The 72,089-nt window shown below is 42.6% G+C and overlaps 1 protein-coding gene across 1 annotated transcript; it reads left to right on the forward strand.

Moving 5' to 3' along the window:
- The first annotated feature begins 1,856 nt into the window (after positions 1–1,856).
- DLX4 (distal-less homeobox 4) lies at positions 1,857–23,844 on the forward strand. The gene is made up of 3 exons (XM_063425534.1): positions 1,857–2,293; positions 10,963–11,156; positions 22,515–23,844. The coding sequence occupies exons 1-3, from the start codon at positions 1,978–1,980 to the stop codon at positions 22,755–22,757; spliced, it is 753 nt and encodes a 250-aa protein (XP_063281604.1). The 5' UTR covers positions 1,857–1,977; the 3' UTR covers positions 22,758–23,844.
- The last annotated feature ends 48,245 nt before the right edge of the window (positions 23,845–72,089 follow it).

Raw genomic sequence — 72,089 nt, forward strand, 5'->3', positions numbered from 1 at the left:
TCGTGAGCTTCCGTGGTCTGAAAAGGGGGCTCTCCCTCTGGCTCTCATGGAGCAATTGTTCCTCATCGTCTCTTGTGCCTACCCTCCAAAGATCGTTCTCCTGGCTGGTTGGGAAGGGGGGGGGGGAATGGGGGTTGAAGTTGTCCGGGTAGGGAGGCTAGTTGCGGCTGGGCCAGAGTTCCAAAAGATTTGTGCGTATGTCTCGCTATAGTCTATGCGCCTCTCTGGACTCCTCATGCGGCTCTGAGGAGAGGTGCTTTGTTATCTTGGTGGTTTGTTGTGGAGGGACAGGTGATGAGAGCCAAGGGTTTTGGATAAGGTCTCTCGCTGCTCATTTCTCAACCATTTAGGAGTTAAATCACTTTGTTAATACATCCCTAGCCACACCTCCCTGCATGTGATTTACACACCCTTCCTAAACACTTCCTGTAAAGAGAGATGTAATTTTTACATTTAATTTATTGCACAGATGTAAAATGCCTTACCACCTGCACTGTTTATAGCATGATAGATCCTGCAGGAGCCTTGTGTGTGCTTAAAGTTCAATTTACAGAACGCGAGACTTGTAAATTGTAAACTTGTAAAGCAAATTAACATCTGATTGAAAATATAACCATTTTTTACAGAGATTTTCTGATTTACAGATCTTTATATGTTACTAGACTTGGCACAGTGAAAAAAAAACATTTGGTTCATCCGAATATGTCAGGCAATTTGGGTTTTGTACATGACTAGTTTCGGTTTGGACAAACCTAAACGCCATAAAAATGTCCCTGTTAGTGTACTGCCAAATGTATACATAATAAAAATATTACGCATACATACATACATACATTTATAGATAGATAGATATATTTTATAGTACACTAATAGGCGCATCTTCCCACCATTTTCTTCACAGATTAAGTGAGAAGTAACCAACAGAAGAGAAAAAAAGAGGATGTCTTATATATAAAATATATACATTTTCCCCTCTAGTGGTCATTTATCAATTAATCTGTGATTAAAATCAATATTTAGTGGCTGTCCCTTTAACACCAATCATCTTATTTTCCATGAATTTCCTTCTCACTTTTTTTTTTTTGTGCCGCTGACAAAACTCTGAATCATTAAACAAGCAAAATGTCTCATTCATCCCTCAGTTTGTCTTGTGTGTCGTCCATATAGCGCTTCGTTGTTTGGGATTTTGGACCAATTGCCGTCAGGTCAAAATTTTGACAAATCACGATTCGTTTGAAACTCAAGTTACACTGCTTTATATGTTGGGCAATAAATAAATCCTTAACCGATCGATCTATGTATCTATCCTTCTATTTCTTTCTGTCTGTCTGTCTGTCTATCCTATCTTGTAAAATTCTATTTTGCGTGTGTGTGTGTTTACCATAAGGCAAATAAAGATGCCCTACTCTTCAATAACTGTATCAATCTATCTACAACTAAACTCTTATTTGTCTGTCATCCTATCTGTCTGAGTAAAAGTGACTTCTTGGTATAAGCATGTATATAGCAGCACCAACATAGTCTGTAGTGCACAGATACAGGAATCTCTATGTATGGGTGTTTGTTTCCATTCTTGTTTTGCATGGCACTTGTCTCTCCTCCCTCTCCATGGCTGTCTTCTTTTGTTGTTCTGACTGTTCTGTAGCAAGTTTCAACCTGTAAAGTGAACCAGGCTTTGTGCTGCTCTCATTGAAACATCTGCCTGCACCAAGAGGCTTGGAGGTAATTATATTAATGAGGGCTTCCCTGGGGAAGGACATGTGACATCAGAAGAAGGAGTTTGCCAATCCCCAGGCTGGAGGGAGGATCTAAACAGTGTTTTGGGTTTGGTGGCTCAAACTCTCTGAGGTTCCAAACTGACAGGAGTTAGAGGCTTAGCTGAGCTACTGGTGGCCAGACAAAGCTGGGGATGGAGAATGGTCATGGGATCCCACCAAGCGTTGCATAGTATCACACTAGTGCCCTCTGCTCTTCGAGATGACCTCAATAGCTGATACTTTGTTGGACCCATCTAAGTCTTCTTTTCTGGACTTCAGTCATGTCCCCACATCTTCTCCCCAGCACTCCCCAGTCTTGGCACATTACCCTCTACATGGGGTCCATTCCCTTGGACATGAGGGCTTCTACTCTCCAGGAGCATCAAGTTATGGAAGCAGGTCACTGGGATATCCATACTCAACCTCTTCTTCCAGTCTACCCCTCCACCCAACCCACCATAATGGCAGCACCTACCTCAACTACCAGCATTTCACCAGTAGCATTGGCCAAAATTCCAGACTCCAGGAGGACTCAGGTGGGTACCATCAAAGACCTCACATTCTCCAGCATACCCTCACCTCTGGTTTGGGATTAACTGTATGTCCCCCTCCAGCAGCTTCATACCAGGGATTATAGGAATTGTAGTGGAAGATGTCCTAGTTAGCAGGGACTTACTTAGACCCACTTTAACTGTTGCAAAGTATGTTATAGCAGTACTTTGACAAAAGCAAATATAATTTATTAACTATTGTTAAACTATACACTGCATGTGTTCAGTATTGTTTGTGTTAAGTATGATCAGATGTGAGTCTCTTAATACTCATTGCCATTGCTAATTAATAAATAAAAAGGATTCCCATTACATAATTGCTTCTAGTTTTGTAAGTGGTTTTAATACTTTTTTTTCAGTTTTCTAGCTATTTGTACAATATTTTCTTTTACTTAAAAAATATTTATATAGGTTTGTCATTATTGACAGCTTTCCTGTTTCTGTGTCTATTATCCTTTAATCGGGTATTTATTTAAGTTTGTGTGTCCTTTATCCATTAATTAGCATTTACTCTTTATGGATGATTTTGTTGTTTGTCTCCAACCTATACCGCAGCGCTGTCTAATAAAATGTAGTCATGTAGGCACTGTAACTCTAAGGTATATGTTCTCAGTAGGAAGGTATAATTAGCCCTTTCTTTTTCCTAGAAATCCTGCTGCAATGTATCAATATGTGTAGCTTACACCCATGGCTCCTTTTAGTGCACTATTCTATTTTAAATAGTTTCAGAATTCTAAAAAAAAACAAACAAAAAAAAAACACTTAACAATACCAAGCCCAGCCTGTTAAATATATATTTATAATGAATATATAACTAATTTCACCTATAATTAGTCCCTGCCCTCTCCCAAATTGAATATATATTATATACTAGTTACTGCGTGTATTTTAAGGACATGCATTTTAATTTAAGTTAGGATCTATACAGGTGCACAAACATATGGCTAAAAATGAATCAGCTCTGTGACCACCACTGCTTCCACACATCCTTTAAAACCATTTACTATTTTAAATAACCTTATTACAGATTTGGGGATCTTTACACTAAACAGTGAATTAGGGCAATTTAGCAAATTTTAGATTTTTAGCAAAATCTAAAGCACAACAGCCAGGCTGGCTACAACCGATAAATTCTAGCTCCGTTATTGTAATGAAATGTCACAGTCACTTACTATCTATCTATCAATTTTTGTGTGAATATTCCATATCTTAATAGAGTACAAGCAAATGCAGTCATTTCAATCAGTAAGTGTTGTTGTTTTCTCTCTCTCTCTGTCTCTCTCTCTCTATGTCTCTCTCTCGTTCTCTCTCTCCGTCTCTCTCACTCTCTCTCTCTCTCTCTCTTTCTCTCTCTCTTTCTCTCTCTCTCTGTCTCTCTCTCTCTCTCTTTCTCTCTCTCTCTCTGTCTCTCTCTCTCTCTATGTCTCTCTCTCTCTCTCTCTCCGTCTCTCTCACTCTCTCTCTCTCTCTATGTCTCTCTCTCTCTCTCTCTGTCTCTCTCTCTCTCTCTCTATGTCTCTCTCTCTCTTTCTCTCTCTCTGTCTCTCTCTCTCTCTCTCTCTCTCTGTCTCTCTTTCTCTCTCTCTCTATGTCTCTCTCTCTCTTTCTCTCTCTCTCTCTGTCTCTCTCTCTCTCTGTTTGTTGCTTTTAGGCAAAAAAACAAAAAGTTAAAAAGTAAAACCTTAAAATTTGGTAAAATAGGTAAAATATTACCTTAGGTAAAATATTAACCAGACTTCAAATAACATTGAGTTTCTTTTAACTAGTGCAACTGTGAAATGTTTAATAAATATTAAAGCCTTTCAGCAGAACAATTAATAAAAAAATATTATATTATTTTATAATAATCATAATTGATGCAATTAAAAATAAAAGTTGTTTAAGACACTCAGCTGCTCTAAAATTTATTATATTAGTAATAGAGTGATTTATCTCTATAGTTTATTCATTATTTTTACTCTCATGTTGGAAATGAATGAATACAAATCAACACAGATTGGGGTGTATTTACCAAGCAGTGATTTTGGTGTATTTTGTAGGCAGTGAGTTTTAAGCAGATGGTTATCAGACTACAATAGTTTCGCCTTTACATGTTGTCGTTGCTTTTGTTTGGTGGTTTTCATTTTCCTGAGTGTTATAGCACCTGTTGGTTTTTTTTATTCTGATTGTAAATTTTTTATTGGAGAACGTTACGTTGAAACGAATGTGTCCCATTTAATTAGACGATAGTTACTTACAAGAGGAAGATACAATAGTGGGAATGGTAAATCACACTCATTAGTCAGGCTATTTATATTGCTACAAATTAATATAAATGTATTAATATAACATACAGCTCCTACACACTCTGCAACACTGGATATATGGATGGTTAGACAGACAGAGATACAGACAGACACGTACATCGATAGATAGATAGATAGATAGATAGATAGATAGATAGATAGATGATAGAACAAGTATCTTGTAATATTTGGTGTCCTGATGAAAGCTCCGACCGGGAGCTGAAACGTCGACCTAGCAGTACTTACCTATAATAAATTGGATGAAAGAAACCCACGAGTGGCGGTAATTTTTTGATATTTTATATATATATATATATAATTAATTACAGTTATAAAGATATAGGATTTGCCACTACAACTTGCATATTATTTGAAATTGGTAAATATAAGGACATTTAGACAGAGCTTTGTCAGTGTTGAAGAATGTACGGAGACGTCAGTCCATCCCATAAAACAACCCTTGCTGCCTATAAAGCATAGGAACACTACCTCAGTTGGGACACTGTGCCTTTAATGGTCCAATACAGACATTAAATCCTTCGCCTGACACTGTGCCAGAATATCCTATTATAGGAAGTTATTCATCTAATCTCAGGGCTCTCTGGAGTGGAATCTAGTAATAGTATTACACACTTGGGATATTAAATACTTGCTAGATGTCCTCTATGATTTATTGTACTTTTTTTTGAAAATTATTAATGGGGCGCATGCGCAGTGGAGCGGTGCTCTACTCAAAATGTGTGCTTCGAATATCAAATATACAAGAAAGTGATGCAATCACTTGAACAAACATATATTAATATGAACAGCCACATATATATAAATTATATGTGTGTGTGTGTGTGTGTGTGAATGTGTGTGTGTATGTGTGTCTTTGTTATACTATATATTTATGTATAAATATATTTAATTTTATATGTATGTGTATCCAAAGAGAATAGCAAAACTCATTGTAGACCACCATCGTACAATCTAGAGAAAGATAAAATAATTAAACACACTCATGATGAATAAATCTTGTTCTTAAAATGAAACTTACTAGAGAATACTAAATAAAAATCTGAAATATTGATCTATTTCATCATGTAGACTTAAGCTATCTATCTATCTATCTATCTATCTATCTATCTATCTATCTATCTATCTATCAATCCGTCTGTCTGTCTGTCTGTCTGTGTTTATGTATGTCTGTGTATCTGTCTTTCTATTTGTGTATGTCTGTCGGCCTGGCTTCTTGTGTGTAAATGTCTGTTGTGTGTGTGTGTGTCTGTCTGTTTGTGTGAGTGTGTGTTTCTATCATTATACCAAGAAAGATGCATTGAAAGTATTCTGGGACTTTCCTTATTTGACATCAAACTAAATCTGGTACAGTACTGTTTATATAGCGCCATCAGATTCCGTAGCGCCTACATTTGTTTGTTGGTTAAATCTAACTGTATATATTAGAAGTATGTACACGTCCGTGTATTTGACGTAGTAATTTCACTATTGGCAACTGTTCATGTGCAGTACTATTAAAAACGAAGTGAAGTCTTACATGCCAAAAAAAAAAAGAACATGCACGCAAAGTTCCGTTAATCGACGTGCCAGGAATCTATTTATTAAAGATTTAGAGCTGACAATCAAGTTTCAAAATTAACGTCAAAATAGCTTGGCTACAAGATGCTTTTGTCGCTTTTTTCCTGTTATGTTAACTTACATTTAAAATTGCCTGTCCAAAAAATCTCCACTTATTTAGTGAATACGTCCCTGCCTACTACATGGTGCTTAACGACAATCAATGCGATTTATCAGGCAATTGACCTTAGATGTATAGATTGAATCTATCTATCTATCTATCTATCTATTTATAAATATAGTAGATTTTTTTTTCTTTTTTTAAATGATCGCTATATCTCAAGTGCAAAGTACACAATGTAATCCCCTTGTTTACAAAGTGTTACTACTGTCAGGTGTATCCTGAAACTTTTTCACAAAAGCCACCTAAAATGAGCCCAAAACACAGAAAAAATACATTTTAATAGCTTTATTGTAGCGGATTGTGCCAGTATAAATCATGATTGAACTGTACTTTCTGTTTAGAATTTACTTCTAAGAGTCCATTCGTCAAGAATTCTATAACAGAGGCAATTCTTGCAAAGATTTTATCTGCATTGTTTCTTCAAAGGGAAGATGAACGATGGACTGTTGTTCACAGCAAACCCTGTAATTAATTTTCAAAGTCCCAACAGAAACCAAGTCTTTGCTCTCAGGCAGTTTATATTGTTTGCATTTTGTTTTTTGTTTGTTGTTGTTTGTGTGTTTTTTTTTTCTTTCTTTGACATTCTCTCTTTCCGTGTTGTTTGTTTGAATCTGATCATGACGGCGAGGTTGCATAATTTCAGCAGTAAATGCACAGGAATTTTTTTTTACTAAACTCTGAATTGTGAATTTGTAAAGCAAATTGCGAAACGAAGCTAAAATAGCCAACCTGCCACTACACGTGACTTGGATAACTTCCCATATATCAACTACGTTTGCTTTTTTTTTTTACAATTTGGATTTTCAGTTTTCTGAAATTACAGAGTTATTTCCCAAAATCAGAATTCAAAGTAAATTTCAAATTTAAGGCCAAAGTAGCTGAATAAAAAAGCATAATTGACTTAGAGAATTTCTCCCGTTCGGCTTTTTTGTCCTTAAGTTTAAAATTCACTTTGTATTCAATTCTGAAATCTCACTATAGTGAATAAATCTCTAAGTGAAATTACAGGATTAAGTGAGTAATCAACCTTATTCCTTACAGTGTGAATTGTTTTGAATTCAACGTGAATTCAGAGGAATTTTCAAATTTTAGACCAAAAATGACAAACTGAAAATATACATTTTTGGGTGGAGAATTCTCGCAGTTTGGCTACTTTGGCTTACAATTAGAAATTGACTTTGAATTCACTTTAAATGAGGTGTTTCTGTGTCTGTTTACAAAACAGTACATTTTGTGACTGTTTCGGCAGCCAGCTTGAAAAATGTAAAACAAATATATATATATTAAAAAAAAAAATCTCCAAATCAACAATTGCTTTTAAATACTATATTGTTTGATTTTAAAAAAAATAAAATAAAAATTCTTTGTTGGTTATTTGATCATTTTATCTTAATTGCCCAACATAATTTTACCTATGTTGATCTTTTTGAGCCTTTTGTATTAATGTTATTTGAATTTTATGAAAACCTTTAAAAATAATGATTTTTCTTTCCCCCACGCAAAATTACGATTTGGTTCTCAACTCATGACAAGTCACTTATTACTGAATACATCTCACAATAACTACACATTTTCGTCCTGTACATGCGCTGTCTGTTCATAACAGTTTGTAGAACATTTAGGGAAGTTTGTACTTGGCAAAAGAAGCACAATTACTATACAATTACTGGGTTTTTCCACTAAACTCAGGATTGTGACAGATGAAAATTCAAATGGCTAAATATTGGGTAAATAGCTAAGCCGTGAACGTAGCTAAATTGGATAATTATTCGAAATCGGCTATTTTGACTTAACTGTTGCCATGTGTACTGACATTATCTACAATTGAGAGGTTGGTGAATAGAGAACGAAACCCCTTGTGTCTCCACGAATGTCTTAAATAATTGTTAAAAAAATTACGAGAAAAAAAATTTCAGTTTTTCAGCTCCATCAAAGCTTATACCTGATCTCATTAATGTTAAAGGAACATTATAGCGTAAGGGATACAAACCTGTATTGCTAATGCTATAGTGTACTCCCATTTATTTAGATTCAGCCGCCCCGAATCTAACTGAAAACTGTAATAAAGAGTATTATTATACTTTTTTTGACAGTGCTGAGATCAAGTCCCTGCAGCTGTTCGTTCCGCCTCCTGTGACATCACACCAATGCTTCTCTTTTGACCAATATAATGTCCTTTGTAGAGGACCATTCGGGACGGAAGGTGCATGCGCGACCAGCACTGCACTACTCCAATGGAATAGAGTCTGTTTCAGTTCTCACAGCGGAAGCTCCTCTCGTTTCTGTCAGGAAGACAGCCTCTATAGACAGTTTAACCCTGCAGTGTAAACATTGCCATTTTTACTAAATTAAGGACCATAGCAATTCAATGATCGGTTGCAGACATAATCCAGCTTAGTGAATCGCTCGGATTGAGTTACAAACTGGGCATTATTTGTAGTTAATATATTCTCACCTTTTTTATCCAGAAAAATTCTCTCACTCAACCCACGCTCCTTATTCGCTTCAACAGCTAAATATTTTCTGACAAAATGCTGAATTTTCACATTCTCCAAATATCTGACATCATAAACCAATGTGACCTATTTGAACTTGTCTACCAAAAGTATTGTATTGCACACCTGCCCTCAGAACCCATTGACAGACTAGAATATCATGATATCTCTGCCTTAGCACAGGTGAGATGTTTAGTGGGTCATAATTCTCACCTGTGCAACCCTAAGAATGTCCTTAAATCTTGCAGTGTTATTCACTGTAGTGAGAATTCTAAGTGAATTCAGATATAAGTCCACTGTAGCCAGACGTAGAGAATCTGTCCAGTTCAGCTGTTGTGGCTTTAAACAGTTACTCCAACCACCATGACCACTTTAGTGGATTGAAGTGGTCGTGGTGGGGGCCTTGTTGTGCATTGTTGCAGCTTGAAACACTGCACACCCTGGGATTTTGGCAATTGTGTGCTGGGGGCTAGTTGCACTCCGAGAGCCTGCAAGGGGAAGCTTATGTCTGCCCTTCCTCCCTCCCACATAGCATTTAGCCCTCCCCGCCTTCCTATCCACTCTGCTGCAGTGGCTTACTAAGGCGGAGGTGGAGGGGGTCGGTCCGCCCCGGGTGGCACTTACTCAGTATGGTTGCCCAGTGAAGAGTGGCCCAGGAGTCTCCACATCCTGCAGCAGCATGTCCTCTGTTCTCACGATCCGCGAGAGCGTTGACGGTCATTGCTATGGCAACCCGTGGCAACTCTTTCGCGGATCGCAAGAACAGAGGACATGCTGCTGCTGGATGTGGAGACTCATGGGCCACTCTTCACTGGGCAACCATACTGTGCCATCGGACCACTAAGGAATGTAGTGTGTCCCTCTCCCTGGACACAGGTAAGAGTCAGGGAGTGAGGGAAACACACACAAACACACTGCTCACTATACACTGATTACACACACACACTGCATACACTATAAACACACACACACTGCATACACACTATACACACACACAGCAAACACACTATACACACACACAGCATACACACTGCATACACTATACACACTATACATACACACTGCATACACACTACCCATACACTGCATACAAACTATACACACACACTGCATACACTATACACACACTGCATACAGTACACAAACACATGGACTACACAAACCCACACTGCATACAATAAACACACACACTTATACCTGTTTGTCTGTGTATCTGTATATGACAGTGTATCTGTACGTGTGTCTGTGCATATGTGTCTCTTTACATGTGTGTCAGTGTTTGTCTGTATCTGTGTATGACTGTGTGTCTATGTATCTGCATGTGTGCCAGTGTGTGTATATTTGAGTATATATGTATATGTGCATATAGCTCAGCATTTTGTCAACACTACACACAAATACACTCCTGCATTCAAATATCAACACTACATAAAAACACACCACTGCATTCACTCACACATACTTTATACAAAAACATGCTTACATTCAAACACACAAACACTGCTCAGTGCTAAATACATAAAAAAAACTGCAAACACTGCTCAATGCAAAATCATTTTTTTTTTTTTAAATGTGTCGGTGTTTTTTACATTTTAACATTTGGAGATGGAGGGCGGACAAATATAAGATCCGCCCTGGGTGCCAAATGCTCCAGGTACGCCCCTGCTCTCCTGCTATATTTTTTTTAAGTCCGTCCTCCATCCTCCTTCATTTAGCCCCTCCTTTTTCGGGCTTAGCGCGCGTGCATGCATTTTGAACCTGTTGAATCATGCAATCAAAGACGTCTCTACTTTCTGGCAATCTTTGATTGGACCTCGTCACGTCTCCTGTGACATCACAGGAGGTTGCACTGAGCAGTGCCAGGATTTTCAATGTACCTGAAAGGTACAACATTTATAAACAGATCATGAGAAGGGAACCTGGATGAAATAGGATCATTAACTGAGAATTCTGTTGCAGACAGGACCTATCTGGCTGGTCGGACCAGCCCTGGTATTACTGAACTTAAAATTTGCAGTCTCCTTTGATTACCACTAATAAAAAGCCCTTTCCTTGAACAGATTTTGTTATTTTATGTTAATGTTCATGTAGTTTTGGTTGTTGTTTGCGCTGACGTTGCCTTCTCATTTTCAGAGATGGAGAAATCTACAATCATAGAAAATGGAGAGATCAGAATTAACGGCAAAGGAAAGAAAGTCAGAAAGCCTCGGACAATATACTCCAGTCTACAGCTGCAAGCGTTAAACCAGAGGTTCCAGCAAACGCAGTATCTGGCGCTTCCTGAAAGAGCGGAATTAGCTGCCCAGCTCGGCTTAACACAGACTCAGGTGAGATGCAGAGGGTTATGGGTGAATCTTGTTCTGCGCAAGTAATATATGTATTTCTAAGGTTATCAGCAGGCCTGCCTGCAGGTTTATCAGTGTTTGTGTGTGTGTGTTTGTGTGTGTGTGCATGTGTCTGTGCAAGTGTGTGGATTACATGCGTGCACTCCTAAACTGGACAGGTTAGACATGCATGTGTTAAGCAAGTACAGAATTCTACACACTTGAAACTATTAGAGTTATTTGCTAAATTGTGAATTTTTGTGAGTTGAATGTGAATGCAAAATTAATTTAACATTTTAGAACAAAGTTGCCAAATTGAGAGAGAGAGACTCTTTTCCAGACTGCTGTCCCCTCCTTGTGCCTTGGCCTGTCTATACCGCCATGACACCTCCCAATGTTGGAGGAACGCTGTTGTATTTGTGTAACGAATGTTTCACTTTCTTAGTGATGTCTATACAGTAAAGCGAAGCAGGTTGTCACTGACTATAGTTGTGGAATGCAGAAACATTTGGCTAGATAACTTGTGAGACAAGGCTCCGTGTTGAGGGTCAAGCAGTGGTCTGTTTTTTTAGGGGCTACCCGCCCAGTATTTATACAGGTCTCCCACTTGGTGGACACTCCCCTAGGGTACCAAATGGGAGACTGTAACAAAAGACAGACAGGTGTCAATTTAGGACATACAGTCACAATACTTTCCCACAATGCATCCTGGCTTGAACAAAGACCACCTTGTATTCGTCAATTAAGCCTTGTGTGTCAGGATAAATAACGATTACCATCTATTTACACAGCATATAACTTCCAATTTAAGTAGAAACCAATCTGACAGTTAATTGTTTTATGAACATTTTATACTTTTGAAATGTTACACCCTCCCTCTAAAAAAACCCAAAACTACCATTTTACATAATCGTGCAACCGAGAGAATTAGACTTAGATCTGAATGGAAAATAAATTCTGTACTAGGAGCTATTTTAAGCCCTTACAGGTGAATTCTAAGCAACATAACTGCTATAGCGCATTGACCTGCTCCCATCGCTCCCATCCAGGTTGGACGTCAATGCACTTCGGGGTTAAGAACGCACAAGCAATTTACACCCTAAATGGTAGTGAACTAGGGATAACCACACACGAGAAGGATTTGGGAATTGTTATAGACAACAAATTAGGCAGCAATATGCAATGTCAATCTGCCGTTGCTAAGGTCAGTAAGGTTTTGTCATGTATAAATAGGGGCATAAATTCTCAAGATGAAAATATAATTTTTCCTCTTTATAAATCGCTGGTAAGACCACACCTTGAATATGCTGTGCAATTTTGGGCACCTGTTCTAAAGAAAGATATAATGGCACTAGAAAAAGTGCAGAGACGAGCTACAAAATTGATAAAAGGAATGGAGCATTTTAGTTATGAAGAAAGGTTAAAAAAAAATGTCAATCTCTTTAGTTTGGAAAAACGGCGCCTGAGAGGGGATATGATAACATTATACAAATATATTCGGGGCCAGTACAAACCATTATCTGGAAATCGATTCATAAACAGGGCTATACATAGGACACAAGGTCACACATTTAGGCTTGAAGAAAGGAGATTTCATCTAAGGCAAAGAAAAGGTTTTTTTTTTACAGTAAGAGCAATAAGGATATGGAATTCTTTGCCTGAAGAGGTGGTTTTGTCAGAGTCTATACAGATGTTTAAACTGCAATTGGATAATGTAACGAGAATATACCCCAACACGCAGGATTCAGCTAAACAGAAGACAACACAGAGGGGAGATACGTCTACCGGACCTTAGAATGGCCGGACTCGACGTATATAGGAGAAGTACAGAGTCAGGAACGATCCGAGGTCAAGGGCACAAAGAGACAGCGTAAACTAGGACTAGCCGGGGTCTGGTACACAATAAACAGCAAGCCGGCAAACAGAACAGATAAGGATAAAGAGATAACGTAGTAGAAAACAAAGCCAAGGTCAAGTACAAAGGAACACAACTGAACACAACAAGCGCTAAAGGGAACTGAAACAGAAACCACGATAGGGCAAGGAACCAAGGGAAAAAGGTGAGTATAAATAACTAAACATCTATTTTGATTGGTCCCTGTCATCTCCACGCCCCCAAAAGGTAAGTGTATGGGGAGTGTGGCATGACAGGGACCAATGGGAGGCCTTTTCCAATTTAGGCTCCCACTGTCCCTTTAAGAGCGCGCCCGAGACCCGCGGCGCGCTCTTAGAGTCAGGCGACACACGTGACCACTTCTCGCGGTCACTGCCCGCCTTCCTGTTCCTGCCTTCGGATGAGCCGTGCACGGCTCGTGCAGCAGCAGGACCACGCGCGGCTCGAACAGAGGACCCCGGCCGGCCCCTGGAAAGGGTAAGTACCGCTACAGATAAATACTTGCAAAAACATAACACACAGGGATATAATTTCTAAATAGTGGGGTAATAGCTGCCTGATCCAAGGAGCCATCTGACTGCTATTTTGGGGTCAAGGAATTTTTTCCTAGTTTGTTGCAAAATTGGAAGCGCTTCAGACTGGGTTTTTTGCCTTCTTTTGGATCAACAGCAAAAGCATATGTGAGGAAGGCTGAACTTGATGGACGCAAGTCTCTTTGCAGCTATGTAACTATGTAACTATGACATTGATAATATGGAACTGAAGTGTTAATTTTGCATTATCAATGTGGTCAAAATGGGGTGACCATTAAAGAACCGTGGTTTATATCAATCCATTCTTAGGGGGCTTAAAACAAGTAGGTGACTTTGAGTTGCTGTTGCTAAATAAGCAGTAGGTTGCATACTAGCATGGAGTCTATTGGTGGCAACTTGTGATGACATCATTCAATATTATTGGTTCATAAAAGGGGAGTCTAAGCAACGTAACCGCTGCAGATCCCTGTAATGGTACTGCATAAGGTTTAGACCAGTGGTTCCCAAACCAGTCCTCATGGCTCACCAACAGTCCAGGATTTATGTATTTCCCTGTTTTATTCCAATGGAGACTACTAACAAAACCTGGACTGTTGGTGGGTCTTGAGGACTGCTTTGGGAAATGCTGGTTTAGACTGATTGTCAGTTCTATCTTGTTTGTGAACAGTGCTCTTTGTGGGAGCTCCAATGTGCAACTCAATCTGCTCTTTCTCCTGTACCTTATAACACCTTTTTCTTTGGGGGTGGGAGTGTAAATTATTGGAGATGTGGAACAATGGCTTCCCCTGCTCCTGCCCCATTTTCTGTGTAAGATGTGGTCTTTAATGGGTCTCCGGGACCCTCTATGATCCAGAGGTCTCCTAAGCAGTTGTCTTTTTAAAGCCCACTTCATGCACAGCAATATAGTGATTATGGGCATCGAAGTCCTCACTGGGGAACCAAGGTGCAAAACAAGGAGTAAGTGTTCTTTTTTGCAAGTCCTCTTTTTCCACTCAACATGCGCCATGCCAATTATTAGTGAGTTTGTCAATCCCTCTTATTAACTGACAATGCCCAGGAAAATGTGCTCCATTTGGTCTGTGCCAGGTATATGCCCAGTCTTCCTGACAAATGTCTGCATCACACGTTTCAATACAAAGCAAGCATTTTATTACTGTTTAATACAAACCGCGTGCCTTCCAGGCCTTACTCCATAGGAATTATTGATAGTATTCATTATATGACCAATATAAATAAATTAAACTATTCCTGTTTTTAAATTGAGACAATGAGCATTTATCATATAAGAGATGTTTGCCTCATTCAGAATTTAATCACTTAACAGTGAGCTGCGGCGGTTGTACGCCTTATTTCAACATTTACGCCAAAGTTGGAGAAATATCTAATTTTGGAGAGTTTTTCCAGCGTGCGGCTATTTCGACTTAAAACTTGTAAATACATTTTCGTTTCACCACAGTTTCCGGTTTAGCAGTGAATTTCTTTATTTGCCCTTTAACGGTCAGAAATCAGCCAGTGTTATTCACGAAATTGAGAATTGTTTGGAATTCAAAGTGAATTGTAAAAAATCTCTAAGTCTGCTTTGCTCAAGTAGAGCTAATCTTTAGAGTTTTATGTACTAACAATTCACTATTTGAGTAGCACATTATTTTTGACTGGTGTTAAGTGTAAAAAAACTGGAATAATTATTTGTTGATATTTAGTTTTCTATGCAACTGACTAAAAGGCCTCTCTTTGTATTTTTTTTTAATTCTTTATTTTTGAGTGCAGAGTAAAGTACAGGCGTAAACAGTGCCTTGTTCAGTGTTACATAACGCATTATAATTTTGGCACAGGTAGTCAAGAGGTACTGCTCTTTTTTTTTGTTATAACAAAATATGAACACAAGTAAGACAGGTTATAGATATCACAAGTAAATCCACACACAAAGACATAGGTTGAGCTTGCACTATTTCTGTGGAAATACGAGAGACCTCAAAAGCCCTATGCTATGTGGGTAAACAAGAAGAGAAGGAGCAGGGTTATAGACCAGGGCTATGATAGGGAACACAATGTAAATAAAAATAAAAACACCACTGGGTAAGTTAAGTAGCCTCGGGTAGTCATGAAGTGAATACGGCAAAAATAGTGTCTAGTAGCTAAGCTAGCGCTGTGATTGAGAGAGTGAGACTATTGTAAACCCCAGGGCTACCGGTAAGGCACACCGTGCTCTCAGCCAATGCCAAGTGCTGGTAAGTCCCGACCGTCCTATCCCTCTGCCCCTCCAGGTAGGGCCCTTTGACCGAGCCAGGTCACCATATATTCCTGAAGTATTGTGTCCAAGATGGGAGCTGAGGTTCGTTGTTGCGATTCCTCCGTGTTGCGTGCCCTATGATTGGGTAAGTCGACACTTGGTGCAGGATGGTGTTGTCATGGGCAGTGAAGCTTGGTTCACGTTGAAGGAGACGAGTTGCGGTGAGCAGAAGGGCCAGAGTGGTGAGGGAAGTGTGCCCTCCGTGCTGGCAGCTTATGCCGTTGTTTCTGCAATGTCCCTTTGGGGAGATGCCAGGTTCGTGTGAGCTTGCGTCGATGGGTAGCTGGACATGAGGTCGCAGCCTGGCCAGTTGGGTTGGAGGTCAGTCTTCCAGCCTGAAGCTTTTTCCAGAATGGCTCACAGATGTGATCGAAGGTTAGGAGGAACTTGTTTGCGTCTGGTAGTGAGCATGGTGCAATGTCCGCTTCTGCTTGGCAGGATGGCCATTTTGGCTGCCAGATCTTGGTTCACCAGACCTCCCAGCAGCTTGAGACCCCTGCTTGTGGGTGACCACTACAATACACCAGTGGGGACCGGGATATCCCCCACCGGTCCAAGGGGGGGGGGGGGAAAGGGCTCTGGATCAGTGGACTCAAAGTCGAGGCCTAGGATCGGCCGCCTCCCCGACCTCGACAAACTGCAGGCCGCAGAGGAGCCTCACACAGGCTGTGTCTGCAGGATTCACAGGATTCAGGCTTGTGAGGTATCGATGTGTAGCAGAGTGCTCCCCGGGTATGAGGACAGGTTTGCAGCCAGAAAAGGGAGCATTAAAAGCCTGTTTAATGTGCGGTTAGTGATTTACCCGGAGGAGCTGCAGCTCGATGCGACTGATTCAGTTGGTGGTCAGGCCCCGCCCCCCCGCCTCTCTTTGCATTTGAAAAACTCTGAAATGTGCTTATCTCTGTCTTTTGTTGCAAATACTATAAAAAATTTTTACAGGAATTTCATGGCATTTAAATCCATACATAGGCACTATTGTTGCTCTGTTGGGTAGCCTTTTGTCCTGCCGCTCATGCCTACTGCGATGGCATGCTCTCTTTCAGTGTTAATTTTGGCGGAAATTTTTTTTTTAGTTTAGTCATAGTCTTTTGACTAAAAAGCCATTTTAAATCATCGTCGTATTTTACTTATCTTAATTGTTTTCGTTTTAGTCGACATGACTATAACTTAAGTCAAAGCCTCAGTCTGTCTCTTTTGCCTCTTTCCCAGCCCCTCTAGGTGCCTCTCTCCCAAGCCCTGGTCTGTCTCTTTTGCCCCTTCCACAGCCCCTCTGTGCAGTGTTAATTTGGGCGACAAATTTCAAATCAGTTTTAGTCGTATTTTAGTCATCTGAATTGTTTAAGTTTTATTCTAAAATTTTAGACGACAAAATTAACACTGCTCTCTTTGTGATTGACAGGTTGCCCGTGATGGAATTTGTTAGTCCTTACCTGCTCTCATTATTTAAAGATTAGACCTGCCAAAGTTGACTGTTGTCATGGGGATAAATGCCTAGTGGTGCCGCCATTTGGGCCTCCAAGGCTTCATGAGCAGATTTGAAATATCTTCCTTATTCAGGAATGCCCTCAGCGTCCAGTATTTTATGGCCATAGGTTCTCTGATCGGTAAATGGAATTTTTGCTTATGATTAAATGATTCATGAAACCACATAAACAATAATCATGGAAGTCATGATCTCTATTTTTTTTGTAAAAATTCTCGCACTACCAATTTGCATGAATCGACAGTAACAACTAAAAGAGGAGAGTATTTCAAACACTAGCTGCGTTTTTTTCAGGTTTACCAGGTTTTCATGCCTCAGGAGCAGGGAGGGGTTCGGAAAATCCTCTGCCTATGGGACCCTTAGGTGTAGGTCCGACCACGGAGAGTATGGGGGAGTTGGACCATTAACTCTTTCTGGTTCATTCACTGAATAGTGAATTGCAGCGAATAGAAAGCTTATAAGCAAATTTTAGGCAAATATCTCAGCACTATAAAAATTGAAATGTTTTTTTTTTTTCCAGTATTGACAATTTGTCCTAAATTTTCAACGTTACTTTTTTAACTTTACGAAATGTAACTGTTTAAACTGTTGAAACTCTAAATCCTATTAAGTTTATTTACTGTATGTGGAAGTGCATGTAATATCTCTTACTGGATTCATGTGCAAAATGTAGACTGTAACCATTTTAAAAAATTGGTCTGTTTAGCTTTGTATGCCCTATTGGGCACTAATTATTAGATGCCCCTCCCTGCTAAATTTAGCAATAAAAGCTGAAAAAAATGTTGTTGTTTTTTTACTCACCTGGAATTCGGCATTAAGCAAAGTTTCAACCATTGCCTTTTACGCCTCTTCTGAAGCCAGCAAGCGTCTTGTGCGGTCCAATCAATGTCTTCTCTTGGAGCAGTCTTTGATTGGACCATTTTGCCGGCACGTGCACGCTGTGCGCCGGAGAGGGGTGGGGATTTCAAGAAAAAAAATTATATTGGCTAGGGAGGGAAGAGAGAGCTAGCTTCCCCTCGCAGGCGTGCTGTCTCCAATGGAGTTTGTGGCAAGGAGCGTTTGTCACAGTGTCTCTGCGTGAATTAAGGTAAATGTGTATGGTTATGTATTGTATTAGGTATGAATCTACGTATACGAGTGTGTGTTTGTGTGAATGTATGTATATATGTTTATGTGTGGTTGTACCTACTTTTGTACTTTACATGATTAGGTGAGTGAGTGGCTAGTTATGTATGTATGTATGTCTGTGTTTGTGAATGATTGTCTAATTGTGTGTGTAAGCGAATGACTAGTTATGTGTGCTTGTGAGACTGTGTTGCTAGTTTGATATGAATATATGAGCGAGCCAGGTGTGGGATGATTGTGCGCCTGGTTCATTTTGTATTTTTTGAGAGAGTAGCTTAGTGTTTGTGCAGGAAGTGACTTAACTGTGTATGTCATTAATGAAAACTTTGTCTCCTACATTCTTTGGAAGTTTGTTAAAGGGACTCTCCATTACTGAAATGCAAAAAAAATAATAAAAAAAAAAAAAGATATGCACCAATAAAACCATGCACGCATTTAATGATGCATGTTTTCACTCTGGTATATAAAAACAGCTGGAAAAAGCTGAAATTCTCTTGTCTGCAGCCTTTGCAAGCCCTCCCCTTCTAACCCCGCCCAGACTTTCTGTGGCTGTCCAATCACAGACTTCCCAATGCAGCTCAAAACAGGTGCTCTGGGCAATTGTCTGTCACTTGAGCTTAGCTCCACTGAGCTAAACGAACCAGGAAGTAACAGGACCGGTTGTCTGATTGACAGCCGGGGGGTTAATCTACTAGGTGTATTTATGAACGTGCCAATTTCTATTGAAATATGCTCTTTTTGTACAATGAAAAAAGAGGACACACATTTGTGGAAAACAAATGTGTAAAGCAGACATAATCAAATGTCACCAAATAAATACATCTAATATATAAATCAAAGGTGGTTGCACCATGAACAGGAGAACTGGAGGTAGGAGCAGCAAAGAAAGAGGAAGTGCTAATTTGTTTCAACCCTTTTATTGATGTTACTCTTCTCTAATTGGTTGTTTTTCTTTACTGGTGTTTTGCTGCTGTGGAGGTGCAGTAAAGCGAGAATGCAAAATATGAAGCCTCCTGTCATGTAGCAAAATTCTTCTTAGCCTGTTCATCCAAAACAAATTCCTTTTTAATCTACGCCCAAACTAATTGATTTGTCTGGGATTTACGTGTGAAGCCGTATTCAATAAATAAGACTCCGCAGGTAAATCCTGGGTGAATTGATTAGTTTTGGCGTGAATTTAAAGGAATTTGCCTCACAAGTATTTTGTGCTAAAATGTTTTTGAAATACATAGCACATCAGGTATTGAAGCAAAATTCTTTATTTTGTGCTTAACAACAGGGCTATTCCATTGGTTTTCATTGCGATTTGGTCGCTCTTGCAACATTTCCCCAAATTATATATATATTTTTTAAATAACCCTTGCTGTTTGATTAACTCAAGAGCAATCTGTAAAAAAAAAAAATGGTTGTAGAGAAAGGTCAACAAAATAATATTGATATAAGTATAGAAATACAATGTAGAAATCTCCAGTCCATTGCAATACATCTGGTGCCCCCAGTGGCCACATAGTGTACTGAAAAATAAAACCCACATCTGACAATTTTTAAATTAAGGTAACCTTGCTGGCATTTGAATCTTGTATACATAGCTATATCAACATTTATCCAAGACGTAATAATGTTCCCTCTCTGCAACGAGTAACTGAGACAGAGGAGTATGATACAGTGAACACGATTCAGTTTAGTGGTGTGGTTTTGATGTTAATATAGACTGGGATATCCTTAGAGGGGTACACATATATCCTCATACATTTACACAGCAATATATGCAATGTTTGTCTTATATGGCATTACTCAACACTGTACGTTTGTTGACATGCAGGTATATGGTGACCGAGCAAGCACAAACATGTACAAAATGTGACAAAGGTTTTGCCCAAAGCAATTTAAAGTCTCATTCCTACAAACTGTTCTGGGTCTTTCAGGACTAACCTGGGCTGATTTTCTGATCTGCCAGTTCTCTGCGTCATGCCAAAACATCCCTGACAAGTGGTATTGAGGGCATATGCAAGTGAGTCATAACAGGTTCTCAAACACTATTTGTACGCAGGAGCTAACTCACAACACGCTTCCAATGTTCAATGTCGGCAGACTGGCTGGTACCGATTTGAGAGATAATAAAGTTATATAAAACTATAGACTGAGGTGGCCCAAACATGCTGTGAGCAGGAGGAAAAATAGATTGCGTTTTCTTTCAATGGGCGGCCACTGATCGGTTGAGAGTGTTAGCTGACGGGAGATGATTGAGGCATGAATGAGCCCTTATATGTGTATCTGTGAGTATAGATATAAAACTGAAAAGGTGAAGCTATCAGCAGTCCGCAAAGCGGGTATGATAGTGGTTTATTCCATATACAGAGAAAGAAAATGGCTTGAGAAAGACACTTAGCGAGTTTCAGAATAAATCCAACTTACACCTGTTTTGCCAAGTGCTGAGGTTTTAATTTCTTCAATAATTAGTTTGTCCATTGGAAAAAGAACTTTGGAGGCGAAAAAATGGTTGTATAGAAAGGTCAACATAGAAGCAGAGAATTTGTCACGCTATTCATATGAGTATAGAATTACAATGTAGAAATCTTCAGTCCATTGCAATACATCTGGTGCCCCCAGTGGCCACATAGTGTACTGAAAAATAAAAAACACATCTGACAATTTTCAAATTAAGGTAACCTTGCTGGCATTTGAATCTTGTATACATAGCTATATCAACATTTATCTAAGACGTATTTATCTAAGTATTGGTAACTTCCATTTGAGTGCCCCACAAACTATTACTTTATTTGTATATATCTACATATGTGTGTGTGTGTGTGTTGTGTGTGTGTCGTGTGTGTGTGTGTGTGTGTGTGTGTATGTATGTATATATATATGAATAAAAAGCACACTCTAGTATGTGATAGAATTTATCTTGATTCCAAGGCTCAAACTTATAGGTGTCATATAATGATATCCTGTATTAAAATTGGCTAACTTGGACTCAGGAAATGCTTGATGCTTAACATGACACTTAAGACCATATATGTCTAAGTTCTGGGAGCAGAGAGCCCCCAACTAAGATGTCTCTACTCTAATCATTTTGTTCTCTCTTACCTTGAAACTTATTTGTTATGTCTACATGACGCTCATCCCTATGTTTTATCTGTACTCCCTTGCTATTACTGTTCTAAGAGTATTTGCACGTAAGCACTTACTTTTTAATGTATAAAACCCAGCTGATGAATAAAATGTCAGAGGCTTATTTTGAATACCAACACGTGTCTGGTGTCTAATTCTCGCTTCTCCAAGTGCACTTGTAACAACAATTTGGGTTTCCTCTGAATATAACAAAGATCAACATTCTGATCCACAACAAGTAGTTTTCAAGATTTTGAAAAACCCGGTTTCTACAGGCAAACGCGTTGAGGCACCTGCTTGATGGTTTTTCTACCAGGCGCAATATATAATCAAATGGTAGTTCTTACCAGCGTTCTGTAGTCTTCCCTAATTCCACTCCTGCTCCACAGTCTAAGATCCTTGGGTACCCACAGGAACCGAGGAGAGCACAAACTGCCGCTGAATGCTTAATTTTATATGCCCATTTTATGAATATAGAAAAGAGTTTCACATTTATACGATGTGGGAGTTTTTCGCCTTGTGTCATTCGTGATAAATATAATAGTGTTACACTATATCGCCTTTTATATTTTTCTAAAGTACTGGGACATATCTGCACCTGCTGAATACCGGATACAAAAGACTGAAAATAATTTATATAACACTATCTCTATATCGAAGGCTGTTTTGCTAGCATAATTATATGTTTTTTTTTTTGTTTTTTTTGTATATGCCAATATGTATTTGCATGTTTGGACAGTAACATTATACATCTAATACACTAGTTATACGAATAGGCATTTTTAGGACACTGACAATTCTGTTTCTAAGAGGCTGATCTACTAAGCGCTTACATAATTGATTATTGTAAACTAAGTTGTCTGTATTTGTGTGAATCATGTTGTCGATGTAACATGTATTTCTTGTTTTTATTTTCTTCCAGGTGAAAATTTGGTTTCAGAATAAAAGGTCCAAGTACAAGAAGGTAATGAAACACGGTCCAAGTGTGCAAGATGTTGACCTGACACACACCACGTCTTCGCTTTCTCCTTCTTCTCCAAACATGCCTTCCATGTGGGATGTTCTCCCGGGTGGAAAAACTGCACAAATTTCTTCCGGTTACTTGAACAATTTTAACCCCTGGTACCAGCCACATGACACATTATCGAGGCCACCAATTATGTAGCTAAAAGGGCTTAGGTCTTTTAAGCTGAGATGATTAGAAAGAAGCTCTTATGATTAAGAGCTTTCTCTGACCTACCAAACTTGCCTTCTTCTTAAAGTCCTCCGTTTGAAGAAATAAAACATGGGAAATATTGATACATAGACAATGGCTTTTCTATAAGCCGGTTCTCATGAAAATGGAGATAGTTGACGAACCAAGATATTTTTCTATTTATTCATTAGAAATGTTTTTACTGATCTGTTACAGCTCATGTCTTAATTACAGAAGATCAAATTATTGTCCACTTGTATACATTTGATTATCTTCGTCAATATTTCACTGGCCACATATTATTTAAAAGTTAACATAAGCACATCAACGTATTTTGGTAGTGCCTTCCGTTTCCTTCAAAGAACATTGAGTTGATAGATACAAATATACCAAAAGAAACTTCATCTGTAGGTTTGATTTGTCTTGAATATCATAATAGAAATGAATTAAGGAAGTAATTAATTATAGACGATAAGAAGAGCATGTCTGGCAGCTGTAAAACTTCAAAATCAAGAAGAGGAGACAGAACATTTATTTTTGGCCTTTTGAACCAAAGGACATACCCTTAAGATTAATGAATGCAGATTTGTGTTTGATCAAGAATTTTGTGAACTATCCCCTGTAGAAACTCAGGTGGACTTTTGTTGAAAAACAAATAGGACTATATTAATTTTATAGTTTATGAAAGCATGGTCATATGCTTCTCATCTCTGTCGTTATTTTATTTAAAAAAAAATGAGTTTGGCATGGTGTGCCTTTAAATTACGCGCATTATAAAGAACCCACCACTCAAGAACACATTACACATGTTCTATGATCACAGAAACCGGACAGTTCGACATCACAGAGATATGATGAGATTTTGCCTGCATTCCATAAGTATGTGATAAAGATCCTTTTCATCTCTCCTTGCCTTGCAATAGATTACCGAAAACCGCCAATGCTGATGTGAATTTGTGAAATATTAATGTGCTAAATAGAATATTAAATTGTAGAACATTATGGAAAACAAAAGTTTCACACAAATGATGCAATAAACAATTATTTTCCATTTTAACATTTTTTTTTCTAAATTTATATTAGAACTCTTATTGAGTCATGAGGAAGGACTTGTCGAAACCCAATACTGCTGTAGAAACTTGCACTATATCTTCACGTATTTTCAACTTAAAGCTCAGTAGAAAAGTAAACTGGCAGGCATTTCCACTAAAGTGTGAATTGTCAAGAATTCAAACTGAATTCGAATTTTAGGCGCAATAGGCACTGGAAGCATCATCTCCATTGGAAATGGAGAATATGGTCAGGTCTGCTATTTGGCTTTGAAGGAGGTACTGAAGGCACTCAGACCACTTGAAGTGAAGTGGTCTGGGTGCAGTGGCCCTTAATTTTAACCCTGCAATGTAAAACAACTTCCTGGCAACCACTAGGGTCTCTTCAGTGTTTTCATAGAGCATTTGATTGGCACAGAATGGAGATTTACCGCAAATGAGCATGGGTCTCCTAATGCTTCCCTGTGGGGAAGCATCAGATTGGCTGAGATCATCACTCTTGCTCATCTTAGCCAGGGAGGCGGACCAGCTGCAACAAGTATAATAACCTCACTTTTCAAACCCTCATGGGGGCGCAGGGAGACACCTAAAAAGGTAGTGGAACATTAGAATATAAGGAATACATGTTTGTATTCCTGAAGCTATAGGGTTCCTTTAAGTTTGAATATACCAACGATGTGTAATTTAATGAATAGCCTGTTAGTCTAAGATCGCAATTATGCATTTTATTCATTTATACATGCGATAACTGGGAAAAAGGATGTTTTATCTGATGTCAAATCATTGCATTATAAAAATAGGTATCAAATAATATACACTTGTCAAGCCGAAAATAATGTTTACAAAATTTGGGGAGATAAATCCTGTAAAGACAACCCTTTGTAGGTGGACATTAAAAAAACAAAACAAAAAAACTGTACATTTTTTTTTAAATGTAATTATTTTGTATTAATTTAACCAGTTTTTAAACTTGTTACCACTATTTCAAAGACTCTTATTTATGAAGAAAGTTGCTGTTATTGTGTATACAATAGCAGCAACATTCCTCGCACTGTATGTGTAGAGCGTATCATTATCTGGGCGTTATTTTGTTTTTTTCTTTGTAAATATATAATTTGTATAGCCTTGCAATTTAATGTATTTTTTTTCATTGCTTTATATGGAATAATACTATAGGTTATTAAAATTTCTTTAAAAATAATAATAAAAAAAAAATTATGTATTTATGTCTTTTCAATATTTCTTTCAATACCAGGGTAAACAAATATTAAACAAAACGTACACAAATACCATTTTATTTTTCTTTACAAAAGAGCTAAGCATCGGAAGGAGACTTTTAAAGAGATACTCAGATACAAATGATAGATATTACAGGAACACTCCAAGCACTGTAGTGGTTATGGTGCCAGAAGTGCACTGACGCCACCCACCTCTACTCCTCATTATAAGAAGTCAAACCATTATCCACCTCCACTTCAGCTGATAGGGTCCTGGAGGACCCTGTGTTGGACCTGCAAGCTGATCAGCTGATCGCTCTTGGCCAATGAGCTAAGTCCTCCACTGTAGTGGAAGCGGGGGGACGAGGCAGAGGGACATTGTTGTTCTTAGGAATACAGTTTTATGTTCCTTTAAGTAAAGTGCACGTGTCATATAAATGAACAATTTCAATAGAAGAGAATCAATTGAAAAGTAAAATAGATATGTATCTCGCATAGGACAAAACCCCAGTCTAATACATGGTGACAACTTGGGTAAACTGTGCTTTACCAGTGAGTCGCTAAGCTGTGATTGCTCAGTATCTTTGTGAGTAGATGTTGTTGGCATTCAGCCCTTAAAAATAGGGCAAGGCTGGAAACCAGTCAGTACTCAGTAACGGCCACACGCTACCAGCTGATTTCCCTTTCTTTCAGGGCCGGACTGGGAGAAAAATTCGGCCCGGGCATTTTTTTTATCACAGCGGCCCACTAAGAAGGCCCCCTCTCAAAGTGAGCATGTTGCTTCAATGCTCTTCCAGGGCAGACCATGCGCAGAGCTCTGCTAAAGAGCTCTAGCATGAGAAAAAAAGCCCTGTATTTGTTCTGCACAGTGCAAGCAAATTTAATAACATGCTTGCACTCTATAAATGGATACCAGGAGACAAAAGGGCCAGGAAAGAGTATTGTGCATGTGTTTGGAGCCTGCTTGTAGGATTGTGTGCGTAGAGTGAGCTGATTGTGGTGTGGTATTGTGTAATAAGGTCGGTCTTAGTCGTGTTGTGTTTTTGGTGTAATGTAATGCATATGTGGCTAGGGGCTGTAGAGAATGTGTGTATAGGGGATGTAGTAAGTGTGTGCATACAGGCTATAGTGTGTGTGTGTGTGTATAGGTGATGTAGTGTTTGTAGGGGTTGTAGAGAGTGTGTGTTTAGGGGTGTAGTATGTGTTTGTTTACAATGAATCTAGTGTGTTTATAAGGGATCCAGAGTGTGTATTTTAGGAATGTAGTGTGTGTGTGTGTGTAGGTGGTGCAGTGTGTGTGTATACAGGAGTCTAGCGTGTGTTTGAAGGACCCAAAATGTGTGTGAGATCTACTGAGTGTGTGTATATAATGGATTCAGAGTGTATAAATGGATCTAGTGTGCGTATATGATCCAGAGTTGGGTAAGGGATCTAGTGTGTGTCTGGAACGTAAAGTGTTTAGGAGTGCAGTATGTGTGTGAGGGGTGCTGTAGTGTATATATATATATGTTCGGAAGTATTATGCGTGTGTGTGTTTGGTGCAGTGTGTATGTGTGAGGGGTGCAGTGGTGTCAGTATGTGTGTGTGGTGGATGCTGTGTTTGAGGGGTGCTGTGTGTGATGTGTGGGGGCTGTGTGTGATGTGTGGGGGCTGTGTTTGAGGGTTGCTGTGTGTGATGTGTGTAAGGGTGCTGTGTGTGATGGGTGTGAGAGTGCTGTATGATGGGTGTGAGAGTGCTGTGTGTGATGGGTGTGAGAGTGCTGTGTGTGATGGGTGTGAGAGTGTGCTGTGTGTGATGGGTGTGAGAGTGCTGTGTCTGATGGGTGTGAGAGTGCTGTGTCTGATGGGTCTGAGAGTGCTGTGTCTGATGGGTCTGAGAGTGCTGTGTGTGATGGGTGTGAGAGTGCTGTGTGTGATGGGTGTGAGAGTGCTGTGTGTGATGGGTGTGAGAGTGCTGTGTATGATGGGTGTGAGAGTGCTGTGTGTGATGGGTGTGAGAGTGCTGTGTGTGATGGGTGTGAGAGTGCGGTATGATGGGTGTGAGAGTGTTGTATGATGGGTGTGAGAGTGCTGTGTATGATGGGTGTTTGAGTGCTGTGTGTGATGGGTGTGAGAGTGCTGTGTGTGATGGGTGTGAGAGTGCTGTGTGTGATGGGTGTGAGAGTGCTGTATGATGGGTGTGAGAGTGCTGTATGATGGGTGTGAGAGTGCTGCGTGATGGGTGTGAGAGTGCTGTGTGTGATGGGTGTGAGAGTGCTGTGTGTGATGGGTGTGAGAGTGCTGTGTGTGATGGGTGTGAGAGTGCGGTATGATGGGTGTGAGAGTGTTGTATGATGGGTGTGAGAGTGCTGTGTGATGGGTGTGAGAGTGCTGTATGATGGGTGTGAGAGTGCTGTATGATGGGTGTGAGAGTGCTGCGTGATGGGTGTGAGAGTGCTGCGTGATGGGTGTGAGAGTGCTGCGTGATGGGTGTGAGAGTGCTGTGTGTGAGAGTGCTGTATGATGGGTGTGAGAGTGCTGTATGATGGGTGTGAGAGTGCTGCGTGATGGGTGTGAGAGTGCTGCGTGATGGGTGTGAGAGTGCTGCATGATGGGTGTGAGAGTGCTGTATGATGGGTGTGAGAGTGTTGCGTGATGGGTGTGAGAGTGCTGCGTGATGGGTGTGAGAGTGCTGCGTGATGGGTGTGAGAGTGCTGTATGATGGGTGTGAGAGTGCTGTATGATGGGTGTGAGAGTGCTGTATGATGGGTGTGAGAGTGCTGTGTGTGATGGGTGTGAGAGTGCTGTGTGTGATGGGTGTGAGAGTGCTGTATGATGGGTGTGAGGGTGCTGTATGATGGGTGTGAGAGTGCTGTGTGTGATGGGTGTGAGAGTGCTGTGTGTGATGGGTGTGAGAGTGCTGTGTGTGATGGGTGTGAGAGTGCTGTATGATGGGTGTGAGGGTGCTGTATGATGGGTGTGAGAGTGCTGTGTGTGATGGGTGTGAGAGTGCTGTGTGTGATGGGTGTGAGAGTGCTGTGTGTGATGGGTGTGAGAGTGCTGTGTGTGATGAGTGTGAGAGTGCTGTGTGTGATGGGTGTGAGAGTGCTGTATGATGGGTGTGAATGTTAGAAGGGATTGAGTGTTTGGGGGGTAAAATAAAAAAAAGTAGCCATTATGTCCCCCCCTCCCTTCTTACCTTTAGCTTGGGAGGGGGGGACCGGCACGCTGGTGAGTGAGAGGGGGGGACAGACATTCCGACACCATCCCTGGTGGTCCAGTGGGTGAGTGAACTCTAGCCTGCGGGCTAGAGTTCACTCTCGCGAGATCCGGCTGTTGCCATGGCAACGCGCCGGATCTCGCGAGAGGAACCCGGCGGAGCTGCAAGCTAGAGCTCCGCCGGGTCCTCTCCCTCCCTCCCCAGCCGCATGTGCCGCAGGTCTCTCCAAGGGGGCCGGTGAGGGAGATCTCTGATCTCCTCACCGGCCCTTCATTGAAGACAGCGGGGCCGGCGCTCGGATAGTGCCGGCCCTGCATAGACCGGCAGGGGAGATCTTGGGACTTCCCCTGCCGGCCTCGGCCCCACGGCCACCGCGGCCCACCGGGCATTTGCCCGGTGTGCCCGATGGCCAGTCCGGGCCTGCTTTCTTTTATAAACGATCTACCACATTTACCCTTCTTTGACCCTCCCCTCTACTCCTAGGGTAAAGCCTCCTCCACCCTTCTTGCCACCCTGTCCCCCAGCACAAAAGACCCTCTTCTATACAGTTGCAGTCTATCATGGCTATAACATTTGTACCCAAGACTTCGGCTACACGTTGGCTCTCTAATCTCCCACTAACTTTCCACTCTAGTGCATGGCAGAGATAATATCTCAGATACCACCTTGGAGGTCCTCTTCTTAAGTTTGCCATGTAACTCTCTGTCATGAAATATTGATCATGACAGGTGGGTCATCTGCAACCCCTCCCAATAATCCATCCACTCTGTCAGCAACATGCCGGATCCAAGGACCCAGGAGACAGGAAACTGCCTGATGCAATCAGAGCAGCAGATTACCCTGTCTACTCTTTTAATAAAATAATCCCCTACCACCACAACCTGTCTAGCCTTTCCGACATTCTGGATCCCATTTATACTAGAGGAGCTGTTCACCCGTCTGTTAGAAGAGGCAGCTTCCTACAGCACATCCACTCCTGAGTTGATACTCCCAGTATCTTCACTCAAGTGGGCAAATCTGTAAGGGTGTACAAAATCAGGACTGGCAACACCCTAACGCTTTCCCCTCCTTCTGCTTCCTCACCCAACTGTCACCCATCTACTTACCTGGTCCCCAGCTGGCATTAGGCTCAAGGTTGAGTCTGCGGTTCCATTATGGCAGGGGTTTCAAACCTGCCCCTCTGGGGGTGCTCGTACCATGGGTTGGAAACTCCTTCCATAATGCAACTGCAGATTCAACCTGCAGTGGGTCCATCGGGTGGCCAAGGCACTCTGGGCCACCTGATGGAAACATGTCTCCAGGGTCTATAACAGCGCTGCAGCACACGACCCTGAAGACATATGTCCTTCGGGTGGCCATGAGTGCCTGGGTCACTTGATGGACCTACTCACCCTGCAGTCCCAGCCTGGACTGCCATTACTGACATTTTTCATATACTCTCATGGGAATCCGCAGGGAGAGCTGAGAGCTCTTCCTCCCAACTCACTCACACTCAGACACAGTGCACAGGAGGGGAAAGCCACATGCTGTATGGGGAACCAGACTAGGAGAGAAGCAAGCCCCCAACTCCCACCAGTCACAGCCAGCAGAAGCCACCCTGCACCTAAAATATAGGAAACTGAAGAATGGCTAAATTGAGACCTGTATGCATGCATGTGTATGAAGTATTTGTGTCCATGTGTGTCAGTGTTTGTATCTGTGTATTTGCATGTGTATCATTGTGTATGTGCAACTGTATATGTGGCAGTGCTTGTTTCCATGTCAGTGTTTGTATCTGTATGTGTGTAGTGTTTGTATTTGTGTTTCTGTATCAGTATGTGTTTCATTGTATCTATGTGTCTATATCTGCATGTTTTAGTGTATCTGTATGCCTTTATATGTCTGTGTATCTGCATGTATGGCAGTTTGTGTATATGTGTTCATATGTATGTGTGTCAGTGTGTGTATCTGCATGTGTGTGAGTTTGTGTATCAGCGTGTCTGTGCAACTGCATGTATGGCAGTGTTTGTGTCTGTGCATCTACATGTCAGTGTTTGCTTATGTGTCTGTATCTGTATATATATCAGTGTTTGTGTGTGTGCATCCAGTCAGTGTTTATATCTGTATCTGCATGTGTGTTAGTGTTTGTATTTGTGTTTCTGTATCTGCATGTGTGACAGTGTTTTTATCTGTGTGTGGCAGTGTTTGTATCTGTGTATCTGCATGTGTGTCAGTGTGTGTATCTGCATGTGTGTAGGTTTGTGTACTAGTTTGCCTGTGTAACTGCATGTGTGGCAGTGTTTGTATCGATATGTCTATGAATATGTATGTGTGTCCATTTATTTTATCTGCACATGTGTCAGCTTGTGTATTAGTGTGTCTGTGCAACTGCATTTGTGGCAGTGTTTGTATCTGTGTGTATGTACATCTGTATGTGTGTCAGTTTGTGCATCTATTTGTGTGTCAGTGTTTGCATCTATATGTGTGTCAGTGTTTGTATCTGTGCATTTGTGTGTGTCAGTGTGTGCCCCAGTGTTTGTATCTGTGTATCTGTATGTGTGTCCTTATTTGTATCTGTGTATATGTGTATCTGCATGTCTGTCAGTGTTTGTATCTGTTTATCTGCATTTGTGTTAGTTTGTATCTGTGTGTCTGTACATCTGTATGTGTGTCAGTGTGTGTATCGGTATGTGTGTCTGTGTTTGTATCTGTGTATCTGTATGTATGTGTATCTGTATCAGTGAGTCTGTGCAATTGTATGTGTGTCACTGTTTGCATCTTTGTGTCTGTATATCTGCATGTGTGGCAGTGTTTCTATTTTTGTGTCTGTAAATCAGTATGTGTGTCAGTGTGTGCATCTGTGGGTCTGTATCTGTATGTGTGTCAGTGTTTGTATCTGTGTATCTGCATGTGTGTCTGTGCAACTGTGTGTCACTGTTTATATCTGTTTGTCTGTGTTTTTACATGTGTGTCAGTGTGTGTAACTCTATGTGTGTGTCATTATTTGTAGGTATTGGTGGATTAGGCGCTCACTATATATATTTGGGTGGTGTGGCAGCAGTAACCAGTACAAGGAACCCCAACCTTGTAGTAAATGGATGTGGAAAAAGAAAAAGAAGGAAACCGCGCCCTTAGTGTAGATACGTAAAAATATACAAATATACGTACACAATGGTAATATCAAGTGGTCTTCTTATACAATTGACCTCAAAGAAAACATAGAACATAGAAACAGTAATAGTGTGGTATGTCAGATATAGTGGGTGGATAAATAATGGTAAGTGATCCACACTCACATGGCCCAGAGCTAACTCAGAGCTCAGCTGTTAACACGCCTGGACGGAACAATCCCCGTCTATGGATATGTGGCTTTCTTTCACGATCTCAGATGGGCGATATATGAAAAAATAAGAGAACTCCAAATAGTGCAGAGTGTATATATATAAAATATGTGAATAGGTAATAAAGTATCGTACTCACATTTGCTAGAGCAGAACTTGCTCTAGTCTTAAGGGCATAGGTGGTATAATCCCCACCAAGGAACAGGTTGATGATCAATTGACCTCAAAAAAACATAAAACATAAAAGCAATGATAGTGTAGTATATTAAATATAGTGGGTGGATAATAGGTAATAAGTAATCCACACTCACATGGCCCAGAGCTAACTTAGAGCTCAGCTGTTAATACGCCTGGACGGAACAATCCCCGCCTAAGGATATGTAGTTGTCCTCACAGTCTCAGATGGGCAATATATGGAAAGACAAAATGACTCCAAATAGTGCAATATGTATAGATAAAAGACGTGAATAATTAAAAAAGTATTATACTCACATTTGCTAGAGCAGAACTTGCTCTAGTCTTAATAGCTTGGGTGGTATGGTCCCCACCAAGGAACAGGTTGGTAGCCAGGAATAAAAATGATAAAAAATCCCAGTATAATAAAAAGGATAATTTATTGACAAAAATATATATTAAAAGTAAATAAAAAAATAAGTATATAGTCTCTAGTAGTCCACTTTACGCGTTTCGCCTGTAAAAAGGCTTCCTCAGAAGTGTGGATAATGTCCTGGTACCAAACGTTTATATAGGAGTCCTAATAGTGATGATTGCTTCCTGCTTTGTGCAATTGATGCTTCCTGTAACCACTGGTGGACCGCACGCGTCATACCGGAAGTGACGCGGCGCAATGTGTTCGTGGTGATATCCGTGTTCCATATATGGAACACATACAAGACTATAATAGTGATGCTGTGTTCCATTCAGTTGGATAAGGTCCATTTGAAAAAAGTAAATCTTACTGCTGGATTTTTGCTCGTTAAGTCTTTCGGGTACATCTAACGTAACTTCCGGTGTCGGCCCGGAAGTGATGCGATGTTAGGGACCATGAGGGTATTATGCGTTCCACTGGTGGAACGCAAATGTTGCCGGAACTGTTCCGGTTCCACTGGTGGAACGCAAATGTTGCCGGAACTGTTCCGGTTTGTATTCTTGTTGGGAGGGGCGATCTTCAGGGTAGTAATCTCGATAGAGAGAAAAAGTTAATATGCAGCTTATCGATGGAATACCAAATAATCCATATACAAATATATATACATCTTGGAGTATATGTATAAACAGGGAAAGAGTCTATTAACCCATAAAAAGTGCAACACTGTATATACAGGGAAATAAACCCAAGTGGGTGGTGTAATAAATAACAGTGTATGCTGGAAGTGCACACTCAGATTAGAAACAACAAAGGAACTAAACAATATGTGAAAAATATATACAGAAAAACAACAAATATAGAAACTAAGTAAAATGACAGATAAAAAAGTCAATATGTTAAAAAAAGGTGGCTTTACAGATCTATAAGCCATATTAACAACTGGAGCATGAATAAGACATGATACAATAAAATGCCATTAAAAAGAAAAAATGCGAAATACATAAAAAACATATACAAAGCATGCAGCGCTAGTAGTTACAAATAAGAGGATGGGGAGACTGATAAAAAGAATGGAATAGATAAATTGTAAGTAAAAAATAAATTGGAAAAATTAATTTAAAAAAAAAAAAAAAGGGGTTATAAAAAATTGTATAAATCGAATTCTATATTTAATCCGTTAGGATGGAGGGTGTCTATATTGAAAACCCACTCCATCTCTTTTTGGCCTATTTTTCGAATCAGGTCTCCACCTCTCCAGTGATTTGTCACTGTGGCTATCCCCATGAATGTAAGATGCTTTGGATCATTATTGTGTATACAAAAGTGGGATGACACTGAATGGTTAGTGTAATTCTTTTCAATGTTTCTGCAGTGTTCTGCTATACGAGTTTTTAGTGCTCTTATTGTGCGTCCAATGTACTGGAGCCCGCATGGACATTCTAATAAATAAATAACATTCTTGCTTTCGCAGGTAATAGTTTCCTTTATTGTGTAAATTTTACCCGTGTTATTAGATTTAAATGTGGTCCTTTTTTTATCTGTAGTCTTGGTTTTTTTACAAGCTGCACAGCTGTTACATCTGTAAAAACCTTTACCTAAGGATAAAAAAATTTCTTTGATAAGATTAGGTTTGGCGTCCCTAGTAAAATTTTTTGTAAGGTGCATTTTTAAATTTGGTGCGCCTCTAAAAATAATTTTTGGTCTTTCTGGGATTATATCTTTTAAAATTGGATCTTCTTTTAGAAGGTGCCAGTGTTTATTCATAATCTTCTTCAGATGTCTATTTTTGTCGTTATAGTCTAATATTATAGGAAGTGTAAAATCTGTTTTTTGGGATTGTTGTGCTTTTTCTTTATGTATGAGGTCTTTTTGACTGATTTCAAGGTTTTGTGATATGGTAGATTCTATTAATTGTTCATTATATCCTTTATTAATCAGACTATTTTTTACTTTATTAGCTTGCTCGATAAAGGTGGTATTGTATCTGCATTTGTAGTATCTGTGTGTCTGTATGTGCATCAGTGTCAGTGTTTGTATCTTTGTGTCTATGTATCTGCATATGTGTCAGTGTTTGTTTCTGAACAAGAACTGGTTTATTCAGCAAAACGTCCATACATTTATACCCATACCCCCAGCATGGGGTCTCTATTCAGAACTCCTTAAGCCAGCCCAGGCGTCTCTGTGTCTGGAAGATAACTGAGTTGATTACTGGAAACTAATTATCTCCTGGATACAGAGAGAAAAACATAGGAATACCCCCAAAACATCCATCAAACAGTAAGTTACCCCCACATGCCATACATAATTTTAAAGGGCATATCCGAGCGCCCATTCTCTGAAAATAGCTCTCAGATTCCATGTAGAATTGTCAAAACGCCACACAGTCAAAGATTCACCTTGGGTCAATCCTCTGTGATTTACCAGGCACAATGTCTCCATTGTGGAAAGTAGCACCCTGGGGGTTTCAGGGAGCAATTTTTCAGTTCAGGGGATAAAAGCTTCCCCCGAAAAAGCACTTTTTTGGTGAAATGGAAGGTGCAAGTTTTAGGTTTGACCTGCTAATAGCGCCTGGACACTACGGCTCTCAGTAAGGGTCCAAAGGGTCAGGGAACAGGCCAGGGAGGTAGGAGCGTAGTGGTTTATAGTATTTTAGGAATGTCATCATAACTGCCAAGGGGTACACAAGTGAAAAAAGATTTGGAATCACTGCCCTACCTCTTCCCCCATTTACACCCACTCATTATGTCACAAACTTCAGCCAGACCAATTTGTTAGAAAATAGAAAAAAAAATTCGGGAATAGGCGAATTTTGTGCTTGTGGTGGTTCGTGTCCTCAAAACTTCATCCACCAAAAAAAGATTCGGGAAAGTGAATTAGAGGAATGGCACTATAACGGGCCAATTAGTGTACTGCGAAATGTATACATAATATAAATATCACAATCACTACAGTTGCACTACAGTTCCCAATACAAACTTTACTTTCCCCCAGTGCAAGAACCTCTGGTTACAATAGTTTAATATCCAAGGAGAGGTGCACTCGAGGATTTATAGAAAATACTCTTAGCTTTTATTTAGCTTTAAAGGGACACTATAGTCACCCAGACCACTTCAGCTCAATGAAGTGGTCTGGGTGCCAAGTCCCTCAGGTTCTAACCCTTCATATGTTTACATAGCAGGGTTAATCCAACCTCTAGTGGCTGTCTTCCTGACAGCCGCTAGAGGCACTTCTGCGACGCTGGATGCAAATTTCCATAAGAACGTCCATAAGAAAGCATTGAGAAATGCTTTCCTATGGACTGTTTGAATGCGCGTGCGACTCTTGCCGCGCATGTGCATACCACTCTGCTCGGGAGGGAGGAGAGGTCACCAGCGCCAAGGGAGCCCGGCGCTGGATTAAAGTAAGTAACTGAAGGGGTTTTAAATTTTCAATAGATTTTCACAGATTATATTTCCTGAGATATTCACCCAGGCTTTAGAGGAATAATATATAAGGAGCAGGCCTTTAATGTGTGACGCAGTGAGAGGGTAACTTGGCCACATCCACAGAGGCCCCCAAAACATATTGCACCCAGCAGTCACAGACCCTCGGATCACTACTGTGTGTCATGTAAAATATATAGGAATGTAGTCTCACCATATGGTCATACCATGTCAAGTCACTGATAATATTAAACTTCTTTCGATGTCTTTTGGTCTCACTTTAATTTTAACGTTAGCTACAAAACCTACCAATGAAACTGCGTCCAGATACTTTTCTCAAATGTATTTGTTACAGTGGTTACTCCAAAAGGGACATCTGAGAGTGAAAGAATAGAGTGCTCAACCTAATTAATCTACTATGGAAATCAAAAAAGTTTAGAAAATATAATTGTGCATTGAGCATTCTCACACTGGTGCTGCGGTGACGATCGCACATTTTCACAAAGCAAATGTTCTATAAGGGGATTTGCAGGATTCTATAGGAGTCTGCAAATAACTTTGCAATTTCCTTAATGTTTCACTTGGCTGCTAAAAGATATCCAAGACATTTAACCTACAAAAGTTTCTGTGCAATGGTGAAGGAGAAATGGGGGTGCCCTCTGTTAGGCTGCAAAACTTACAGGGCATGTAACCCTTACGCTGCCATGGACTTATGCTGGTAACACATCCTGCTTTCCTTATGGGCCCTGGTGCAAAAACTGCTTGGGGCCCCTGAACACACATGCCCATCGTGTGGCCCTAATTGCACGGACCATTTCATGGGCCCCGGCAGGGGCGGACTGAGAACCCTCAGGGCCCCCGGGCAAAATAAATCAAGGGCCCCCTTACAGGCCCCACCCATACTCCGCAGCAAGCGCCACCCATGTCCCGCCTCCATGCACCGCCTCCAGCCACACCCTACACAATCTTTAGACACAAGGAACAAAAGTGCAATAATCCCTTCGAGGCCCCAGTAGAGACTACAATTGAGGGCTAATGGGCCATGGAGGGGGGTCTTTCTAGCAGAGGCTATCTCAGTGTCCTTTAGAGAGTGTGTTAGAAAGAATCCCCTCCAGGCCCAATTAGAGACTACAATGGAGTCTAATAGGCTTGGAAGGGGGTCTTTCTAACAGAGGCCATCTCAGTGTCCCTGCTGGAAACAGTCTCCTCCAGGTCCCATTAGAGACTACAATGGAGTCTAATGGGGCCTGGAGGGGGGTCTCTCCAACACTCTGGTTCCTATTCACAATATAGCAACACAACATAGCTCGCTGATACCTAGGCCAAGTTAGCTCCTCTTACCTTAATTACTGTTGCTGGCTGGCAGTCTGTGGGCTTGCTGGAAGGATGTGGGCTTACTGGCTGCGGCTGGCAGGCTGTGGGCTTGCTGGCAGGCTGTGCGCTTGCTGGCAGGCTGTGGGCTTGCTGGCTACTGCCGGCAGGCTGTGGGCTTGCTGGCTACTGCCGGCAGGCTGTGGGCTTGCTGGCTACTGCCGGCAGGCTGTGGGCTTGCTGGCTGTGGCTGGCAGGCTGTTGGCTTGCTGGCTGCGGCTGGCAGGCTGTTGGCTTGCTGGCTGTGGCTTGCTGGCTGCGGTTGGCAGGCTGCGGGCTTGCTGGCTGTAAGCCTAACTGGTGGCCTGTGGGCTGGCTGGCCGGCCTGTGGGCTGGCTGGCCGGCTGGCTACTGGGGCACTTGTAGATTATTTAAAGAAATAATCCATGCACAATAACCACTACTGCTCTGTGTAGTTGTTATGGTGCCAGGAGGGCCGGACCCCCCTTTCAGAGTAAGTAGTCAAACCGTTTAAGAACAGTTTGACAACTTACCTGGGGTCTGCTGGGATATGAGGCTGATATGGGATATGACCCTCTCTCTTCTTGCCCCCCCTCCCTATCTCTTCTTACCCCCCCTTCCTCTCTCTTCTTACCCCCCCTCTCTCTTCTTACCCCCCCTCCCTCTCTCTTCTTACCCCCCTCCCTCTTTCTTCTTACCCCCCTCCCTCTTTCTTCTTACCCCCCTCCCTCTTTCTTCTTACACCCCCCTCCCTCTTTCTTCTTACCCCCCTCCCCTCCCTCTCTGTTCATTTCCCCCCTCCCTCTCTGTTCATCCCCCCTCCCTGTTCATTCCCCCCTCCCTGTTCATCCCCCCACTCTGTTCATCCCCCCACTATGTTCATTCCCCCCCTCTCTGTTCATTCCCCCCTCTCTGTTCATCCCCCCTCTGTTCATCCCCCCTCTCTGTTCATTCCCCCTCTCTGTTAATTCCCCCCACCCCCTCCCTCTCTGTTCATTTCCCCCCCCACCCCCTCCCTCTCTGTTCATTCCCCCCCCCTGTTCATTTCCCCCCCTCCCTCTCTGTTCATTCCCCCCCACCCCCTCCCTCTCTGTTCATTTCCCCCCCCCACCCCCTCCCTCTCTGTTCATTTCCCCCCCACCCCCTCCCTCTCTGTTCATTTCCCCGCCACCCCCTCCCTCTCTGTTCATTTCCCCCCCCACCCCCTCCCTCTCTGTTCATTTCCCCCCCACCCCCTCCCTCTCTGTTCATTTCCCCCACCCCCTCCCTCTCTGTTCATTTCCCCCCCCCCCTCCTCTGATAGCGTGGCCGAGCTGCTGTGCGGTCCGGTGCCCGGCCGGAGTGATAGGAAGGTGCACACTGAGTGTGCACCTTCCTGTCAGTCCGGTCGGGTACAGGAAACAGAAACTCCTGTTCCGCGCGGAACAGGAGTTTCTGTTTCCTGTACCTGGCCGGACTGACAGGAAGGTGCACACTGAGCACCTTCCTATCACTCCGGCCGGGCACCGGACCGCACAGCAGCTCGGCCACGCTACAGAGGAGGGGAGGTGAGAAGCTGCAGCCGCCTGAGCGCTCTTAAGAGAGCGCTCAGGCGGCTGCAGCATTTAAAGGGGCGGGTGGGCCCCCTGATGGCGGGCCCCCCTCCCGGCCGGGCCCTCGGACCATGTCCGAAGTGCCCGACCGGTCAGTCCGCCCCTGGGCCCCGGTGTAACCGAAGCACCAGCACTCCCTGTAGTTCCACAGCTGCGCCTTCCTTATTACAGGCTAGACACATTGTCACGGAAACTGGAAACCTTTTCAGGAGATGCAAAATGATTTTCCATGACGTTTAGAAGGGGCTGTGGTGAAGTGTGTGTATAGAGGAGTCTGTTTATGGTGTACTATGTGTAACTAGGGACTGTAGTGTGAGCACGTGCTCATGTATGGGAGCTTTTGAGATTGTGTGTGTGCTGAGAGGGCTTGTAAAGTGTGCGCGTGTGCATCTAGGAACTACAGTGTGAGTGTATGTGTAGCTCAGCCATGTTTTTAAATAATTTTAATTAACCCCTTAAGGACTGAGGACGGTTCAGGACCGTCATCGGCATTTCGACCGACGACGGTCCTGAACCGTCCTAACTTTAAGATGTACTTACCTGATCGCTGTTGTTCCCCCGGCGGCGATCGGCGGTGCTCCCGGTGTGGGGAGACTGCCTGCAGCCCAGACAGTCTCCCCATGGCGAATTAGGACCCCTGGGGCCATGTGATCGCTCAACAGAGCGACCACATGGTCACAATAGGTGTCCATGTGTCTGCCTGCAGGGGGACTGTCTGTGCTGACAGGCAGTCTCCCTGCTAGTGTAAAATCATAAAAAAAATAAAGTTAATGGTAATAATAATAAAAAAATTATATATATGTGTGTATATATGATATCTATATATATATATATATATAATATATGTCTATATATCATATATATAATATCATACTATGTGTATTTTTATATTAATATGTACATATATTAATATAAAAATACACTTTTAATTAAATTACACATGTGTATATATATAATGTATATAATAACTATATATATTGTATATATATATTATTATAAAGTACAAATAATAAGTAAATTAAATTAAATATATTTTTTTTAAATAATAATAAAACATTAAAAAAAATTATATATCTATATGAAATTTTATTCTAACTCTATTTTGATATTAAAATCTATACATTTATATCAAAATACACTTAGAATGAAATTGTATATATATCTATGTATATATAAATAAATAAAAATAATACAAAATATACATTTGTTTATATACAAAATTACCTAAATAATTATAAAAATATACTATATAGTCTATTTAGTAGACTTCAAATATATAAATGTGCATATATATTTAAATTCCACGTGCGTATTGATGTAATATTTTTACATAATTAAATAATTTTATTAATTGCAATTTAAGGGACCTGACTGACAACCCAGGCCGAAATTGCAGAGAATTTAATTTGCTAGCACTATATTTTACCCTGTAACTTTCTAAGACACCCTAAAACCTGTACATGGGGGGTACTGTTTTACTCGGGAGACTTTGCTGAACACAAATATTAGTGATTCCAAACAGTAAAACCTATCACAGCGATGATATTGTCAGTGAAAGTGACTTTTTTCAAATTTTTCACACACAAACAGCACTTTTACTGATGATATAATTGTTGTGATACGTTTTCCTGTTTTGAAACACTAATATTTGTGTTCAGCAAAGTCTCCCGAGTTTAACAGTACCCCCCATGTACAGATTTTATAGCATTTTTGAAAGTTACAGGGTCAAATATATGGGTCAAATATTTTTACATTGAAAATGGCCAGGTTGGTTACATTGCCTTTGAGAGCGTATGGTAGCCCAGGAATGAGAATTACCCCCATGATGGCATACCATTTGCAAAAGAAGACAACCCAAGGTATTGCAAATGGGGTATGTCCAGTCTTTTTTAGTAGCCACTTAGTCACAAACACCGGCCAAAATTAGCGTTCAATTTAGTTTTTTACTTTTTCACACACAAACAAATATGAACGCTAACTTTGGCCAGTGTTTGCGACTAGGTGGCTACTAAAAAAGACTGAACATACCCCATATTGAATACCCTGGGTTGTCTACTTTAAAAAAAAATATGTACATGTGGGGTGTTATTCAGAGAATTTTGACAGATAATAGTGTTACAATGTCACTATTGATAAATTTGAAAAAATGTATGTTTTGAAACCACATTATCCTACTTGTACCTATAGCCCTATAACTTGCAAAAAAAGCAAAAAAGCATGTAAACACTGGGTATTTTAAAACTCAGGACAAAATGTTGAATCTATTTAGCAGTTTTTTTTATTCGCTTTTGGAGATGAGTAAAAGATTTTTCAAGTAAAAGTCAAAAAACATGTATTTTTTTCATTTTTTTCATCATATATATCTTTTTTTTTTAAATTAAATTACATATAGACATATATAAATAATGGTATGTAAAGAAAGCCTTTTTTGTCCTGAAAAAAACAACATATAATTTGTATAGGAACAGTAAATGAGAGAGCGGGAAAAAACAGTCCAGTCCTTAAGGGGTTAAAAATACTCACATACTTAAATTGCCAATGGTAGGGAGTTTTGATTTTTTTGGAATTATCTGTGTATTAACAACAATAAAGGTCCGGGCGGGTAACCTAGAACGTGCTCTAATGGAAGTCCCACTTAGAACCAGCATCGCCCCAATGTGTTGTTAACTGTAATAACCCTGTGTGTATGTACAGGGCACTATGAGAGCAATAAATCTCTTTCTGTGCAATATACACAGTCCTAGCAGACAGCATGTAACACGAGGGATCTGAAGGTTCCATGGTCTACCTAGCTCTTAGATGTCAGCACTTCAAAATCTTCTCATCAGCAGGACCTGTCGAGAGATGGGTAGAGTCTTGTCTCCCATCTGGAGCAGGAATGCTTAAAGGAGACCATCTCTTATCTCCTTACAACAAAGTGGGTGCATCCAGGTGTGGTCTCTGCGATGTCTGTCCTTTTCTCATGGGGAGGTCTGTGTACGGAGAAACTTCGAATTTCAGGAGTCCTCAGCGCATGAACTGCATTGGGGAAAGGTTGTAATTAAGTGCTTTTGTTGTGTTTTGTTTGTTCTTTTTACCTTCTCTCTTTCATTCTTTGTTACTTTTCTCATTTGTTAAATCAATAACAATGAAGGTTATCATTAATATTTATAAAGCACCAAGACATTATGCACAGCTATTAATCTCCTATGATAGAAGATATTATTGCTGTATAAATTCTATTTTATATCTCATACTATTAACACATATTATTATTATTATTATTATTTTATTATTTATATAGCGCCATCATTATAACTCCACTTACTACGACATATAACCTCTCCCTATAACTCCTCCTATTACTCCATATAACCTCTCCCTATAACTCCTCCTATTACTCCATATAATCTGTCTCTATAACTCCTCATATTACTCCATATAACCTCTCCCTATAACTCCTCCTATTACTCCATATAACCTCTCACTATAACTCCTCCTATTACTCCATATAACCTCTCTCTATAACTCCTCCTATTATTCCATATAACCTCTCCCTATAACTCCTCCTATTACTCCATATAACCTCTCTCTATAACTCCTATTACTTCATATAACCTCTCCCTATAACTCCTCCTATTACTCCATATAACCTCTCTCTATAACTCCTCCTATTACTCTATATAACCTCTCCCTATAACTCCTCCTATTACTCCATATAATCTGTCTCTATAACTCCTCCTATTACTCCATATAACCTCTCCCTTTAACTCCTCCCATAACGCCATATAACCTCTCTCTATAACCCCTCCTATTACTCCATATAACCTCTCTCTATAACTCCTCCTATTACTCCATATAACCTCTCCCTATAACTCCTCCTATTACTCCATATAACCTCTCCCTATAACTCCTCCTATTACTCCATATAACCTCTCTCTATAACTCCTCCTATTTTTCCATATAACCTCTCTATAACTCCTCCTATTACTCCATATAACCTCTCTCTATAACTCCTCCTATTGTTCCATATAACCTCTCTATAACTCCTCCCATTACTCCATATAACCTCTCTCTATAACTCCTCCTATTTTTCCATATAACCTCTCTATAACTCCTCCTATTACTCCATATAACCTCTCTCTATAATTCCTCCTATTGTTCCATATAACCTCTCTATAACTCCTCCTATTACTCCATATAACCTCTCTCTATAACTCCTCCTATTACTCCATATAACCTCTCCCTGTAACTCCTCCTATTACTCCATATAACCTCTCCCTGTAACTCCTCCTATTACTTCATATAACCTCTCCCTATAACTCCTCCTATTACTCCATATAACCTCTCCCTATAACTCCTCCTATTACTCCATATAACCTCTCCCTATACATCCTTCTATAGATCTATAAAATGTTCCTTTAAACCCTTTCGATTGCTACAATCTCTGAACTACTTCCACTGACAATAGGTCTGTATGAAGTTAAATCCTCACTGCATATTGAACGCAGGCCAGTAGTTCGTTGGAATATATATAGGGGATTTCTTTATGGGGGAGTTATTTTGGGTTCTTTCCCAGCTGGGCAAACAAAGGAAGGTGTGTTGTTAAAGGTGCAGACACTGTATTTGTACGGTACCAAAGCACAGAGCTATTTAACAGCTCGCAGTGTATGCTATTGTGTAATGGAGGCTTTTTACCAGCTCCTAAATTAACGAAATCTCTAGTTTAATATAACAGTATTCAGTTTGCGTCTGGAACGTATAAATGTGTGTGCACCAACAAAGAAAATATTTTGTCTTTTGTTTATTTTATTTATTTTCAACTTTATTTTTAATTCAAATAATTTTTGAAATTATAAAACATGCACAAGGATAGTCAACATACATTATACATAGGAAAGAAGACAATAAAGGTAACGTGTAAAGCACGGCTGTCAAACATACATCACGCGTGTTGCTCATTGCATACCTCCAAGTATTGCTCCTCTGAAAATTAGTACAGGTGGTCGTAATCCTGAGAAGGTGTCACCATTAATGCCACAAGGAAAGGATCACAGACGGGCCTGGCGGCCGGCTGTGGTTCAGCAATCAACACTCCAGGGTCGGACAGCTCCAGTTCCAGATCGGAGGAGATGTCCCCGATGGTTTCTGTACAGGATCCTCAGGCAGCCAACCGTGAGTATTGCGCCAGCGCCTGGGACATGCTGGCTGGGACCAGGGGAGGGGAAGAGTGTTCTCAGGGTAATGTTCCTGGGTTTCAAAGTCAGGGGGAAGTGCTTAGTCTGCTTAGGGCAGTGCTGGATAGGCTCCCTGTGGGGGTTGGTTCTCTCTCTTCCTCTGCCCCTTATGCTCTTCCTGCCTAGTCCCAGAGCTAGGGTAGGGGTAAGAGTGTGTTTCCAGAGGGAGCGCGTCCGTGCTTGCTGGGCTGCGAATTGTCACATTAGGGATACATGTTTCACTGGACATCAGGGACAAAATTATTAAAGGTGAGTATGTGGATTTGCTGTCCTTAGTTCCCCGGATAGGGAATTAGTGGATAGACCGTGGCGAGGTGACATGTCAGATGGGGAAAAAGGTAAGTAGCTGCCGCATAACTTTGGCAACTGGCTTCAGGGGTTCTCCATTTTTGCGAGCCTTTTGTTATGGCGTTTTCCCGATAAGGCGCAAGCGTTGTTTGGGTACTAAGACCTAATTTGGGCTTACTGGTTCAATTGCTTCACTTGGTGGACTTGGTTAAAGTTGTGAAAAAAGGGCAGCTGCGTCAGTTGCAGGTCAGTTGCATAGAGAGGACGTACCGATAGCGGAGGACGCCGGTAGGTAGTGTAGTAAGGATGGGCCCGTGGCTCGACCAGTACTCCAAGCGTAGGGAGGTGCAGATTTTGTTAGATGGGTTTTACGTGGGTTTTTGTCCATTCGGAGTCCCTGTCATTTGTGGGTAATTTGCGTTCGGTGGTGGGCAAGGAAGTTATTCTTGTAGAGAAGCTTAGGAAGGAAGTTCTTTTAGGTAGTAAGGCCGGGCCGTTTGATTCGTTGCCCTTCCCCAATTTACGGGTCTCTCCCCTAGGGTTGGTGCACAAGAAGGATCCGGGGGCTTTTCGCCTCATTCATCACCTGTCCTACTCGTGAGGCGGGTCAGTGAATGATGAAATTGATAAGGAGGTGTCTCAGGTTCTTTTGATTGGACGCTTCAGTTGGTGTGGCAGGCTGGGATGGGTGCACAGTGGCAAAGTCGGACATTGCTCCCGGTGCACCCTGACTGCTTCCATTTGTTGGGATGCCATTTTCAGGGGTTGTTCTTTTTTGATATGTGTTTGCCAATGGGTTGTGCTATTTCATGTTCATACTTTGAAATGCTTGTATCATTTCTTGAATCGGTGGTTTCTTGGGTATCGGGGGCTGTTGTCATTGACTCACTATCTGGACGATTATTTTTTGTTTGTGGGTCTGCAAGAGTCAGAGGACTGCAAGGTGCTTCTGGAGTCTTTTCGTCGGGTCACATCGGACTTTGGAGTCCCAGTGATGGTGGCTGGTCCGGGTTCTGTCTTATCTGGGATAAAAGTGAATTCGCAGGTCATGGTTTTCCATCCTCCGGCTACTGTAGGTTTTATTCTGCTCAGCTCACCCATTGTTGTTTGTTCTGTTATTATTTTAGGTGTGGTTCCTCACTTTGTATGGATCTTGGGACACTCGTTCATTTACCAGGCGGCTAGGTGGGCTGAGGATAGATCATATGGCTGTAACCTCGGGTTTCCATCTGATGTAGTCCAGGTACGTTGGAGGGGTATGCGGGGGTTTATGTTGGGACCGCTTGTATACTGAATACGTTCAGCTTAGTCACTGCGTGTCAGGGCCAGTAACTCTAGTGGTGAATGCGGGTGGTCAGTGGATCTCATACATGCGATGAAGCACGACTTGGTGCACTGTTTTGTGCTATTTAAGGATCTGACCCTTGTCTGGTCCGAGATTGTTCCATGTTTGATTTGGCGCAGTGATGGGAATGGGAAGGCATTCGAATACTTTAGGCAAAGTGAACATGACCATTTCCAGGTTTGTTAGGCAGTTGGTAGGCATAGTGGTGCAGCATTTTGGCATTGTACAGCGCTACGGAATCTGATGGCGCTATATAAATAATAAAATAATAAAGATAATAATGATAACGTTATGCAATAGGATGGAGTTCATTTGTTCCCCATAGGACTGGACATTTGTTATGTGGGCCTGCAGGCAGGGATTGAAACTGCGCTGTTGGCAGGGGGGGTTGTAATGCAGGCTCGGCATAGCACGTAAGAAGGGCATCGCAGTAGCAGGTTTTCCTGGACAGGCCAGCTGAAAAAAGGAAAAAGACGCAGAGTCACTTTGTGGAGACGACAGCCTGCACTGAGCTAATGGCAAATAGCCGGCTGTTGAGACTCGTGGAACAAAAGTTTGGGGGAACTGTCTGTTGGGCAACCGCAACACACCCCTACATTCAAACACAAATAATATATGCAAACACAGCCCTGCATTAAAACGCACACACTACACCCAAACACACAACTGTATTTGCCAATATTGCACACAGATACACCCTTGCATTTCAATGTGAACACTAAACACAAACACACCACTGCATGCAAACGCACACACTACACACAAATACACCCATGCATTCAAATGGCAACAGTACATGCAAACACACAGCTGCATTCAAATGCCAACGCTACACATGAACACACCTTTTTCATTATAACTTTACATTCAAAATTACATTTATGGCATTATGTAAAGTTGTTCTCTGTGTCCACTTTTTTTCTTGTGTGCGTGTATACAAATTGTATATAGAGCAAGCACAAATTGTAGAAAATATAAATGTATGCATTCGGCCCTACATACCTATTTCAGTGGACAATTTGGCCCTCAAGAACAAATGAGTTTGACACCCCTGACCTAAATGGTTAGTCTAAGTACCATGACAACTTAGTGTGTTGAAATGATTATGTTGCCAGGATTCTGTATGAGCAGTGTCTCGATATGAAATGACGCATATATGGAGTTAAACTCCTCCGCTGCCAGAGGTCATACATGCGATGAAGCACGACTTGGTGCACTGTTTTGTGCTATTTAAGGATCTGACCCTTGTCTGGTCCGAGATTGTTCCATGTTTGATTTGGCGCAGTGATGGGAATGGGAAGGCATTCGAATACTTTAGGCAAAGTGAACATGACCATTTCCAGGTTTGTTAGGCAGTTGGTAGGCATAGTGGTGCAGCATTTTGGCATTGTACAGCGCTACGGAATCTGATGGCGCTATATAAATAATAAAATAATAAAGATAATAATGATAACGTTATGCAATAGGATGGAGTTCATTTGTTCCCCATAGGACTGGACATTTGTTATGTGGGCCTGCAGGCAGGGATTGAAACTGCGCTGTTGGCAGGGGGGGTTGTAATGCAGGCTCGGCATAGCACGTAAGAAGGGCATCGCAGTAGCAGGTTTTCCTGGACAGGCCAGCTGAAAAAAGGAAAAAGACGCAGAGTCACTTTGTGGAGACGACAGCCTGCACTGAGCTAATGGCAAATAGCCGGCTGTTGAGACTCGTGGAACAAAAGTTTGGGGGAACTGTCTGTTGGGCAACCGCAACACACCCCTACATTCAAACACAAATAATATATGCAAACACAGCCCTGCATTAAAACGCACACACTACACCCAAACACACAACTGTATTTGCCAATATTGCACACAGATACACCCTTGCATTTCAATGTGAACACTAAACACAAACACACCACTGCATGCAAACGCACACACTACACACAAATACACCCATGCATTCAAATGGCAACAGTACATGCAAACACACAGCTGCATTCAAATGCCAACGCTACACATGAACACACCTTTTTCATTATAACTTTACATTCAAAATTACATTTATGGCATTATGTAAAGTTGTTCTCTGTGTCCACTTTTTTTCTTGTGTGCGTGTATACAAATTGTATATAGAGCAAGCACAAATTGTAGAAAATATAAATGTATGCATTCGGCCCTACATACCTATTTCAGTGGACAATTTGGCCCTCAAGAACAAATGAGTTTGACACCCCTGACCTAAATGGTTAGTCTAAGTACCATGACAACTTAGTGTGTTGAAATGATTATGTTGCCAGGATTCTGTATGAGCAGTGTCTCGATATGAAATGACGCATATATGGAGTTAAACTCCTCCGCTGCCAGAGGTGTAACTCCACCTCCGGCAGTGTCATTGGGAGTCATTAGTCAGCTGAAGGTCCAAGGAGGCTAATATCAATTCTGGGCAAAATCGATGTCGGACACCAGCTTACACTACATGCTGGCTCGAGACGGCCAATGGCAGCATGGTATAGCCCTCTGTGCAACCCCTTAGTCTACCCAGTGGAGGGGAGTAACATCAGCAAAGGACAATTGGGCTGAGGGGAGAACTGGGCCTTGATAATTGAAAAAAACGCATTTTTCAGATCTTCACTTTACTTTTAAGTTGGGGAGGGGGAGGCGTAACCTCAGAAAGGGTTACTTCAACCAAAAACAGTGTTTTATGACAATGCTGTTTTTTTGTTTTATTTTATTGATATAACCCTTTAATAAGAAGTTACAGACATATAGGGGGGGGAAAAACTAAACAAAAATTAGCTAGTCTTCGGGTATTACAGGACTAACCTGCAAGGAACAATATATCAAAATGTTGTATCTCAATTGTATATTCTGTTATTTGTTTGATACAATGTCTATTGACAACACTGTCAAGGCCGACCACTCTAGGCACCCAGACCACTTCAGCTTAATGAAGTGGTCTGGGTGCCAGGTCCCTCTAGGATTAACCCTTTTTTTTATAAACATAGCAGTTTCAGAGAAACTGCTATGTTTATACTGAGGGTTAATCCAGCCTCCAAAACCTCTAGTGGCTGTCTCATTGACAGCCGCTAGAGGCGCTTGCGTGATTCTCACTGTGAAAATCACAGTGAGAGCACGCAAGCGTCCATAGGAAAGCATTGTAAATGCTTTCCTATGCGACCGGCTGAATGCGAGCGCGGCTCCTGCCGCGCATGCGCATTCAGCTGATGACGTTGCAAGGAAGAAGGAGAGGAGGAGGAAAGCTCCCCGCCCGGCGCTGGAGAAAGAGGTAAGTTTAACCCCTTCCTCCCCCCAGAGCCCGGCGGGAGTGTGTCCCTGAGGGTGGGGGCACCCTCAGGGCACTCTAGTGCCAGGAAAACGAGTATGTTTTCCTGGCACTAGAGTGGTCCTTTAATACGATTTCAAAGTGAATTCCAAGTTCCAGGCCAAAATGGCCGAATTAAACACATAACCGACTTAAAGAAGAATATTTCCAATTCAGCTATCATGGTCTGAAATGTAAAATCCACTTTGAATTCCCAACAATTCCCACTACAGTAGTATCTCCATATTAATTTATATACATACTAGATATATGTCTCTTATTGACAAGCACGTTTCCTGTTACAATTGGTTTGAGTTAACTCTGCTAATCAATTTCCTCATTAGAATATTCTTCCAAAGTGACCTTTGGAACGTGTTGTTCTTTAAGTGGTTGTTAAAAATTTAATTGGAATTTTATCATAATTTGAAACTGGGTGAGAATTTCTGTGGAATAATTTTCTGAAACAAAAAGGAACACACGGGAAGGGGGGGGGAGGAAGTTATGTATAAAAGATGGTCTAAAAAATGGTCCAGAGCACTAAACGTGGGGCAGTTACCAGGGGAACCAGGGGAACCAGACGGTGTATGCATCACCCATCAAAATATCAAATTAAAAAAAAGGTATATTTAGTTACCTTAACAAATTCTTTCTTTTTAATTATGAACACAGGGTTCTTTTTAGGGCGGAACGTTCTGGGCTCTCTTCCAGAAGTGCCGTGAGGTTTGAGTCTGTCACCGTGCCAGGCACCCGGCCTTTATTGTTCATTTTTTTTTTTTAGAATTACATCAGCAGATTCCACGTTAATCTCTGGCTAGTGGCAGGCAAGTGGTCATACAGGTGAACGTAGCAAGGAACATGACGTAACAGTCACACAATCAATGAATACATGGGCAAACACACCACTCTTATACTCCGTACCAAAGTCTGACAGGGTAATTCACTACAGTGAGATTTTAAAATTAATTTAAAATTTAAGGTCAAAGTAGCCAAACTGGAAAAATTCTCTAAATCAGCTATGCTTTCCCTTCGGCTACTCTGGCCTTAAATTAAAAATTAACTTTAAATTCTCACTTTTATTGTGAATTTCACTAATAGTGATTTTCAAATATTAGACTGCAGAAGCTGAACTGCAAAAATCTTCAAAATCCTCTTTTGGTATAAAATATGAAAATTACTTTGAATTCCTGACATTTCATATTTTAGTCATATACCCTAGTTCAGTGAGCTGTAATACAGTCTGTGATTTGACATGCGCACAGTCGATTATTCGGCAGGTGCGCTGTTTACCCCAACCCCCAATAACTTACAGACACCGTATTTCTGTTGGAATATAAAAGTCCACAGCTTTATTTATTATTATAAACAAGGTAACAAATTGGGGTCATTGCCACATAATATAAATTTACCCCCATCCCCCACCGTACATAAATTACCCCCGGCAATGACCCCGACCAATAACAATAAATAACATTATAAATAACAAATAACACATAACACATGGCCTACCAAAGAGGCCCCATATCCATAACTTTTTTAACTGTAGGGGTGTACCGAGACCCCCCTACACCACCTGGTTCGGAGCCACCGATGAGCTCGAACCCACAAACCATTTAACACTCCGGTCTAATCCAACCTAACTTTAGCCTAACCACTTGATACTCCTCCTACCTTCCAATTACCCAAGCCCTATCCCGCCATAGCAAGAGACTTGATCCCTTAATGTCTCGAGCGACCCCCACCGCACATAAATAGGGCTTTAGCGATACCTTCTTGGAAACCTAAATTTAAGAGATCACACCCAACCTCAGACAGGTGCACACCATCCCGCCTAAAATAACCGGGCAACATACCCTCCAATTCTAAGTGCCTCACTGGGACCCCCCCTATCCTCCTAATAAAGACAGACATGGCCTTATTCACTTTACCTCGGCAACGTGCCACAGCCGCCGGGTCCCTGGCATGCCTCCAGTTCAACCGCGGCACCATCTCAGACCACACTATTACCACGCCAGGGACCAGTTCCCGTACCCTATCCAGGTCCCTCTTCATTCTCCTGACCAACACCTTTTGGGAGACCAAACCCAAGTCATTGCCCCCACCGTGAATTAAAAGTATATCCGGGGCAAACCCCCTTGATAACATCCCGAAAATCTCCCCACTTATGCTCTGCCAGCTGAAACCCCGAAAACCAAACCATCGAAGGTCCACTGTGTCCAGAAGAAAACCCAGTTGTGTGCCTTGTCTCCGAACTGCGGCCCTCTTCTCCGCCCAGTAGACAAACGAGTGACCCACCAGCCAAGTGACCAAGCCTGAAAAGAAACAAATTCAGTTATCCGGCAGAGCACCCGCTTCCCACATCCACAACATTCCATTCACACCAACCTTTCCGGCCTTACATATGCGCGGAACCTGATGGATTCCCATCTCCCAATCCGCTTTATCCGCTCCTCTCCTAGCCCGAGACGCGCCGCCTCAGTTGCAGCCCCGATACGGAAGGAGTGTGTACCAAATTGTCCGGGCTGCAAGCCCAATCTCGTTAAACCCATGCGAAAGACCCGCAAGAACTGAAAGCGCGACAGCGCTCTCCCATCCTCGTGGATCAATAAGCAACCCCCAACCTTCGGGCGAATCTGCAAAAACATGTCCCCACACACCACCGGGCACACCGTAGACCCTGGTAGCGAGGACAGGACAATTTTCTTACCCTTTCCGAAGACGTCCGTCTTCGAGCGCCGGAGCCAAATCACGACCTTGTCCTGTTCGACCACCACATCCTCAAACCGGAGACCCGTTGCCCCCGACCTATTGGCGCTACCAATTCCCCAATTCGAAAAGCCCCAAAGAAAGCCCATACGAAAGCCACAGAAAACAAAGTTACCTCAAATGCCGAAATGCACACTTCGTTCAACAACCCCACCAACCCTTGAAGGGTGGCAAAGGACACGGGCCTCCTCGCATCCACCGACCTCCTGCCTTTCTTGAATCCCCTCAATGTTTGTTTCACCAAAAAATGTTTTGTCAAGTCCTCCCACCCGTTAAACTTGAACAGGAAAGCCAGAGCAGACATGTAGCGCTCCACCCTAGAAGGGGACGACCCACTTGCCACCAACCTGCAAAGAAGCCACAACAGCGTATCCAACCTACCGGCTGCGGAATCGCCCGCTCCCGCCAGCGACATCATCTCCTCCCATTCACTCCAAACCTTTGTATAAGCGGCCCAAGTCCCCGGTGCCAGCGAGCTCCTTATGTATCGCCCAAGCACGACGTCCCGAGCCGCCACATCTCCTCTGGGCACGCCTGCCCTTTCGCTTGCGCGTCCGGCGCCGCTTCCCGAAACCGCTCCCACTGCGAACGAGATAGAGCATCCGCGACCACATTCAGCAGACCCGGCACGTGCCGCGCCCTGAAGACAATGTTCCAAGACATACACAAGAGCACTAGCTGCCGTAACAATCTTACCACAGGAAGGGACGACGCCGATAGACTATTAATTACTTGTACCACTGCCATATTATCAGAGTGGAAGATAACTTTCTTGTCCTTGAGCTCCCTGCCCCAGAGCGATACCGCTACCACTACCGGAAAAAGCTCCAAGAAGGCAAGGTTCCTAATCAAGGGGCTCTCGGACCAAGCCTTAGGCCAAACCTCGGCACACCACTTGCCCCAAAGGTAAGCCCCAAAGCCAACGCTCCCCGAGGCGTCCGTAAACAGCCTGGCGTCACCAGATGCCTTCGTCGCATCCCTGAAAAACACTCGCCCGTTAAATTTAGTGAGGAAACGGTCCCATATGTCCAAGTCCTCTCTCATGCCCACAGACACCCTGATGTAGTGACTTGGCAGCCGAACACCACAGGTAGCCAGCAATCTACAAAAAACCCTACCCATAGGGATCACCTTACAAGCGAAGTTAAGGCTTCCGAGCAAGGACTGCAGTCCCCGGAGCGTAACTTTCTTAGCGCCCTTTACCGCGTTCACTTGCTGGCGGAGCACCCTCAACTTCTCCTCCGGCAGCCTACATTTCCCCACGACCGAGTCAATTTCCAGCCCTAGGAAACTCAGGCACTCGGTCGGGCCCACTGTCTTTTCCTCAGCCAGAGGAATCCCAAACTGTTGCGCTACCCTCTGAAAAACCCGCAGTATCTGGGCGCATCTGTCGGACCCAGCCGGGCCCACACACAGGAAGTCGTCCAGGTAATGGACCACTGTGCCCCCGCCCGTTTCCTTACGCACTACCCACTCCAAGAACGTGCTAAACTTTTCGAAATACGCACATGAAATGGAGCAACCCATGGGTAGGCATAAGTCCACGAAAAATTTACCCTCGAAAAAACACCCCAACAAATGGTGACAGTCTGGGTGGATAGGAAGGAGCCGGAATGCTGCTTCCACATCCACTTTCGCCATCAAAGCCCCTCGCCCTGCTCTCCGAACCAACTCGACAGCATGGTCGAATGATGCATACGATACGGAGCACAGGGCCTCATCGATGTCATCATTTACTGACGCCCCTCTCGGGAATGATAAATGATGGATCAACCTAAACTTGCCCGCCTCCTTCTTGGGGACTACCCCCAGCGGGGACACCCTCAAGTCAGGCAACGGCGGAACCGCGTACGGCCCTGCCATCCTACCCAGCTGCACCTCCCTCAGCAACTTGTCCCGCACAACCCCCGGGTGCTCCCCCACCGACTTGAGGTTACTGCATAACCTCCCCACATCCCTACTCTGAAACGGTATTGAAAAACCCTCCGTAAAGCCCCGCCATAAGAATTCGGCGTCCTGGTGGTTACCGTACTGTAACCACAGCCACGGTAGCATCTCGCCTATTTTCACCGGGGTTGCCCCCCGCGGCAGCGGAGGGGGCCGACGCTCCATTGGCTCCCACTCCTGGTGCAGACTTACCTCGCTTAAAACACCGACTGGCTCCATGGGCCCCCCCACAACCGGAGCACTCGTGCTTAAACCTGCACGACGTTCCCCACTTGCATTGGCCCCCATTAAAGAGCCAACAGAAGCCTTTCTTTTGCCCGTCCGATGCTGGTCCCCCAGGGGCCGCACCGGCCGTCCAGTGAAAGGGCGCAGCCTTCTGCGCCATCATGAGCCGCATCCAGAGGGGGTGGTCCATTTGATCCCACCGCATGCTGGGATTCGCCGCTAACCTCTGGCGAAATTGTTCGTCGTACCGCCACCAGGCGACCCCACCGTAAGTCCGGTACGCTTCCCCAATCCCGTCTAGATAGCAAAACAGTTGGGAGCATTTATCCGGGGACTTTTCCCCTATTACACTGGCCAGGATACAAAAGGCCCTTAGCCAGTTCCCAAATGTTTTGGGAATCTTCCGATACCTACGCTTTTTCTCCTCCTCTTCCTTCTTCGCGTCCTTCTTGTCCTCCTCCTTCATGTCTAAGAACTCCTCCAACGGGAGGAGGGAAAAAACCTCCACAAACTCACCCTTCCAAATCTTTTCCTTTACGTCCAATTTCAGATGACATCCTAATGGGCCCGAGAAAGACACAAGCACGTTTTGCCGCGCAGCGTCGGTAATTTCGCCCCCTATACCAACCTTCTCCCCTGACTCCTTAGTAGCTTCAGACACAGATAAACCCACCTCGCTATCCTGTGCCGGACCCTCGGCCCTACCCGACGACCCTTGGCCCTTCTCACACGTCCACACTCTCCCAAACTGAGGTGAAGCTACTTCCCCACCCGCACATGAGTCTAAGAAAGATTTTAAGCAATTCAACAGTGTTCCTGCGTGTGGTGCAACAGTTGACTCACCGCCTGAGCCCGAAGCCGCAGAATGCCGTGGGTTCGTTTCCCTTCCGTCCGCCATGCTTGGCTCCGGAGCATCCCATTGGCGCCGACTCCTGTCAGCCTGGCCCTGCCTCAGGACCGCGGGTGTAGGGCTGCGTGACCTGCAAGGAGAACGACACCTGGGTAGTGTGTCCACATGATCACATACCCGCCCAACCTCCTTACGCTCCTGCCTGTAGTTCCGCACCTTGTCCCGACCCCCTGCCTGGCCCTCCCGGCCGTAAGCGCTGCGCCGCTGACCTGGCGAGCTCCTGCCTGATGACCCAGATGCACTGCGCCGCTGCCTCCTCCTCCGTTCCCCTGAAACTGATCTCCTCCTACTATGCCTGCTTGTTGACCTGCTCCTCTCTCTGCTCCTCCACCCGTCCGCCCGCCTCCTGTCACGCCTGGCACTGACGCCGCGCTGTTCCCTGCTGCGATGCGGCCTAGGGCTGTGTGTGAGACCCCGCCGCCCCTGGGAGCCGCCCCTGTGGCCCTCCCGCTCTCTCCCAGCCCGTCCTGCCTCCATGCCTTGGGCTGATTCTTGGGAGCTATCCCAACACGCTGTACCTGGCCCCCTTTGGGCCGCCTTGTGAAATGGGGATTCCACCTGCCTTTCCTGGCGTCCCCGGTCCACCAAAGCCGTGGGCCCTGCCTGCCCCAAGGTACCTGGCTGGGCGGACCCGCCGTCTGTGTCCCCAGTGCTGCACCTGGCCCCACTATAGGCCGCCCCCGCTGTGTCCCCTTGTACCGGGGCTCCACCTGCCATCAGGGGGACCGCCTGGTCTCTAGAGGCCTCCGCTCTGCCCCCCGCCCGCTGCCCGGCCCCAGCGCCATTCTCTGACTCACCGGGCCGCATCTGCTCACTGCTCCCTCCATCCGATCCGCTCTGGGTCCTGGCTCCAGCCGCAACCGTCCCGCCTGCCGCCTCCTGGCGGGGCGCGCACCGCGTGGCAGGCCGCGGCCTAGCTGATGCCCGCGCCCGGCCAGCACCGCGTCGAACAGACGGTGCCGGCCGCGGTACCTCCACTCCGCTGGGGCCCGCTACCTCATCCAGGGCCCCAACAGACTCCGCTGACGGGCTCCTCCGTCTGCCGACTTCGGGCTCCATGCCTGGGCTCAGCCGCTGGGGCGGTCTCGCCCTCCTCATGGAACGCCGTGCAGCCGCCGCAGGGGTTGTAGGGGGGGGACCCTGAGCCCCCAGTTGCTCATGAAGCCAGGCCAGTCCTCTATCCCGCACAGCAGCTCTCACTCCCTCCAGGATTTCTTCCATCGATGCCATGATCTGAAAGACAAAAGAAAAACCAACACAGACCTGCCAAAAACAATTACCAGGTAAGTGTCAGTTTAGTTAAAATGTCCCTTGCTCATAAAATGGCTGCTTAATATACTCCTATCTTCCAACCCCCATTTACGAATAACCACACCCTTTAACTGGTTACTCCCCTGCCTACTCCTGGCTCTGTCAAGGCCCACTCCCCTGACTGCGCTGTTCCATGGGCTTCAGGACAGCCACAGAAAGGAGGACTTGCAAAGGCTGCATGTACTAAATCTGCAGCTTTTACAAACCAAAGGAAACATACAAAAAAAAAATGCGTGCATATTTTCTTTGGGGGTAAATATATATACATATATATATATATATATAACGTTGTAGTTCTTTTATGCCTACAATGCAGAGGGTTATAAGAAAAATCATACTTTTCCTAGATAGATTTATACAATATGGAGAAGAATCAGACAGAACGTGATATGTATCATTAACCGTGTTAAGGTTTAAAAAAACTGTCAGATTTTATAAAGTCTGTATATTTATTGACAAACTGCATTAAACAGAAAGCTTTTGAGAATCATGGCACCAATGGGTCTAATTCAGGAATATAATATAATATTTGACAGAGACTTCTCATGTTCCATTTTTCATTTTGCATTGTAATTGTATCGCCGTGACACTATTGTTTATTAAGTTGTTATGGTAAAGCAGATAACAGCCGCATGTGCATTGTAAGCTTCCATAAAACCCGGGCTTGAGCCCATTGCGAAATTTGATGAGCACTAGCCTGCAGCTCCACCCTAGAATCCATATCCCCACCTCTGTATACAAACGTTGGCAACTATGCGAACCGGAATGTCAATGAAAAATTAAAATAGCTTGTAACATGGTGCATTGCCAGACATTCTAAGCAATCCTGCATAGCCACGATACTTAATTGGACACTATAGTCACCAGAACCGAAACAGCTTAATGTAGTGGTGCTGGTGTCTATAGCCTGTCCCTGCAGGCTCAAAAATGTAAACAATGCCTTTTCCGAGTAAAAGCAGTGTTTATATTGCAGCTTAGGAACAACTAGGTGCAGTCACTCAAACGGCCACTAGAGGTGCTTCATATTTCAGTGGTGCATTGTGTGCAGCTAGTACGTTTAGCTCTGCAGGTGACGCTGAACACTCCCGCTAGAGATGCATTGATTCAAGATGCTGATTGGTGCAGTGAGGTGTTTTGCCATGCATGTGCAACAGACTCCCAATGCTTTCCTTTGGAAAAGCATTGGATTGGCTGAGATCATCAAGGTTGGTGATCTCAGCCACGGAGGCGGGCTCAGCTGCAGCAAGGGAGAAAGGTAAGTAAAGCCTACCCTTTAATTTCACAGAAAGGGGGGCTAGGAACCTAAACAGTTAGTTTAACACTATAGTGTTAGGAGTACATAGTCTTTAAAGAGTTACTCCAAGCATCATGACCACTTAATTTATTTGAACTAGTCATGGTGCCTAGGGTCTGTGTGTGCAGCGTTCCACTTTAATACACTGTACATACAGAGATTAACCCCTTAGCTGAGGTGAGCTTTAGTGGGGTTTTTTTTGTGTTTATTTTGCTTTTTAACTTTGAGGGGGTTGACCAACTAAGTAAAGGCTATACTAACTGATTTTTCTATTGGAGTATACATTTAAAAGCACCATCAAAATTAGCAAATCTCGAAGGACTTAAATAGAATTTAAAAAACACTTTACTAAGATATAATCAATGCTCAAAACATTAGTATAGCTAAAAGTGCTAGCGAATAGGCAAAATAACACCTCCGGAATGTCTTCAAAATTACCAACATGTACAAGTATTGGTAACGAACAGTTCTTCATTAATCATTTAGACTAATTAAGCCTTTCCCAACGCTAGGGCATGCTATGTCGTCCTACAAAAGGCATTTCATTCTAAGATTCTGATATTTAATTATATATGTATATACTTAAATCAAAATACACTTGGAATGAAATGATATATTTATATCATTTTATTCTAAGTGTATTTATATATTATTTATATACAATTATATTACTTTTATTAATTATATATTGGGGGACCTTCCTGACAACCCAGGCAGAAATTCCAGAGAATTTATTTCGCATGCCCGATATTTGACCAGGTAACTTTGGAAAAACCCATAAAACCTGGATATGTGGGGTGCTGTTGTACTCGTGAGATATTGCTGAACACAAATATGAGTGTTTTAGAGCAGGGAAACATTTAAGGACGAAGATGTCATCAGTGAACGTGCAGTTTTTATGTGAACTATGCAAAAAAACAAATATAAACGCAAACTTTGGCCAGGGTTTGTGAGTAAGTGGCTACTAAAAAAAAACTGGGCCTACCCCATTTTGAATTCCCTAGGTTGTCTACTTTTTTAAATGAGATGACATTTTCAGACTTCGGTGGTCTTACTGGAAGAAAAATGGTTTGTTTTATTTAGATTGTCATCACTTTGATGACTGGTGTACGAGAATGGTCAAAAGCCAGAATTATTTGATAAATAATTGTAATGTAGGCCAAGGTCCGGAATGGGTTCCACAATTTAATATACACCGTACAAGTATACTGTGAAATAATGTCTGTTTTTATCCTGCAGATATATCTGTCATTCTTTAAGCGATAGTATGAGCCACGCAGCATCCCAACGCCAGCCCTTTAGGAACATGATAGTTTGACCTCGGGGGACATACCAAGCTATAACAGGATGGTCGGAAGTATGGACAAATGGATGGATAGATGAATGGATAGGTGGAAGGACAATGAAAAAAAGAAAAAGAATAATCTAAGCAAAAAATGAAGCATTAAAAATCTCAATGACTGCATGAAATATCAAAATATTGGGCACAGCACTTCCCGTCTCAGCATGAACAGTTTATCAAGAGTATATAAAATTAGAATGGGGTACCCAGGACTATCTATTAGTCCACTGTAGTAGTTATGGTGCTTGAAGTGCACTGGCTCCCTCCCAAGGTAGGTAATCAAACTGCTAAAGTGCTCACGGCCCCCGATACGCAATAAAGCCATGACCTTGAGGAGGCATGCATGTGGGGAGTGTCTGAAAGGGGTCTTCACCTGAAAACCTTACATGTCCAAGACAGCTGCCATTTTGTTAATGCGTTTCTTTTTTTAGGAGCTGGTAAAATCCAGACTACTGTTTACTGCATTTTCACATGCAAGGGTAATCGCATAAAAGGATTTAATAATGATATTTTTAAAAATAAATATCTGAATTGTAATACCAAGTTAAGATTTTCCCTTAATTTTGCAATTTTAGCAGAATATCAATTGTTCCTAAATCAAAAATAAATTAAAGTGAATTTTTTTAAGAATGCGATGCAGGTAAATTATATGGTTAATATATTGCGTGTCTAACACAAGGGAGTTTCCTTTACACACCTAAACCCTGTTCTATTTATACATACATGTAGGAGAAATTCCAAAAATTATTCCAAGCACTGCTCCAGATTGTACAATAAACTAATGGAAATCAAACTTAACAGGACAGGTTTAGACTGTGCTGGGTTTATATATAATGTACAGTGACATTCTGACAGCAGATTATAACAACAGGCTCAGACAGCCCTGGGTTAATATATAATGTACAGCGACCTCGTGATTGCAGATTATCAGGACAGGCTCAGACAGCCCTGGGTTAATATATAATGTACAGCGACCTCGTGATTGCAGATTATCAGGACAGGCTCAGACAGCGCTGGGTTTATATATAATGTACAGCGACCTCATGATTGCAGATTATCAGGACAGGCTCAGACAGCGCTGGGTTTATATATAATATACAGCGACCTCCTGACTGCAGATTATCAGGACAGGCTCAGACAGCATTGGGTTTATATATAATATACAGCGACCTCCTGACTGCAGATTATCAGGACAGGCTCAGACAGCACTGGGTTTATATATAATATACAGCGACCTCCTGACTGCAGATTATCAGGACAGGCTCAGACAATGCTGGGTTTGTATATAATATACAGCGACCTCCTGACTTCAGATTATCAGGACAGGCTCAGACAGCGCTGGGTTTATATATAATGTACAGCGAACTCCTGACTGCAGATTATCAGGACAGGCTCAGGCAGCGCTGGGTTTATTTATAATGTACAGCGACCTCCTGACTGCAGATTATCAGGACAGGCTCAGACAGCGCTGGGTTTATATATAATGTGCAGTGACCTCCTGGCTGCAGATTATCAGGACAGGCTCAGACAGCGCTGGGTTTATATATAATGTACAGCGACCTCCTGACTGCAGATTATCAGGACAGGCTCAGACAGCGCTGGGTTTATATATAATGTACAGTGACCTCCTGACTGCAGATTATCAGGACAGGCTCAGACAGCGCTGGCTTTATATATAATGTACAGTGACCTCCTGACTGCAGATTATCAGGACAGGCTCAGACAGCGCTGGGTTTATATATAATGTACAGCGACCTCCTGACTGCAGATTATCAGGTCAGGCTCAGACAGCGGTGGGTTTATATATCATGTACAGTGACCTCCTGACTGCAGATTATCAGGACAGGCTCAGACAGCGCTGGGTTTATATATAATGTACAGCGACCTCCTGACTGCAGATTATCAGGTCAGGCTCAGACAGCGGTGGGTTTATATATAATGTACAGTGACCTCCTGACTGCAGATTATCAGGACAGGCTCAGACAGCGCTGGGTTTATTTATAATGTACAGCGACCTCCTGACTGCAGATTATCAGGACAGGCTCAGACAGCGCTGGGTTTATATATAATGTACAGCGAACTCCTGACTGCAGATTATCAAGACAGGCTCAGGCAGCGCTGGGTTTATTTATAATGTACAGCGACCTCCTGACTGCAGATTATCAGGACAGGCTCAGACAGCGCTGGGTTTATATATAATGTACAGTGACCTCCTGGCTGCAGATTATCAGGACAGGCTCAGACAGCGCTGGGTTTATATATAATGTACAGCGACCTCCTGACTGCAGATTATCAGGACAGGCTCAGACAGCGCTGGGTTTATATATAATGTACAGTGACCTCCTGACTGCAGATTATCAGGACAGGCTCAGACAGCGCTGGCTTTATATATAATGTACAGTGACCTCCTGACTGCAGATTATCAGGACAGGCTCAGACAGTGCTGGGTTTATATATAATGTACAGCTACCTCCTGACTGCAGATTATCAGGACAGGCTCAGACAGCGCTGGCTTTATATATAATGTACAGCGACCTCCTGACTGCAGATTATCAGGCCAGGCTCAGACAGCGGTGGGTTTATATATAATGTACAGTGACCTCCTGACTGCAGATTATCAGGACAGGCTCAGACAGCGCTGGTTTATATATAATGTACAGCGATCTCTTGACTCCAGATTATCAGGACAGGCTCAGACAGCGCTGGTTTATATATAATGTACAGCGATCTCTTGACTGCAGATTATCAGGACAGGCTCAGACAGCGCTGGTTTATGTATAATGTGATGGGTAATAGCTGTACATATTTCCTGGCTGGTTTTGACAGTTTAATGAGTGTTTTTTTTTTTTTTATTGTATTATCACTGTGTCCCAACATACAGCTCATTAGATTTTGTCTTTGAAGTTGGCCCTTGGTCTGGTGGGCTCCTAGGCGGTGGTTTTGTAATCAGAGGAGTAAAAGTTGCGACATTTAGCTGCAGAATGTCCCCTGCCTTGTCCCCACATGTCCTGCGTCACCAGCTACCTTTAGCATCACAGCCTCCACGCAGAAACCTAGTTTATGTCCTGAGACACACCCATCACGGGGTCAATGGTCACCTGACAGTGAACCTGTTAGTCCTGTCCAGCGAGAGAGAGACAGGTTCTCATCAAAGAGGAATCCTGCATAATAACTACCTTTACTCATCAGGACAGTCAGTCACTCTGCAGGGTAGTCTCATTGCATACTAAGCAGTCCCTTTATTCAGAATGTCGTTTCTTAGAGCATTATAAGAGGGATAACACTCTCAATGCCATTGGCTAATTTTTCTTAAAATTTTCATCAGGAGAGAGTTATTTGACAGTAGACTTTCGGAGTCATGTTGCTATAAGACAACACAGGGGGAGATGTCATAGCTCAATACTACAGGCAATACACCTGCATGGCGTCCTGGCTGTCCAGCGGCCCAGGCCCGGCCCCAATACTATAAATGTGCATAATAACTTCTATTTCTGCGCCATTGCATTCTTCCCTGCTTACAGAGAGGGAGCCCGAGAGGCTGTGCCGGGCCCTTTCTCTCTCACGGGCCCTTTCGGGCCCTTTCTTGCTCACGAGCCCCGCTGTCAGGGTGTTGTCATGGGTTACCACGGCACCACTCCAACACTGCACTCTGCCTGGGCAGTTGTCAGAGGGAAAGCAGGACTCACTGGACCCAGTGGTGTATCCTGGTTTTGTGCTGCCCTTGGCACAACAAAACTCAGGCCTGGGCATTTGGGGCGGCTTTTTTTGCCGCCCAAAGCAAACGTCTTGTTTGCCTCGCGGCTAATACATCCCTAACTGAACCACCAGGGAATGAGGGACGCCTCTCTCTGGCACTGGTAGTAGTCAGAGAGAGGGGAAAATCATAAAATATAGACAAAAAAATTACATCTCCTGTAACTTCCCATAGATGACAGCCCCTTTCCCACCCCACAAAGGCAGGCAGGCAGCCAACACACACACTACATCATCCATACACACACTGCATCTCTCACACAAACACACACTGCATCCCTCACTCACATGCACTGCATCCTTTACCCACACACTGTATACACTCACACACTGCATCCTTTATACACACACTGCATCCCACACAATTACATTTATATAGCATCAACATATTCCACAGCGCTGTACCACAGAAAAGAGAGCTGACATTTAATTCTAACAAAACAAGTACAACATACAGGAACAGTAGGTGAAGAGGGCCCTGCCCAAACAAGCTTACAATCTACATACTGCATTCACATGCGCACACACACTATATCCCTTACAAACAGACATACTTCGACCAGTATACAAACAACATCCCCTACACACACTGCATTACCTATACACATACACTACATTCCCTAAACACACACATTACCTCTTTAACAAACACGAACTACATCCCCAACCACTGCTCTAAGTGCCTGGAAGGTTGTGGTGGAAAGGGGGGTAGAGGGGGTAGGCCATGTAGGCAGACTTGGGGTAGTCCCGGTTGGTGAACTCAGGGCAGGCTGGGCAGGACTGTTAATTTTCGAGAACCGACAAGTGAATTATAAATTTAAGCCAAAAGCAGCTGATCTAGAAAACTAGCTGAATTATTAGTGTAGTGGAAATAAATATAGGGTGTTGTGGGGAAAAAGGGCACTGACTTTAAGTAACAGTTCTGAGCTGTTATTACATTCATGCACCTATACTAGGTATTGCGATCATTGCACTCAGCAACTGTGAATCCTTCTGCGTATCAATTAATATGATTGGAAGCAAAGGCCGCCTGTGACGGAACTCCGGTTCGAGTTTCCTCTCGCTGGAAAATAAATTGATTACAGCCTTTTTCCCAAAACACCAGATGACACTTGGTGAAGGGTAAAACAACAACACTTTATTGGGATACATCTTTATATGGACAATCACAACAGGGGGCCATCAACTGTGACAATAGATTCTCTCCCTGCCACCACTGTGTCTGGGGTATAACTCAATTAACTAGGAATGCTTTTATTAACTTACAGATAACAGGGCACCTTACAACAGTACCCCCAAAACTTAACTTTCACAGTATATCGACAAATTATACATTCCCAGGCAGGGCTAATTCCCACATGCAAAATCCCAAAAGTAACGGATCGGATGTACCCAGCCCGGGCAATCATCGAGTGAAGTTTAACCGGGTTACCGGGCTACATTCTCGGTGCGATTCGATTGTTCCTCGTCTTCTCCTCCAATTAGCACTCTCATGGGGGACTGGGAAACTGAGCAACTGAGCAGTAGTAGGTGTAACTTAAAAAAACAAAACAATCCATGTAGAGTTATTGTGCTTTTTTAGAGGGAGTTAGACTTTGAGTCCTGCACCAGTTGAAGCATAATTAGAGCAGGCTCTGTCACAATGGCTTCACCTACTGCTCCAGTATGTCAATCATGTTTTGTTAAATATTAGTGTTTATCTTGTTTACCTATGGTACAGAATAGTGTGTTTGCATTATATTGTTATTATGATTTATGAAGCGCCAACAAATTCCGCAGCGCTGTACAATAGGTGGTCTAACAGACATGTAATTGCAAAAAGACCAGCTGGATGCGTAGGAACAAATAATTACAAATAATTACAAATAATTGTAATTCCAAATCGTATGTCTGCTATAAGTTCATAGAGCAATTCTACTCATCCTATATTATGTGAAATCTTGGCATTCAGGGATAAAACAATTAGTCCATTAATCACTGCTGGAAAGGTGGTTTGGGGGATTAGATCGGACCCCCAAAGATCAGAGTGAGAGGCTATCGATTTCTGTAGCCTCTTGCTAGTAAGATGGGAGTCTGTCTGCCTGTAAGGTGAACGTTTCTAAGCTGTGAAATTTCAGGCTTTTTAAAGGGGTATTTTTAAAATCATTTACATTTTTTTCAATAGTTTTTATTTCCATTTTTTAATACATTATTTAGATAATGCATGAAATATATTATTACCGCATTGTTTAGTTAAGTCTTGTCTATCCGATTTCACGACACACTTACTTAAGGTCAGCGTCACTCAACCTCGTCAATCCTGTTCTATATTGGACCCATTGCTCTCGTAGGCGGTAAAACTGTGTTACTGTAAAAAGTAAACATGCTCAGTGACATCGTATTGCTTGATTCTTAAGCAAATTGTCCCATTTTAATTACCCGTAACTTGTCTTATTCACGAGTGTGAGTGGTATACGAACTACTACTGAGAATTGACTTTTCCTTTATAATCACAATAGGCTATAGATTGAAGATTAGGATCTCACCCCAGGCAGGTTAACAGTTTAGGCCCCATTCACTAATATAAGGATGGTGAATGATATTGGCCAGCTAAATTCATGACACTCAGACCCCTGTATAATCCGTGTACCCTAGACAGCAGCTTTGGTTGAGGGTAGAGAAACGATTTGTCCATAGCAGAAGATAGAACTAGCAGCTGGGACCTTAAATGGCTACTCCATGAATCATGACCTCGTCAGTGATTTAAAGTGGTCATAGTGCCTGGAGTCTATATGCACAAAGTTTCGCCATGAGTTTAACCCCTTTATTGCGAGAGGTGAACCTCCACCTCTGACAGCATCATTGGGCGTCATTAGCCAGCCGACTAATGTCGATTCTGTGTGTATGTGTGTATCTATAAGATTGTAAGCTCCTTTGAGCAGGGTCCTCCACGACCTGTTGTTCCTGTTACATTTTGTTATTGTCTCATTTGGTAAATTCCCCTCTTACTGTAAAGTGCTGCGGAATAAGCTGGTGCTATTTAAATAATAACCAATAATAATATATATATTTCTGTGCAGGGATACTACCTTTTTTTTTGTTTGCCAGCTTTAATTTTTATATTTTTTAGCCCCAACCCCTCCTATAAACAATAAAATAAAACTGTAAAATAATCTAAAAATTACTTGAGATCCAGCGCACAATTTTTCACTCCCGATACAAAGACAATGATAGCCATCGTGAGGTTGAATCATGGCTTTTGATTGGACCATTTAAACGGCACAGAGCGCATATAGGGAGTATAGAGGGGTGGTGAGGGCATAATGTTAGAAAGAATGGAACTAGGGGAAGCTAATTACCTTCTTTGCCAGCATGCAGTGCGCGCTGACGACTGACTCATTTTTTGCACAGAATTAACATTTGGAAGTCTGGAATAGAGGTCCAGGTTGCGAAGGTCACAGGTGCCGGGGGTGCAACTATGCAAGGCACACAATGGCAAATATCTCACTATGTGCAGCGTTTCAAGCAGAATCCTACCACCATGACTACTTCTACAACCCCCTTGATGATAATCTAGCATATTCCCATCCACATGTTTAAAGATCTTTGAGTTTAGAGCTACATGTTCATTCCATCATTCCATAGAACACAGTGTATCTCTTATTACCCAATCCTTACCGCCTCCTCCCCCTCCCTTTTCTTTCTTTCTCTCTCTCTGTCTCCTGTCTGTGTGCTCCACCTGTCTGTGTCTCCACAGCCCAGAGTTAGACTGGAGGGCGTTCCTGGCTTAACCCTATTTTGATCATGCCTAGTACTCACTTCCTTTGAAGACAGAAGATTGTTTTTTTCTATTTATTTCTTTGTTTAATTAAGGCAAATAGCAATCAACAAGTATTTCTTTTTAAAAATATTGGGGAAAAAATCTATACCTGTTATTTGATGTCCTGGAGCCATGCTATAATAGGGGCTTATTGCTCGGAACAAAAAATGCCTTACTGCAAAAGATGTTTTTTGAAGGGGTCGCTATATGACTGATAAACAAATCTGGAAATTCAGAATGAAAGTGGTTAGTCTCCCCATTGTCTGCAATTTATTCATTTTAGTATTTTTTTTACAGGCATCCTTACTGACACTGTGTACACACTCCCACACACACACATAGATACACATTGCCAGAAACACATACATAAAGACACAGACAGATGGACACATTCACTGACAGACACACGCACACGCATCGCAAAACATAAACACACAAATATTATTATTATACATATTGGATTTAGCCATAAATACACAAATTCACAATCTTTCAACAACCTAAGTGGCTGTTTTATAAGATCCATTAACAGATCTCAGGTCTAATAATATTTCAATCTGATGTTTCAACATCAGATTAATTAATTTCTTCAATCTTTATTACAATTCATTGATAGAACAAAGTTCTGAAAAAATAAATAAAACCATCTTACAATTAAAGGAACACTCTAATTCGTTTTTTGTATGACCTATTCCTTTATCAGTCCAGATCACTGGCCCCACCCCCTTCACAAACAAACAAACAAAAAATAAAACACTTTTAACACAATTAAACTTAAATCTAATTCAGCTCCAGGATAGATTTCTCACGAAAAACCAATTCTCCTACTGTGCCACTGTCAAGTCTGATGATATGTGTCCAACCAAATCCTTCTCTTAGGGAAGCATTGAGGACATGTACCACCTATGCGACAATAGGCTCAATTTATAAATCGATTGCTTATCTCTGAGACCCAGTGGCTGGTGCCAATATACTTGGCATGCTGACATCAGATGCAAAGTAGATTCCGTTTTTTAATCTATTGTAATCCAAAGCCCCTAGTGGATGTTTGAATGACAGTCGTAAGAAGCATCGAGATCGTAAATCGTTAAATAGTGCCATTTCTCTAAAACGGCACCATTTTAATCTGCTGGCAATTTTTACTCTACACATTTCTGATTATCACTTTAATTAACACAAATTGACCGTAGCTAGATTCAATACATGTGACACAACTCTTGTATTTTTGATGTTCAGCAACTTCATTGATTAATTTGGATAAAATTCATATTAGATTTGCCATAGTAGTCATATCAGTTGTCAAATAATAATGTTAAAGAGTCTTAAAGGGACACTACAGCGTTAGGAATACAAGCATGTATCCCTAACGCTATCGCTTTTATATAATTGCACTAATTCCATCCCCACCCGCTGTGTGAGGGCTCAAAATGGAGTTTTACTTACCCTGCAGCCCTCTCTGCGCTGGTCTGTGTCCTGTTGGCATGCCTCCTCGGTCAAGATCACCGAGATTAATGATCTCAGACAATCTGATGCCTTTCAATACGAAAGCACAGCAAGACTAGTGCGCAAAAGTGGCAAAACGCATAATGTCAGATGATTGCTGTTTTGTGGAAGTGTCTCAGAGTGACAATCACTAGAGGCAGTGGTGGGATTCAGCCAGTTCACACTGGTTTATGCAAACTTGTCTCTAAAATGTAACAAGTTCACTGAAATTGGCTTTACCACTCATTAGGGGGCACCACTTGAATTACTCCCCACACTGTCAACCCACCACACTCTGTAACGCCCACACACTATCACTCTCCCACACACTATCACCCCCCACACACTGTTACCTCTCATATACACTGTCACCATCCCCACACACTGTCAGCCCCACCACACTGTCATCCCAACCCACTATCACCCTCCCACACACTGTCACCCTACACACAGTATGACCCCCACACACAATCAACACACACACTGCCACTATCCCCCCACACACACACTGTCAACCTTCCACAAACACACTATCACCATCCCACACACTATCACCCCTACACACAATCATCCCACACACTGCCACTATCCCCACACACACACACTGTCAGCCTTCCACAAACACACTATCACCATCCCACACAGTTTATACATTTACTGTTCTTTGGCATGATATACTAAGTTTTCTGACATGATATACAAGATTTATGCATTAACTGCTCATTGACATATATCAAGTTTTTGAATTTACTGCTTATTGGCATGATATGCCAAGTTTATATATTGACTTTTCATTGGCAAGATATAACATGTTTATGTATTTACTGCTCATTGGCATGCTATATTATATGTATATATGTGAGTTTGTGTGTGTCTGTGTAACGAGAATATACCCCAACATGCAGGATCCAGCTAAACAGAAGACAACACAGAGGGGAGATACGTCTACCGGTCCTTAGACTGGCTGGACTCGACGTATATAGGAGAAGTACAGAGTCAGGAACGATCCGAGGTCAAGGGCACAAAGAGACAGCGTAAACTAGGACTAGCCGGGGTCTGGTACACAGTAAACAGCAAGCCGGCAAACAGAACAGATAAGGATAAAGAGTAAACAAAGTCAGAATACAAAGCCAAGGTCAAATACGAAGGAACACAACTGAACACAACAAGCGCTAAAGGGAACTACAACAGAAACCACGATAGGGCAAGGAACTAAGGGAAAAAGGTAAGTATATATAACTAAACATCTATTTTGATTGGTCCTTGTCATATCCACGCCCCCAAAAGGTAATTGTATGGGGAGTGTGGCATGACAGGGACCAATGGGAGGCCTTTCCCAATTTAGGCTCCCACTGTCCCTTTAACCCCTTAAGGACACATGACGTGTCTGACACGTCATGATTCCCTTTTATTCCAGAAGTTTGGTCCTTAAGGGGTTAAGAGCGCGCCCGAGACTCGCGGTGCGCTCTTAGAGTCAGGCGGGACACGTGACCGCTTCTCTCGGTCACTGCCCGCCTTCCAGTTCCAGCCGTCGGATGGAAGGAACGCACCAGGCGAGGAGCGTGAACAGCATCAGCGGAAATCCAACTGTGCTCCTCAGGCCCATAGCCCTTCCAATGCACCAGGTATTGAAGTCGACCCCTAAGGAAACTAGAGTCAAGAACGGCAGAAACTTCAAACTCCTCATTACCCTCCACAGAGACAGGAGGGGGAGGAGGAGTATGCCGTGTATAGTGGTTGCGTACGTAAGGCTTCAACAAAGAAGTATGAAAGACATTAGGAATACGCAGATTCTTAGGAAGACCCAAGGCATACGAGACAGGATTAACCTTATGTAAAATACGATAAGGACCAATAAAGCGGGGAGCCAATTTCATCGAAGGCACCCGGAGGCGAATATTTCCGTGGAAAGCAAAACCCTGTCCCCCACGACATAAGAAGGAGCCGCCCTGCGATGCTTGTCAGCCTGCACCTTCTGGCGAGCAGCGGAATCCACCAAAGAACGCTGAACCTGCTCCCAAGTATTACGCAAACCAGCTAAATGCTCATCCAGAACTGGCATTCCCTGTGAGGAGAAAGCAGCCGGAAGAACAACGGGATGCTGGCCATAGACAACGTAAAAAGGACTTCAGGAATCATGAGTAGCGTTATTCCGAGCAAACTCAGCCCAAGGAAGAAGGTCAGACCAATTATTCTGATGGTGGGATACGAAACAACTCAGGTATTTTCCAGAGATTGATTGGCACGTTCAGCAGCTCCATTAGATTGGGGGTGGTATGCGGAAGAAAATGAGAGAGTAATACCGATTTCCGAACAAAAGGCTTTCCAAAACCTGGAAATAAATTGGCTACCCCTATCAGACACAATAGATATAGGAATGCCATGCAACCGAAACACCTCTCTAGCGAAGATAAGTGCCAGTTCCCTAGACGTGGGCAGCTTGCGAAGAGACACAAAGTGGACCATCTTGGAAAACCGATCAACTATCACTAGGATAACAGTGTTACCATTCGAAGGGGGTAATTCAACAATAAAATCCATGGACAGGTTAGACCAAGGCCTCTCGGGAAGGGTAACGGATGCAACAGCCCACAAGGAACCCTACGAGAAGATTTCATACAGGCACAAGTAGTACAGGCACCTATATAGTCGGTGACATCCTTGCGTAAGGAATCCCACCAGAAATACCGAGAAATAGCTGACACCGTTTTGGAAATACCAGGATGTCCAGCAGTCTTAGTGTCATGATATAACGACAGAATATCCCGTCTCTCGGGAACATCAACGAATAGTTTATCAGTAGGCCTTTCGCTAGGAGCCATGCTTTGTTTCGCTTGTATGGCCTGCAAGAGGGACGAGGAAATAGACAAAAATAGCAAAATAGCTAGCTATTATCCTGTCTGGGGGAATGACGGGAGTAACATCAATCTCCTGTTTGTCAGTAGTTTCGAACTGTCTGGACAGAGCGTCCGCTTTAGTGTTGCGATCACCTGGCCTATAGGTGATAATATAATTGAAATGGGACAAAAACAGTGACCACCTAGCCTGCCTAGAAGACAATCTTTTAGCCTCACTAAGGTAGGATAGGTAAATATGAGGATAGGATCCTTGGTTCCTTCTAGCAAATGTCCCACTTCTTTAACTGCTAAAATAATAGCAAGGAGTTCGCGATTACCCAGATCATAATTTTTTTCCGCTTTGGACATTTGTTTGGAAAAGAAGCCACAAGGATGCAATGGCTTTTCAGGCGACTCTCTTTGGGATAAGACAGCACCTACCCCGATATCGGAAACATCAACTTCAAGAATATAGGGCAGTGAAGGGGCCGGATGCTGTAAGAAAGGTGCAGAGGCAAACGTAGTTTTAAGAAATTCAAAAGCCTGAAGTGCCTCGGAAGACCAGACACGAGTATTGCCATCCTTTTTTGTCATACGGGTAATAGGTGCTACAATAGACGAAAAACCTTTAATAAAACGTCTATAATAATTAGAGAAACCAAGAAAACGCTGAATGGCTTTCAGACCCTGTGGTAGAGGCCATTCTATGACAGCAGAAAGCTTCTGGGGATCCATACGAAAACCTTTAGCAGAAATCAAATACCCCAAAAACTGGACTTCGGATTGGTCAAATAGACATTTTTCCAGTTTACAATAAAGACCATTAGCAAGAAGGGTCTTCAGAACTGTTGTAACATGTCTGTGATGAGTGTGTAAATCTGTAGAATATATTAATATGTCATCCAAGTACACAATTACAAATGTGTGAATAAAGTCTCTTAAGACGTCATTAATAAATTCTTGAAATACTGCTGGGGCATTACATAGACCAAATGGCATAACAGTATACTCGTAATGGCCTGATCTAGTGTTGAATGCCGTCTTCCATTCGTGGTCTTTCTTAATACATATTAAATTGTATGCACCTCTAAGATCCAATTTGGTGAATACAGTAGCATGTTTGAGCCTGTCAAACAATTCCGTGATTAACGGTATAGGGTATGCATTTTTGATGGTGATTTTATTTAGACCTCTATAATCGATACACGGTCTTAAATCACCTTCTTTCTTCGATACAAAGAAGAACCCCGCTCCAGCCGGAGAAGAGGATCTCCTAATAAATCCCTTGTCTAATGATTCTTTAATGTATTCCTCCATGACACGGTTTTCTTGAACCGATAAAGGGTACACCCTGCCCTTTGGAGGTATAGTGCCAGGCAATAAATCGATAGCACAATCGTAGGGTCTGTGAGGCGGTAATTTGTCAGCCTCCCTTTTATCGAAGACAGTCTTGAGAGATAAGTACTGAGGGGGTATAGCCGTAGACAAAGGAGGAGTGGTAGGAACATTAATGGAATTCAAAGGTGTGACTTCAATAGTACAAGACTCGTGGCAGGCTTCGCTCCATGATTTTATTTGCCCTGACTCCCAAGAGAAAATGGGATTGTGAGCACGTAACCATGGGTACCCTAACACTAGGTGTGAAGAGGGAGAGGTGATGACATGGAACCGAATGGTTTCAAAGTGTAAAACCCCTGTATACATGTGTAACGGTACAGTTTCATGAGTACCAACTGGAGAACTTAATGGTCTACCATCTATGGC

This window comes from Pelobates fuscus, chromosome 6, assembly GCF_036172605.1.
Source record: "Pelobates fuscus isolate aPelFus1 chromosome 6, aPelFus1.pri, whole genome shotgun sequence".
NCBI classification, from domain to species: Eukaryota; Metazoa; Chordata; class Amphibia; order Anura; family Pelobatidae; genus Pelobates; species Pelobates fuscus.

Bases quoted from the DNA above. Each gene is read 5' to 3' on its own strand.
- DLX4 (XM_063425534.1), top strand. From the start codon at position 1,978: ATGACCTCAATAGCTGATACTTTGTTGGACCCATCTAAGTCTTCTTTT. The intron at 2,294-10,962 runs GTGGGTACCATC...TCTCATTTTCAG, and splicing joins CAGACTCCAGGAGGACTCAG to AGATGGAGAAATCTACAATC. The intron at 11,157-22,514 runs GTGAGATGCAGA...ATTTTCTTCCAG, and splicing joins TCGGCTTAACACAGACTCAG to GTGAAAATTTGGTTTCAGAA.